We start from the raw sequence: 72,089 nt of genomic DNA, 5'->3' as shown, positions 1-72,089 counted from the left end.
AAATTCTGAGGAAAAAATGAATTTAATCCATTTTGGAATAAGGCTGTAACATAACAAAATGTGGAAAAAGTGATGTGCTGTGAATACTTTCCAGATGCACTGTATGTCCACAATGGCACAACGCGTTGGAATGAAACAGATTTTGATAATTATCATTAGAATATTACCTTCCTTGGCAGTAAAAATGCAAGCTGCTCATTGTGTGCTGTGTAATAAGCCCAACATGTCATCCGGTTGATGTTTGATGGTCCCCACAGTTCTATTGTCTACCTTAGTACTTGGTCATTTATTTCTAGTGTCCTTGGTTTTCTTTGTCAAAATTTTTTTTTAAACATCTTAAATGTCTGTCTGTGTCCTTATTTTCTTGATGAAGAACTCATTTCAAAATAACAGTTTGGATCCACTGTACTAATTCTTTTAATCATTTTAAATACTACAGTCATGCCATCTCTTAATCTCCATTTGCTTAAACTAAGAAGATTCAGCTCCTTCAACTTTTCCTCACAGGTCATACACCATTCCCCTAATGTGCTCGGTCCAGTTCCTCTCAACACACTGCATTCCTAATATCTACCTTTTTATGTCAACCTAAATATTACATATGGAATTTGTTCAGTTTTACTGGACTATTCAAAGTTCTTGTGTGTTGCATGAGGATGTAGTAGTTTTCTTTCTCCACTCTTTCAAGACTAGCCTCTCATGTTTTTTCAATGAGTGTACAGCTAGAGAGGATACAGAATTACAACAGCTGCTCCCCTCCTGCATTTTATGTAGTCTGAACCAGTGTTTGCTCGACTCTTTGTAAATTGTCCTGTTTTGATTTAATTAGAGGGACAAATGCCGCAGACAAAACATTAATTGAAACGTAGTCAAATATTTAAAGCTGTGATAAAAAGATGCAAACCTTTCCTATCAATGGAAACCTCATGCTGTGGTGCCTTTCTGAATAAAGACTAAAAGCAGATGAAAAAGCAGCTGATTAAAGAGTGAAGGGATATGTGAAACAGGAGAGGAACGAACAGCTGCAGTTATGGGGGAATGGCAGGCTGAGTTTTAGAAACCCCCTCATGCAGTACATTTACATAAATCCACCCACAGCCCAATTCTGAGATATTAATTAGCCTGATATTCAAGTGTTTACTATGTGCAAGGAAGCCAGAATAACTTACATCGTATAAAAACATGCAGAACATGTAAATTCCACACAGCTCTTGACCAGAAATCAAACACAAGTCCTTGGACCAGAGAACATTGTTACTGTAATCATTACACTTTCATTCTGATGGGCTACTTTAGTGCATTTCTTTGGAATTGCTTGGCCTCTTGTGCCAGTGTAAATAGAAAATGTCTCATATTGCCAAAGACTTAATCCAGGTGGATATTTATCAATACTAAACTCCTCCTGTGCTAGTTTTTTTACAAAATGTATTCTATCCTTCAACAAGCATAAATCATCTTTCCCTTACTGTGCTGAATTTGTGCACATTTGATCAGTGTTGTTTTTTTGTCTTTATGAACCGACATGATATTCTAATTACCAACACTTTTACTAAGTTTTGTAATCTTAATGCAGTAATGAAACCAGCCTTCCACCTTTTTAATGCTTTGTTCTCTTTCATTGTTTGACAATAATGTGATTATAATGAGGACACTCATTCCTCCACAAATAAATCTTGGTACATTTCTAACAAAACGGTTCTAATGTTAGGTAAAAGACCTAAAAGGCCACTACATCCTTTTCACTTACACATTTTCAAAGCCACTTTAATCTATAGCTCTCTAACCCAATTCTTTGGATTTTCTTTCTTAAAACTTTTCTATTGAATGCCCTGTGTAGTTACAGTTTTAAAGGGAAACAGGAAAATATGCAAACTTAAAATAACAAGCCAAAGGTGTAAACTGCAAGGACATGATATAAATAATCATTGCTCAGAATGTGAGTGTACAGTCCAGGACATGATAACAGAAAGGGAACATGGAATCACAACCAAACTGAGCAGATGTTAAACGAAGTCAATGAATAGAAGAAGAATTCATAATTTGAAAATACAAATAATAATCATCCCTAAAGTTTTTTTTTAAGAGGAATCTAAAATGATTGGAGGAATTCCCATTCTGACCTGTATACAGTAGAATTGATGACATCACAGTTTGCACACTTCCAGTTGTTTTGCCTGGCAACTGCATTGGAAACATCAGCAAAAATGGAGGAACCCATAAGAAAACAATACAGCACCACAGGAGAATGCTATTAATGTTTATCTTTGTTAAAAACACTTGTGCAATAAAAATTGATATAATAAATGAATTTATTGGTCCTCAAAATCCTGGAAGCCATGTTCACAAATTTAAAAGGCCAAGTTGCCAGCCAGATCATGACACTTGTCACCTCACCTAAAGTTTTCTTTTTGAACAGACTTGCTTTTATAGAGCTGCTTGTGTATTCAGTCAATGATCATTACATTCACTTAAGAAAATGTAAGGTCACAGGGACAATTACGGTATTGTAACTCTTGCAATCATTTTGCTATTACTTTTTAAAACTTGTTTCATTCTTTTATTTGCCTCAGCCTTTCCTAAAAAATTTGGAGAATTTCTCTCCTTTCATTTTTTTCAATCACTCTTCTCTTACTCAATGAGCCAGAGTCTTGGGTTCCAATTCTGCACTCAGTTTTTGTCTGAGTGTAATTTACTGTATATGCTCTCTTTGTGTGAGTTGTGATTAGCCCTGATTATGTGACATTTTGTGAGGGACTCGTGGCCTACCCACAGTTCTCTGCTGCTTTGTGCCCAAAGACACCACAGACCTGACTTGGATTAAGCAGGTTTGGGATTTCACCTAGTTTTACATTTTATTTTTCTTTCATTTCATAATTTTTTATTTGCTCTTCATTTCCTCCAATGCACTTCATCATGTAGAAGCTCCAGATCTTACTATGCTCCATTCATTTCGAGTAGTTCCTCACTTCACTGTAGTTGTGCTCCTTCTTGATCCATTCCCCTTCTCCAGTTTCTGAAGCCTCCATTGTACAGACTTTAGATGGTTTTCTTACCTCATGGTCGGTGGTAACATGGAAGAAATAGCATTTTTTCTTTTGACTGTGTAGCCCGAGTTCAGATCAGGTCTCACTTGTGTGCTTACTCTTTTCCACGAAGTTCAGATCCTCCTCCTCCCCTTCACAGATGTCTTGGTCACCCCACTGTTGTTGTGAATTAGGAGCACACAGGCAGTGAAAGGGAGTACAGGCCCAAAATACATGAAACGACCAGACTTGGGGCCTCATGTATAAATCCTTGCTTAGATTCCTTACTGAAAATGTGCTTACACTTGAAAAGTAAAAACAGCATCAGTACAAAAAAGCATAAAGTCATATATACACCACATCATTTTCTTAGTAAATTTCAAATTTACCTAAAACTATGCACTCGTGGACACACTCTTTTAGCCAGTATCCATTGCCACCTGTCAGTAACCTAAATGGTGTAAAAATGCCTTTTTTCAATATTCATAATCTAATCTCCATGTAAATATGCATATGTTCCTGAGTACCTCTTTTCTAAAAATCACGCAAAAACAGAAGGAAAAAAAGGCAGAAAAAGAAAGTTAAGTGAATGTGAACTTCAAGTATTACTGACTGAAGTGGAGCACCACAAAAACATTCTTTTTGCTGGACTCTCCGTGAGAATCGCAAGTAAAAGAGAAAACCCAAGAATTAGAGCAGCTGAGTGGAGAGAGCAATAGCAGCGTACCATCATGCAGTGCACAGACCACTGCCTGTGCACATTGGGAATTGATGCAGGCTATTTGTGCAGAACCACAAGATATTAAGATAATTCTTATTGAACCTGCCAAAAAATAAAATATTAGTCTTGCAATATACATAATATAATTTTCAATGTTGCAATAAATAGGATATTGCAGTGTATACAAGTCTCTTTTACGTTCAACATGCAACATCCAAATTACCATTGTGTTAATGTCCTAATAAACAGGGTCATCCATGCACTCATTTTAGCCAATCTCAGGTGGTAGAGGCAGTTCTTGTTTTTGTGCTGTGTGGTGCAGCATTGCACAAACCGTCACAGTGCGGCAAACCTTAGTGGAGCTGTACGACAGTGTGCCCCCCAACAAGTGCAAACACCGCCATGTACCTTTTAATGAAGCAATGGCGTGGTCTATCACCAATCACTTACAAGAGTGTCTTTCTTTACGTGTTGTCTCTTGTGGTGTACCCATTATAACCTGAAATATTATAAAACTTGCTTGTAGTGTACTAAACTTAATTGCAATCCTATCAATTAGGCTTACTATCCAAGAAGTTAACCATCACACACATCATGACCCTGAATGTCTGCTTCCCACACTTACTATTTGATAAAGGAATCATAGCTTCAGCTGGGCCATATCACAACAAAGTTAGTCAGACACATTCAGCATCTCACATTTGTTATATATTAACCAAATGAAAATGCTTTCTGTTTATAACAGCAAATTTATTCTGTGATGGTGCCTTTATCACAACATTTGTGCTGTTGATTGCACCGATTATATTTGCAAAATCAGCAATCACTGCAAATTGCTTTCTCATGTCAGCTTTCTCATCCAGACTGTAAAGATATTGGATGATATTGGACTAATGTAATCTACTTTTACTTTTTACTATGTTTTATTATTCATTGGCATTTAAAATAGACAGTTGTAGTGAAATACTCAAGTAACTGATTTTCTTTTTCCCGCACCCCGCATATTCTTCTCTATAAAACCTCTTTAAATATAATCGCTTTCTCTAATGGAGGAGCTTCCCGACGCCCTTCGAGTGGCTCTGCCATGAGTTAGCAGGCGCACAAAGCAAGCAGGGGGCAGCACCCCCTAGTAAACCAAGAACTAAATACACAAAATGCTGATAAACCTCCAAAAATCAATGAACTTCTCAGGCACTCATCTGTTTAAGTAGAATATAAAGGCAGAGGGCAGTTGCTTAGCAGTGACATCAAGATAGCCCCGCCCCTTAGGGAGGTACCACCCACAAAACACAGAGAATATAGCATTGTGGCTCATATACACAATATTAACAAAAATGACATAATAACAAAAAAACATTTGAAACATTATAATTCAAAAACAGCAATAGAAAGGAAACCCCAACAGGCTGTAAAATATAAATTGTCATCTTATGGAAATTTAATAGAAATGTCAAGGTTCATGTCAATAGTGTTAAAATATATGGAATGTAAAAGAAGAGCCAGAGATATGAGAAAAGTTTGGGTGTCTGGCAAACAAAACCCCAAAGTGTTAAAGGTGACAGAATGTGTGTGAGATCACCAGAGCTGATGTCCGTTGGATTGTCCTGCACCCATCTGGCGCTAAGACAACACAGAGAACAGACAGGGGGGCTTTTTATACTGTGGCTTTGCTGGGTGTTACATAAGGGGCAACTTCTGTAGGCAAAGCCAGGTCAGGTACGGACTTGACCTGATTGGATAAATCAGATGAACATGTGACTTTGATTGGATAAAGCAGATGAACATGTGAATTTGATTGGATAAATCAGATGAGCATGTGACTTTTCAGGTCTCCTGTGTACATCTTACTTAGCTCTTCAGACACAGCCATATGGCCACAATCATGACGGGCAGAGATGCAATATTTTATTACAATTAGTACAGCACAGCATTATAATGAAATTGCTGAAATAATCTAGACATGTGTGGCGATGCCAACTCTAGCTGTGAGCACAGACCTCACGTCCTGCAGATTATGAGGTCATATGAAATAAACCCTAACCTGCTTACAGTGCCACCTCAAAGCCAAACAACCCACCCTAAGACATCCACACAACCCAATCATGGCCCAAATAATAAGTGTATACTTACCTTGCATTAAAGAATCTTTTGGCATACAGTCAGGATCTGCTGAGCGACTAAACTGAGATGAACGCAGCAGTTTGCCGAGATGCTCTCGGTCCTCTGGCACTTGTCTTCTTCAAAGGACATCATAGTGGGCAGGAGTTTGGAGGTGGAAGAGAATGGAGGTCCACAATCCAAAAGAGCTGAACAGGTCATGGTGCACCTGGCTCCAGCAGACATGGGTTCTCACTTTTAAGATGATACTGTCTTAGTATAATAAAACGAACAGTGTCTAATGAGAAGCTTCTCCATCCTAATTAAAATCTAGAAAAACTACTGGGAACAAAACGTCAGCATTTCTCCTGGCAGAGCCCAAGAAATATTTTCCCACAGTCAGGTAGAGCAGAGTAATGAAAACAGAAAGCAAGAATGTAAACTAAACTGGAAATGTGAGCATTGTAACATCATAATAAAAAATATATGGTGCATTACAGAAGATTTCATAAGCAGGTTACATGAGTGTGAAGCTAATCAAGTTAACAGACCACAGCGCCACATGGATTATTGATCTTCAACACTTCCAACAAGTGCCATCTCAGTCTGTTCTTTAATGTGCCTAATGTGCGTCTTGTACTCCTTAAAACTGTTCTAGCAATACCAATAGTGGCCAGCAGGTGGAGTCCACATTCCTCTTGCAGAATATTCCTCTCCACATGTAGGGTGGCAGTGTGAGCACCAGGTGGCAGTGCAGCTCCACACACTCTGGTTAGCAACAGACATGGCCATTCTCAGTAGAGGAGACACTTTGCTGTAGACTTAGGATTTAACATATTTAGAAAAATAAATAAAACAATTGAAAATTGCACAGAGAAAATAATTGGGAGCCCCAGCCTAATATTTTTAGCACCTTTCTCAGGCATTAACTGCATCAAGTGTTTTCTGAATGAGACTTCTATACCTCTCAGCTGGCCATTTGGCCCACTCGTCTTGAGATAGCTGCTCCAGGTCCTTTTTGTTTGATAGGTTCTGTCTCAGCAGCCAGGAGTCTCAGCCCTCTGCACAGATGTTCAGGTTAGTACTCATAGCTGGTCACTTCAAAACATGGTGCTGGGTGCTCTTAGACATATGTTTGGATCATTACTCTGCTGAAGGACCCATGAATATGAATGACTGAGAAAGCGATAACTGACACTGGGCATTAGGTTTCATTTTAAAATGTCTCAATAGTCAGCTGCTTTCATTGTGCTCTGCATAGACTCAGCGTACCCAGTGCCAGAAGCAGCACAGCAGCATGGAGCCACCTCCTTGTTTCATGCTGTGACTTAACAAAAAAACTCTAACTTAGTTTCATCTGTCCAAAGATCATTCTCCCAGAAGAACTGTGGTTTGCCAACAGACCTTTAAGCAAACTTCAGTCAGACATTTTTTGTATCTGTCTTTCACAAGTGAAGTCTTCCGAGGCCCACCTTCATTCATACAGTAAAGGATGGGGTGATTTAAATACTGTTCCTTGATATTGGACGCCATACTGAATCTGTCTTACATTTACAATGTGGAGCTGGCTCACCCTTTGCACCTATAACAGCTGAGAAGGCTTTCCACAAGATATAGGACTTTGTTTATAGGAATTTGTGACCATTCTTCCAGGAGAGCATTTGTGACGTCAGGCACTGATGCTACATGAGAAGGTCTGGCTTGCAGCCTCTCCTCTAATTCAACCCAAAGGTGTTCTGTCGGGTTGAGGTCAGGGCTCTGTGTAGGTCATTCAAGTTCCTCCAATGCTACATGAAAAGGTCTGGCTTGCAGCCTCTGCTCTAATTCAACCCAAAGGTGTTCTGTCGGGTTGAGGTCAGGGCTCTGTGTAGGTCATTCAAGTTCCTCCACATCATCCATTTCTTTATAATGGATGTTTCTTGTATAATGTTTCTTTATGCTGAAGCATTAAGAGTTCCTTTCACTGGAACTAAGGGGCCAAGCCCAACCCCTGAAAAACAACCCTCCACCATACATTACACTTGGCACAGTGCAGTCAGGCAAGTATCATTCTCCTGGCGACCGCCAAACCCAGACTTGTCCATCGGATTGCCAGACAGAGAAGCATGATTCGTCACTCCAGAGGACACGTCTCCACTGCTCTAGAGTCCAGTGGTGGTGTGCTTTACACCACTGCATCTGATGCTTTGCATTGCACTTGGTGATGTAAGGCTTGGCTGCAGCTGCTCGGCCACGGAAACCCATTTCATGAAGCTCTCTACGCACTGTTCTTGAGCTTCTGGTGGTCTGTAGCTATTGACTCTGCAGAAAGTTGGCAACTTCTGCACACTGCGCCTCAGCATGCGCTGTCCCTGCTCTGTGATTTAAGGTGGTCTACCACTTTGTGGCTGAGTTGCTGTTGTTCCCAATTGCTTCCACTTTGTTATAATACCACTAACAGGTGACCGTGAAATATTTAGTATTAAGGAAATTTCACAAATGGAGTTATTGCACAGGTGGCATCCTATCACGGTACCACGCTTGAATTTACTGAGCTCCTGAGGGCGACCCATTCTTTCACAAATGTTTGTAGAGGCAGTCTGCATGCCGAGGTGCTTCATTTTATACACTTGTGGCCATGGAAGTGATTGGAACGCCTGAACACAATGATTTGGAGGGGTGTCCCAATACTTTTTGCAATAAAGTGTATACACACACACACATACAGTATATATATATTGTAATGGGTAGCATGCAGACACTGGCATAAGAACGGGGATCCTTACCATCCTTATCCTTTCAATTTGGACATTTTCTCCCCCAAAACCCTAGATGGCAGCATTCCTGGTTTAGGATTTCCACACAGACTCCCACAGGGTATGCTGTAACCTGTAGTCCCATGATACAGTGCTGTGGGGTTCTCTGGGACCCGAATAACAATCCCTACTTTGTGGGACTTCTGATTGGCCAAAGGGCCACATGGGTTGGACGGGCATCTCAACCAGGAGAGGGTATGGTTCCTTACTCAGCCTGGAGGATCCCAGCAGAAAGACAAGCATTCTGGCCAAGGGAGAGAAAGGTGTCAGACCTGGAAGAGATGGCCAGAATGGATGGACAGATAGCCCACTGAAAGTATATGTCGCTAGGGACTTTTCATCCCCCCTGGAAACTAGATGGCAGTAGCCCTGGATTTCGGTACCCGGTAAGAAACCAGTACGGCATGCTGGGAGATGTAGTCCGGCAGAGCATCAATCTATTATTTGAACCTGGAACTACATTTGTATCTTCGTGTCTGGGGTTTGGGGCTTGCTGGAGCCCCGGTTTCCATCACACTCAGAAATACTTCCATCGGCTATGCTCTAGCACCAGAAGTACTCCTGGATCCAAGATGAAAGAGACCACAGGTGGAGTTGGAGTTGGGAGGAAGAAGTTTATTTAAATGATTGTACCAAGTATATACAGTCATATGAAAAAGTTTGGGAACCCCTCTCAGCCTGCATAATAATTTACTTTCAACAAAAAAGATAACAGTGGAATGTCTTTCATTTCCTAGGAACATCTGAGTATTGGGGTGTTTTCTGAACAAAGATTTTTAGTGAAGCAGTATTTAGTTGTATGAAATTAAATCAAATGTGAAAAACTGGCTGTGCAAAAATGTGGGTCCCCTTGTAATTTTGCTGATTTGAATGCATGTAACTGCACAATACTGATTACTTGCAACAGCAAATTGGTTGGATTAGCTAATTAAGCCTTGAACTTCATAGACAGGTGTGTCCAATCATGAGATATAAAGGTATTTAAGGTGGTCAATTGCAAGTTGTGCTTCCCTTTGACTCTCCTCTGAAGAGTGACAGCATGGGATCCTCAAAGCAACTCTCAAAAGATCTGAAAACAAAGATTGTTGAGTACCATGGTTCAGGGGAGGGCTACAAAAAGCTATCTCAGAGGTTTAAACTGTCAGTTTCAACTGTAAAGAATGTAATCAGGAAATGGAAGGCCACAGGCACAGTTGCTGTTAAACCCAGGTCTGGCAGGCCAAGAAAAATACAGGAGTGGCATATGTGCAGGATTGTGAGAATGGTAACAGGCAACCCACAGATCACCTCCAAAGACCTGCAAGAACATTTTTCTGCAGATGGTGTATCTGTACATCATTCTACAATTTGCACAAAGAACATCTGTATGGCAGGGTGATGAGAAAGAAGCCCTTTCTGCACTCACACCACAAACAGAGTCGCTTGTTGTATGCAAATGCTCATTTAGACAAACCAGATTCATTTTGGAACAAAGTGCTTTGGACTGATGAGACAAAAATTGAGTTATTTGGTCATAACAAAAAGCACTTTGCATGACGGAAGAAGAACACGGCATTCCAAAAAAAACACCTTCTACCTACTGTCAAATTTGGTGGAGCTTCCATCATGCTGTGGGGCTATGTGGCTAGTTCAGGGACTGGGGCCCTTGTTAAATCCGAGGGTCGGATGAATTCAACTCAATATCAACAAATTCTTCAGGATAATGTTCAAGCATCAGTCACAAAGTTGAAGTTATGCAGGGGTTGGATATTCCAACAAGATAATGACCCAAAATACAGTTCGAAATCTACAAAGGCATTCATGCAGAGGGAGAAGTACAATATTCTGGAATGGCCATCACAGTCCCCTGACTTGAATATCATCGAAAATCTATGGGATGATTTGAAGCAGGCTGTCCATGCTCGGCAGCCATCAAATTTAACTAAACTGCAGAGATTTTGTATGGAAGAATGGTCAAAAATACCTCCATCCAGAATCCAGACACTCATCAAAGGCTATAGGAGGTGTCTAGAGGATGTTATATTTGCAAAAGGAGGCTCAACTAAGTATTGATGTAATAGCTCTGTTGGGGTGCCCAAATTTATGCACCTGTCTAATTTTGTTAAGATGCATATTGTATATTTTCTGTTAATCCAATAAACTTAATATCACTGCTGAAATACTACTGTTTCCATAAGGCATGTCATATATTAAAAGGAAGTTGCTACTTTGAAAGCTCAGCCAATGATAAACAAAAATCCAAAGAATTAAGAGGGGTTCCCAAACGTTTTCATATGACTGTATAAGAATAAACCTTTTATTTATTCTGAGACTTGTGTCTGTGAGGTTGTGTCTATGGTCTGGGGTGCTGCATTCTCCCCTGGCGGTAACTATATATATATACAGTATATATATACACCAGTATATATATACACAGTATATATATAGAGAGAGAGGTTTCCGAACTCTTTTAGGAGCCCCCTCAACAGGATGACACGCCGAAGTGCTTATCTGTTGCTGAGGCAACTGCAGCATACCGGCGCAGAAACAACTACGAGCCGATCGAGATCACACTATACACGCCTGTCGCCGATGCTTGTTTTTATAGCATGTAGTGATGCAATAGCAAAAATGACAGAAAAATATATATACGAGGGGGGACCCAAAAATAACCGGAATTTTGTTGTTGTTAGGTTGGTACTTGTAGTACGTGGTTGGGCCGCTAGGGCGATCTAGTTACACTCCTCACAAGTCAGTCTGCCAAGTGCCATCAGTCTGGAAGGTTGTGCTTGTGTTCAGTAAATTTTTTTGTAAAAGTAGGTTGCGGCACAGTGTAAGAAGGAAACGCCCTGATTTGTAGGAGTCGGGCGATTGGTTCTTTCATCATGACAACGCTCCATCTCACACTGCTCTCAGCATTCGCCAATTTTTGGCAAGAAACGGTATGACAACCCCGAACAACCCACCCTACACACCGGATTTAGCTCTGTGTGATTTCTTTTTGTTCCCTCGGATGAGAAAAGACTTGAAAGGAAGGCGTTTTGCTGACGTCAAAGAGGTAAAACAAGAAACGACCAGAGCATTAATGGGCATTACTTCAGACGAATTTAAAAAATGTTTCAAACAATGGAACAAACGGTTAGATAAGTGTATTTCCGCCAATGGAGAGTACTTTGAAGGAGACTAATTGTAGTTTGTACAGAAAATTAAATTAAACAGGTTTTAAAAATCTTTTAGTTTTGACAACTCTTCTTTCCTTTTTTTTCACTTGCCATATTTTCCAGTTTTATATATTTGTTTAACACATCAATGTTTAAACTGCACAGACTGAAGGAAATTGGGGGTGGGTTTTTAGAATGAAGCCTTGTGTGCGGAGCCTGTTTAGCAGCTATTTTAGCAAGTTGTCCCCACCACAAATCATATCTAGTCCTGCGAAACTGCTCCTCCCAAGCAGAGTCAGCCAATCCATTAGATTACATAGGTGACTGACTAGCATGCCATCAACTGAGGGGCACCATTTATGCGACTCAAACCAGCACGTGATCTGGACTCCCCCCTCCACTCCCCACGTCTAAGGCACAATATGGGTTTTGACTGGCACTCCTCCCTAGAGTGATGCAAATTGACATCATTGTCATGGTATTCATAATGGTTGATGCCATGGCAACAAAATCTTTAAAACAACAGATTCATTGTAGAAAACTGTGGCACATACCAGCATGTACATTTACTGCAGTATTTTAATGACAATAAAGTTATCTGATCTAATGAACACGTCTTGTGTTTTTAGTATACCTATCGGATTCAGACTGTGCCATAAGGGCTTCTACATGTACTTGCTCTGCTGGCTGTGTTGATTTCTCTAATGCTATGACTTCCATATACCACTAGATGTCACCATTCTCATCGCACTTACAGGGACAAACATCAGAAGCTTTGCAGAGCATCAACCACCCATCACTACAGCTGAGTGAGGACTCTACTCCACTCAGACAGGGTGAGTGATTAGAAGACAACTATGACACAAAATGTCATGTCTCTGCTTGAGACGATCACTATAATCCAGTTATGTCTCTTGATTTGCGTAAATCAAAAAGTAAAGGCAATTTGAAAATCATATGGTAACCAAAGTTAAAGGATAGAAGCTGAGGCAATGCAACACATTTGCAATGGCTTATGGGTAGTCCAAACATGCACAGAGTGGCACTCGTGTCTGTTAATGCCGTAGTGAAACGCACCAAGTGAAACACTTGTGACCTCCTGTGGTGGAGACATTAGAAAAACTGGTTAATCTTGAAGAGTGGTAGGCTTCACTACTTCCTTTTCATTTATTCCGAGAGTTACTCAAATCCTTTCACTACTTCGGACCCACTCGCTCACACTGTGTTGCTCATTGTCATACCATTGACTTCAGGGTACTGCAAGATTATGTTTAATCATGCAGACTGCATCCACACAGACAGTGCATAGGCCAGGAACTGAACACAAGTCACCACAGCTGGGAAGATATCCTTGAGAACACACCAATGACAGATAAAACAGCAAAAAGTCACTGGCAGAATGTCAAAAGTACCCACCGGAGGCATCTCTAGATGGAATTAAGGTGACGCCAACTTATCAGTCACATCTTGCGAGGAGTTCCGTGTATTTGACAAGTGACTAAATGTTTATAAGTTTTGCAAGAACCCGAACAGGCTGGAGGCAGTTTGTGCAAGTCACTAGGGTGTGACCTTGGTGCACGTGGCACTTGTGATATGACAGTCAAGTGGCATATCTATAGTGGAAATGCACGTAGTCAGTTAATGTTTGTACAAATCCTTAGCATGACTTGAATTTAACCCAGATTTAGTGCTGGGACTTGATATTGAAAGTCACCTCAATTACAGTTCTGTTTCACTCTTGGTAGACTCACAAAGCAGAACATTGCTGCCGAGTCAATGCCAGCCCCATCATGACAGGAATCAATGTTTTCTTCTCTTTGAAATGTGATATGGTTAGACTAGAAAGTGATGAACTTGTCTCAGCAAGCCCTTGGGACCTGGTTGGTCTCCTATTTTAAAACTGACACATCTATCAAAGCTCAAAGAGATCAGCTCCTTTCTGTCTGAATCTAAAAGCTGTGGTTCAACTGGCTGGCTTGCTCATGTTTTTATAATTTATATTTCTGCCCAGTGAAAGAAGTTCACAACACACCCATCAATAATTTATTGTTAACTTCTGGTTTGCTTGAACAGGTTTACTGTGTGAAATCCAATCAAACTAACCGCATTAAAACTACTTAATCATGTCCTGATTAGACACTTCGAGTGTGAAAACACCTTTGCTTTATTTAATGTGTCCAAAGGACATGGTCCCAAAAAAACTGGGGCTTGTCAACATGCATTTTAGCAAACTCCAGTCAGGCCTTTTTTTTTGGTATGTCTTTCAGAAGTGGGGTCTACTCGATTCTTCTCCCATGAAGTCCACTTTCATTCAGATAGTGTGGAGCTGTTCTAGCTTGGTCTGGGAGGTCAGCCTCCAAGTAGGTTCTCTATTTCTATTCAATTTCCTCTTGCAGCCACACCCAGGGTGGTTGGTTACAGTCCCAAGGACCAAACTCCATGATAGAATTTGCTGTTGTGGTCACATTAAATAGTTGGGAGATGGTCCTCTACCAATCATTACCTTATATTTGCCTGGTTTTTACTGCTTCCCTTTCTCATCTTGTCCAAGTGCAGTACGAGACACACAGGAACACAACTCAGCGGAGTAGGAATGGGACATTTGACACTGGGCCTTCAAAGCTCACTTTAATGAAACACACAATTTCAAAAAGGTTTAATGAAGCTTATAGTGAAGTCCCATTAACTCATGACTGATGTCCAAAGCTTCAAATGTCAGTAAAACACACAGAATGGTTGAGAAGGTCCGCACTGCAGCCAGCGGAAGGGGGTGTACCTAAATGTGGGCAGGGTTAAACATTCAACTCTGCCTGTAATTCATAGCTCAGATTTACAGTTCCAGCTTCAACTGGTGGGTGGGACTAAATGTGTGACATCTTAGAAATATCATTAAAATGGCAACATTACAACTTAAAAATTTTTAACGCATGAACGAGACAGAATTTTGATAATGTAATAGTTTTTGCTCATAAAACAAGGAACATTTAACGTAGTTTTATTTAACTTAATGAAAAAATGCAAAGTTACAAATTTTCTATTAGCTTGATTCCGACTGCCCAACCTGAAGGTCCATGCAGTTATCTACTTGGTAGGCTTACAAATGATTAGATTTGATTTCACTTAAGCTCTTGACTGTCACTAGAAAGTCAAGCATCGATCTTAGATGTTCCATCTTTGAAAACTGCATGCAAAAATGAGTAAGTTTGACCAGATTGAACCAAACTGTTCACCTTCACGTAGCTGAACAGTTAACCTGGTGCATCAACATACTCTGGTAGTCTATGTGAACCTGAATGGTCTACCTAAATTATGATCAGCTATTTGCCATTGAGATGTAATGGCAGGTCTGATTTCTTTATTTTTCTATTAGTTTATCCTAAACTACATATGTACATCTAACTTATCATTTAAGTATAGTCATTCACCTTCAGTCAGTAAGGTTTGAAGTTAGCCTCAGATATAAATGATGGAATGCTAGACCCACGGTTTTTCAAGTACCACTCCGCGAGGACCACTAAACTGAAGTACCACTGTCAATGAATCATTAATTTATGCCCGTGTTGTTTTGAAGAAAAAGTCACTATAATGACTATAATTATGACGTTATAGTGATACTAAACTAATTAAGGAAATGGGTGCCCGCGATAATAAAAGCTGGCTTGGAGTCTTCCACGCATTTACAGTAGTATACTTATACCATATATGATTACATGCAACATATTGGGATTCTAGCAACATCGATTCGTGGAAAATAAAGGACCACGAGTAACACTTAGCATGATTTGAAGTACCACCAGTGGTAGGCGTACCACAGTTTGAAAACCATGGTGTTAGACAACACACTTATCACATGACAGAATGTATGTAAATACATAACATCCTCCATATCTAGAACAGAAAAAGGCCATCCGTTAAATATCTTGCTTTTGTGAACTGGTAAAAAATGATCTGAAATGGTGTGGAGCTTTATAATATCATAAGCAGCCTGTTGAATATTAGAATGACAACTTTGGCAACACATAAGCCCACGGTTTCTTTCTGGTAGTACACATTTTGTCTTTTATGTCTTTTATCCCCACTGACATAAAAAAATGACTGTACATCTGAATCAAGGGAGAGCAACGTGTTAAGTTTAAAAAAAATAAATAATCAACCAACCTGGTAGGTGAGAGGACATTCACTATACAAGAATGTGGAAGTCTGCTTCATGTTATGAACAGTCATCACATTAAATTCAGGTTAAAGGCAAGAACAGGCCTGAGCTGACTCGGCGCTGAGCTTTGCCTTTCGACATGTGCGCTAAACTGTGATAACACAATAAACATGCTGACCAAGGTCAGGCCATACAGAACTGCCACATTCCAGTTAGAGTACTGCTGAACAGTATTTATCAGAAACACTTTTTTTTTTTTAAATGCTGACAAAAACAAGAAAAAACTGGCTGTATGAATCTGGAAGCAACATTTAGCATTAGTGTGTTGCGTTTAACAAGTCCAATGTAGAAACATATATAGCAATGCAGTTTACTAAAGCTCTTGTTTCTTTTCAGGCCAAGATGCCTGATTTGTGGTCTTTTGTTGATCTCATTTTTTACTAGATTTTTCCTTAGAAAGATCTGAAGTTGTGATGGTACCGTTGATTACATGACTGCCTCAAGATGCAGGGACCTTGTTGATCTGGATCTGCTAGTTTCTCTGAAAACCGCTTCTGTCTCACATCTCCATGATGTGCATGTCAGCTCATTTGACCCTGTAAAACTCAATGTGAATGGGTAGGCCCCGTTTTGTTTTATGTTGGTTCATATCTTGTGTGTTATGTTACTACAACTCACTATGACCCCTGAAAGGGGTCAAGGTGGTTCACTTAATGAATGGTTTTCCTTAAAAAGGGAAATGCCAAGTGTGAGTAACAACCTATGATAAACTGCTACTTCATTTTATAAATAGGTGTAAACAAGAAAGAAAAGGAAGTGACATTCTGACAAATAACCCTGGAAAGCAAAATCTGTTCCTCTTTACTAGATACACAAACCAATACTTCTGTGTTTCTAAGGTATGAATCCATAAGTAACATGATCATTTAATCTACTAGATAGATTGAATCCTTTGAAAGTGGATGGTGATCCAAGACTATACAAGTACTGATAGGAAGCACTTTGTTCCATTCAAATAAAAAAAAAGTCAAAGCAAGGCCAGCTGTACATTTAATCACATTTAGGTGCTGGTAGTTGGGGATCACAGTGCAACTCTTAGGTTATTTTGTGATATGATAATCAAATTCTTTTTACACATATCCTGTCAGTTAAAAAAAAGACATCAATTTTAAAACATTCGCACACACACACACTACCATGACAATACAAGGAACTCAAAAGGCAAAATACAGAAATGTACAAAAATTGTATTCCACGGATAGGCATTTTGTATAATTTTGTAATTTAACATCTGAACGTAGCATTTAAATACTGAACAAATGTTTACTTAAAGGCAAGATACAGAAATGTGCAAAAATTTTATTCCACAGATAGGCATTTTGTATAATTTTGTAATTTAACATCTGAATGTAGCATTTAAACACTGAACAAATGTTTACTTAAAACTTTCCCACAACATTTCCAAAGTGCTGGTGGACATGGATGGATTTTAATGGCAAAGAGTAAGAAATTTCATCGTGTAATATTAATCAGTCTAAGACAGAAATGTGCGTACAGTACCCTTAACAACACTCCTACAAATTGGGCATTTGCGTAATGAAGGTGCACACTCTTTACAAACAACCAAATGTCCACAAGGGATAAAAACTATATTGACCTCCTTGTCCATACAAACTTTACAGGTACGCTCTTCTTGTAGCCTTCGTAACTGTTCCTCCATGGGTAAATCTTCAATGGGTAAAAAAAAAAAAAAATTATATATATATGACACATCTACAAATGAATAGCGCTTTAAGTGATATGGCATAATTCAAATGTTCACTAAATGTCCTAAACCAATAAGAAACTGGCCAAGTGGTTCACAGTCATTTCTTACTTTAAAACAAACTTTTCTAAAAAAAAAAAACCACTATAAATAATCATTTTAACTTTAAATCAGTAATTTTGCTGTAGTCCACTCTGGCAGTAAAACTGAACATAAAGATTACCTGATATATCTTGACTTGGTGAAAATGATTCATTCGTTTGTGCTGAAACAAAAAAAAACAAAACAACAACATGTAAAATTATTAATTTATCTTCTAACACTGTAAGGTACATGCAATGCAATGCTTTTTTTCTGTAATCTCAAGCTAAACCCTATGCAAGCTCTTGTATACTTAACAATTCAAGGATACCTAAAGTGTGATTATTCCCATATTGATTAAAACTAATGGGTACCACAAATAAAACATCAGAGTACAGTCGTACCAGTACTAGAGTAAGGTTTCTCAATTACATTTTCTTTTTATACTTATCTTTGTTACATTTTATATATAGCATATGCTGAATTAAAAGTGATGTCAAATTAGCAGCACTTCTGATAAGTGCAACATAAAATCACACACACACAGATTTTGGATCAAGAAAGAAGAGTGACACCAAAGAGAAGATCTGTCTCTGTACAAGTCACAGTAAGAAAACATTTCTTTTAACACCTAATACATTAACTTAAATTCTTCCAGGAAGGTGTAATGGTGAAAAAAAGATGGGTGGAGTAAGAATGAAGAGACTGACTGATGAGAGAAATAACTTTTGCTGCCTTATTTCAGTAATCTGAGAAAGCAGCACCTCTGCAAGAAGGTTAGGAGAACTGTTATGGACTGGTAAAAATATTGTTTTTCCTTTTGAATGGGACAGTACCATCATCCCTCTGATCTTGCCAGCAATGATTAGTCATTCATTCTTCACATAAAAAAAGAGAATTTTTTCTGGTGTCATCTTGTACTATTGTCTTTATACATATGATACGTTTGTGAGGGTTTTGGGTGCATTTTCTTCTTTTTTTTATATGTATATACTTATATAATATATATTAAAGCTTGGTTTTGTCTGGTTGTATTTCCTTGTGTGTTTTTTTACATCTAAAACGAGAAGGATAAAAAATTAAATCAGATACAGTTTATATCTGATTTGGATTTCCTCTAGTTAATTAGACTTTATTTGCACATTAAATGAAAACTCTTCGGTAGTTACAGTCGAAACTAATTTCAAAAGCGTATTTGCCTCTTTTTTGAAAGTGCAGTCTCACAGCTTCAAATCATATTTATAATTAGTACTCCAAGATTAGAAAACAAGCCATTCTGCATACCACATGTATGTGTTCAAAAACCAAGTATCTAGAGTAGTGTCTAAGTATTATGAGACCTACCCATTAACTCCCTCAGCAAGTAAACATCATTTTTCTGGATCCAGTTTTTGAAAACTTCAGAAGCTGCATTTCCTTTAGAAAGAACCACATCAATAAGCTGCGCTGTCTGTTGTTTGTCTGAGGAGGCACTATGGATGGCTTCGTACTCCTTTGGGGAAATTACAGATTGCTCAAGCAAATGTTCCATTAAACTTTTAACACTTTTAAGACGGTGAGTCAGTGCAGCACGGTGCTTTTTCAAGAAGGTAAATCCATCTGAAACAATCAACATATTCAAATAATGAATTTGATTAACTTTGATAATCAAGTTGCCCTCCACCCCAAAATTAAGCAAGATACAGAACGGGTTTTATTAATAAATCTGAAAAAGGAGGCGGCTTGTTACCGGCAGCTTTAGAGAGTTCGAATTATACACTGCCACTTTCTAGTTTTTGCCCACAACAGCAATCCAACAAACAATCTTCATTAATACATGTGGGGAGAGGCAAGCTTGATTCTTAAAGGCTGCATTCTTTCACTGCAACAAATTTTTAAAAATCTGACTGTAAATCTAGAAGTTCGTTAAAATTACCTAATTTTTTTTCAACATATACTTCTTAGAAATTTTAACATGAATAGCCCCCCCCAAAAAAAACTTTGAGAATTTCAGTTCATAGACATCTACAGTACTTTTAAGTTAGTGTGTTTTTTTTTCTTTGTTTTTTTTTTAATTCAAAAGTGGTAGATACTTTTGAAAGGACCCAATTACATGTTTTAACAATAGGCTGCATGACTTTGTACACTGCCTACTCTTAATTTTAATCAAAAAAATAAAACTGGTTTTCAGCTTAGAATTGTTCAAAATTTATATTTTGCATTTTGGGCATGTAATGCTCAAAAGCACATTCATGCACAAACCTAAGGTATTTGGAAACCAAGCACAATACTGTAAATGAAAAACAGCTAATTAAACCAGCTAATCATCAAGAATTAGCAACCTAATTAAGCGATTAGTACTCATAAAATCTGTGGACCCAGGGGCTTCCTGGACTAAAGTTGCTTAAAGTAACAAATGATCAAATTTAAGGCTATGGATGACTTCATTTTAAAATTGACCATCACTTAAGAGACACTATTCTAAGTTATATATGGCATCTGTATGAAAAATGGCAGCTTCCTGCAGCTTTTTCACAGGTTTATTTATAACAGTTTATCATGTCCACTTCCTACCACAAGTCACCCATAATATTAACACCAGCAAACCAAAAACAGTACTGTGCTTATAAACCCAGTGCAAGAGCAGTTTAGAAGAAACTGCTTTAAACATCAAGACGAACAAAATTTTACAGCCAAAATTTTTTTTTCTGTCATGTAGTACTTTCAGGTAACACACATAAAGTGAGGCTCCTAATGCATTGTCTATTGGATTCCACAATTTCAATGGCATTAAGAATTACAAAGCTTCCTGTAAACATAACCTGCCTTAATTCAAACTTCAAATCTACTGCACTCAGTAGTTTGGGGTGAAAATGCATTATGAGCAAGTCATCAGTTTTCTATGCTACAATCACCCCGTCAGACTTTCCTCCCCGTCTTCATTCATTGTCCAACAGTGACTCAACTTCCATACCCACATCTCAGCTGCTGAACAGGAAACTGAATTTGAATATGAGCCCAGAGAAGTACATCTCCTTTTATTACAATATGCTTAGCTGAGTAATTAGGAAGAAATGTACATAGCAATTGGGGATGACAAACTTCCATGACAAGTGCCAACATCTTAAACTAAAACTGTATACTCATAGATACATTAGACTAACAGATGATGGCCTAAGCTCATCTATTCTTCTAAATATTTCATTTGCAGAGAAAATACATGAATGAAAACTCTTGGTACCACCATATTCTTACTGCCACCAGTGCCAATGACAAATGCATGTTAGAAGGACGTTTTCAGCACCTGAAAAAATTTGTATATGATCTGCTGGCTCAAGAGAATCCCCCTACGCTTACTGCCACCAAGGCCAATGACAACTGCACGTTAGAAGGACGTTTTCTGAAACTGGGGAAAAAAAAATTGTATATGATTTCCTGAATCAAGAGAATTGTTTTAAAAGGACATCTGTAGCAACGTGAGCTCTTAATTTTAACTTCCATGAGGAAATCACCATAACCCATTTTGCAGATGTACAATGATACTGGATTAAGAGTATGACAAAAAACATGGATCAGTGGGCAGTGGTTCCAATTACCATGCATTAAATAAAAAAAATTACATGATTGATAAATAAAAACTTAACACATTAATACAACATAAAGAGGATTATGTTGTTAATAAACAGCTGCTGAGTAATCTTATAACTTGAATGTAAAAAAAAGTCCCTGAATTGAGTGATGTTGATTTCTAGAACAGAGGTGGGGAGATTGGGGGTGTGTTCAGATAACTTGAACGGCCAAGGTTTTTTTTTGCCTTTCCAAGGCACTCTGTATTATATATTTAATGAAGAATAAACATGCCCCAGCAGTAATCTGATATTCTGCAGTGCCTTGGCATCCTGAGCTAAGCAAGTGCCATAACATACCTCATATGCAGCAGCGAAAGATGCATTCCACTGTGTACCTACAGCAATTGGCGAACACAGACGAAAACATCAGAGAAAGTTATGTCACGAACGCTTGTCTATGTCAACACCCAAGATGCATTAGTCCGTGATAGTAAATCACTGAGAAATTTAAACCTGTTCGCCATCATAGATGGGAATATAGACTTCAAGAAGCACAGGGCAGACCATAACCACCTCTTTTAAGTGTTGCTGATTTTGAGGCAGAGATTGCTGCCCTGTCACCAATGTGTCAGAAATCAAAACACTAATGCCTAAACATCTCATCATTGTTGAAGATCCAGCTTATAAAGGTGGTGCTGTCAAAAAATGTAATGATAAGCCTGGGGCTGTAGCCACAGAACCAAAAGTGAATGATCAGTGTACCTGGGGCTCAGCACAGGAAGAACCAGCACAGAGGTCATGATGCTGCTACTCCTCTTGTGTTGGGACATGGCAGAAAGAAAGTCCAAAACCCAGTTGCAGAGACTGGCATCATGAGTCTAGGCAATTATTTTGTGTTTTATAAACAGTACGGTAGCACAGCAGCGTATATTATCCAGTTGCGCCAGGATGGTATTTCTGTACAGCAATATGTAAACTGTAGATGATCCAAACCATGGTGACAGACTGGCCTCTTGTGCATCTACAATAGAGTCTATTTGACATCATTGGCCTCAAAACTAGTAATGGGAGCAAATACAGCAAGAAGGATCTTTGTAAAACAAGAAACTGTTATTAAAGCCTACATAATGGTGACTCACAAATTATTATAATTGCTGTCTTTCTTTAAAGTTTCCTTGATTTTCAGATGGTTCTACTTTTGGAATTCCCCATGTATAAATAAAGTATTTTCATACTAAACAGACAACAAGAAACATCTAAACTATGTCTATTCAGTGACGCTATGTCATTAATCATATATTCTGTTAGCCATCTGATTGGAATTTAGAAAAGGGTGGGAAAGGAAACATTCTCAGTTTATTTAAAAATGTAATGATTCACTTTTTCTATGATCCTTTATTTTATATATTATATTCTCTCTCTCCAAGGTGTTGTATAAAAAAAAAAAAAGAAGAAAAAAAAAAAAAAAGAGCACCCATTAATTTTATGAACCTGCGCTTTTCCACTGTAGTCACTGGAGCCAATTAGCTTGACATAATAGTACAGAGAAGAAAAATAGAACCCATCCCTGGAAGTATAAAAGTCCATCATAGTACATAGTCTCATATCACACTAATTTAAGACTCATCAGCCAGCTGTATGTATATTGTTTTTGGGGAGAACCAGAGTACCAAGAAGAAATATGTGAGAACATAAGGAAATTATACAAATTCTAAAGGTGGTGCCCCACCTAATATTCAATTACGAGATAGTGTGCAGCACATAACATTGTAGCCACCTTCTGTAAAGGTCCCCTTACTAAATTAAGACTGCTTACACCTTATTCTATGTTTGGAAGCCAACACAAATATTGGGAGCCTGAAAATATTATAACACACCCAGTTTCATTACTGCCATGGATAGTTCATAAAAAATACTTGCCAACAGCAAACATTCCTACTATAGACCAGCTGTCTAATTTTATAATAAAAATGATTAAAACAGTAACACTGGCAATATCTATTCCATTCACAGCAACAAATTAAACTGCAAGCTTATTTTTCCAATAGGGAAGGGTAAGTGCAAAAGGTCACTGGTCATCAAATAAATAAAAAAAAAAGTAGCTATAATGTGGGGTTTTCTACAGTTCTAACTACAATTGAAAAGATGAAGCACTCTTATTCAATTCTGTGTAATATCAAAAATGTATTCAAACATTTTTTGACAATACAATCGGGGTAAAAGTAACTGATGCATCCAGAACCCCTTTACAGTCCAGCACTGGTGTCAATAAGTGACAGCTGTCAAAGTAACAACTACTACACTGCATTAAATCTAAGACCTTATTTGGCTCAACTTGGGAGTGTAACTGGAAATTAGAAAACTAGCATTTTATGATCAGGTGTGGAGGGGCTTGGGTTATTGTATAGCCATGTTTTATTCTTTTGTATTTTGAAAGGTTTTGATTATTCCTTAAACAGTGGTTAGCCTATTTAACAATAAACACTATTTCCATCTGCTATTATAAAGCACTTCTGAAAATATAAACAGCCTATAAAAATTGTTCACCCTCTTCACTTTTTAAAGTTTTATTGTAGATTAGCAAGGCCCTTTTGACACTTACCAGAAAAGGATTCTTAACATGTCAGTATACAAACCAATCTCTACGAACGAAACGTATTACAATCATTAAACACAAAATAGATTGCTTAAGTTTTCAGTCCTTTACTATGACTAAGTCATTACTGGTATAGCTGATTGGTTTTAGAAGTCAAATAATTAGCTAAACAAGAGATCACCTTTGTGTAGTCAAGATGTTTCAAGTGCATTTACACCTCTACCTGGATGGTCCAACTGTTGGCATGTCAGATTCCCTGGCAAAGACTAAACCATGAAGGAAAATTCTAGGCAAGTCTGCAACAAGGCTACTGAAAAGTACCAGACAGGAGAATACCCTATGAAGCACAGCTAAATCCATTCTTAAAATAAAATGGAATGAATGTGGCATAGGTCTAAACTTGCCTACAGCACACTAGTCTTGAAAACTGAGAATATGTACAAGGAAGGCCATCTGTGAGGAAGCCAAAAAAAGGAACCCATTACAATTCTAAAGGAGTTACAAACTTCCATGGATTAGATGGTTACAGAGACTGTGCAGACGACAACTAATGACGAAGTGCTACCACAGTTGCAGTTGTATGTATGGTACAGGGCCAAAGAAAAAACAATTGTTAAAAAAAAGTCTGCAAAAAGTTATGAAGGGGCCACTGAAATGAAATGGAAGAAGAAAAAACAATTGTTAAAAAAAGTCTGCAAAAAGTTATGAAGGGGTCACTGAAATGAAATGGAAGAAGACTCAGTGGCCTGATGATTTAAAAATAATTGCTTTCTGATCATCATACTTAAATGTCTGTCATACAACACATTAAAAACACACCATCCCCCTTTAAGCTTGTGGGTGCCAGCATCATGCTACGAGGATGTCGCTTTGCAGAACATCCCTAAAAAAATAATGTTAAACATAGGAAATTCCTGGAGGTGTCTGCAAGGAAAGAGACTCATTTTCCAGCAAGATGACCTAAAACATAAAGCCAAAGTTGCAGAGAAATGGCTTGTAAACAATAATGGTAATGATGTTCTAGGGCAGTGGTCCCTAACCACTGGGCCATGGATCATCTGATACAGGGCTGCACAGAAAGAATGAACTTTTTTATTTTATTTCCATTTTATTGGCTGTCGGAGTTTGTAGGGTGTGTTATTTTCAAAACTGACCAGATCATCTCTGTAGAACTGTGACTATGTTCTGTCCTTTATGTACCTTGACAGCCACACTACTTAAAAAAGTAGGGGTGGTATTATGTGAGGTTTGAATGTGCGTGCAGATGGATTTGTTTGTGATGTACAATAAACTGATAATAACTTAATAACTTGACCACTTGTCATTCGACAATAAGAAGAAGTTGTCAGTAACCAAGTCTCATCAAAGTACAACAAGCGAAGGTAAATGAATATATATTGACAGCATGACAGAAGATATAGTAAACCAAACCACTGATGTTTGATGTCAAGAGAATATATTTTCATAGCAGCTGCACATTCAGGCAAAGACACATGCACATGAGCATTTATATTTCTTAATATGACAAGTGTGGCAAGCAGCTGGGGGTGGCACCCAGCCGGGATGCCCGGAAGGACCGGAGGAGGGATTGCGTCTCCTCCACACCACGAGGGGGCGACCGCCATGGTGTCTTTGGGGACCACAGGAACCGAGCATGGATGCTCAACCCTATATATAGGGGCCCGTGGTCACCGCCAGGGGGCGCCCCAATGCCTGAGGAGCCCTGGCCCTCAGCACTTCCGCCACACCCGAAGTGCTGGGGGAAGGAAGACCAGGGATACCTGGAGTGCTTCCGGGTGTGCGGCTGGTACTTCCACCACACCGGGGAGTATCGGCGGAAGCTAATCGGGAGGCACCTGGAGCACATCCGGGTGTGTATAAAAGGGGCCGCCTCCTTCCATTCGATGGCTGGAGTCGGGTGAGGAGTGGACTAAGTCTTGTTGGAGAGGAGTGGAGGCGGCCTGAAGAAAGAGGCATTGGTTAAAGGCCTGGACTAGGGGAGTTGTTTGGGGTTGTGTGCACTGTTGTAATATGTATAATAAACGTGTGTGGGTTGAACCATCGCTGTCCGCCTGTGTGTCCGGGCCAGCTTCCACACAGGCTATATTGAACTGTTGATAAAATGTTTCATTTTTTTAATGTGTTCAAAGAAAATATTTAAGCAAAACCTGTTCATGCGTTTTGTAATAAGGAACATAGCTAAACAGGGAGGATGTAAAACAGTGACTATGTTCTGTTGTTTATGTACCTTGACAGCCAATGAAGTTAAAGTAGGAGGGGTGCAGTATTAAGTAATGTTTAGATGTGAGTGCAGATTGATTTGTTTGTGGTGTTCAATAAACTGACGATAACTTTCAGTAATTGTGACCACTTGTCATTGAACAATCTCCCCATCACTTCCATCAATGCCTCTTTCCCACACTTGTCTCTGTCAAGTTTTGATGATAAATTAAGCCCACAAGTGAACCCTACCTAAAAAGAGCAAAACAAAAAAAAAACATCTCGAGAGCTTCTTTGAAAAAGAACACTCTAAGAATGGCAACAAAAAGAACGCTGCATTTAAAAGAAAATACCAACAGTTCCACTTAAATTACGAGTTTATCATGAGAGATGATTCACATGCTCCAAGCCCGTTCAGAAAATATGTGGCAACCAGCTGTCCAATGAGGCCATGAAACCTTCAAAAATGCTTCACCACAGAGACCAAGCACCCTGCATTTGAAGATAAGCCACTTTATTATGCTTCATTATGAACGAACGATGGTCAGTCCATGGAAAATTGTCTTGCATGAAACTGGTCTATGGTATGGTATAACAAAAGTTGGAGACCACTGTTCTAGGGTGACAAAGTTAGAGTTCCGGCCTCATTCCAAGTAAGAATTTGTGGCTGGACTTGAAAATTCTGTAGCTGTTCACTCACTGTGCCCATGAAACTTCTCAGCACTTGAGCAGTTTGCAAACAAAAATGGGGTTTTGGGGAACTGCAGCGTTCATGTGCAAATGTTATATAGACCTATTCACACAGACTTAAGGCTGTAATTGTTAATAAGGGTACCTCTTCTAAATACTGACTTGACTGGGATGAACCAGGACAAATGTAGTTACCTTTGCTTTAAAAGACTTCAATACCTGCATAGGAAAACTCAAGACATCAATGTTGTGAAACTCAACTAATATAGGTCACCCAAGACAAGTGCATAGCTAATAATAAACTAGAGAAACATTGGAAGATTAGACTGCATGTTTGTTTGCTTTAAAGACACTGGGCATGTGCTTTGTCAGTGTTCCACATTACTACTCTGAAAACTATTTAAGATCAGTTTTTCTAGTATTCAATGATTCTGCATTTAATTCTGAGACCTGCATACTGTACACGCCTGTCATTTATAAATAAACCAGTAAATCCCCGATTCTCTAAAGAATCGCAAATCCAAGAATGGCAATTACTTTCTGTTCCCTTCAATCTTTGTAGGGATGTAAGATCATGGAGGGTGGGAGCGTCCTGGGAAAGTTTTCATTTAATAAAACAAATATATTTGTAGTAAAGATGTGTCTTGTTGGAGTCATGACTCGTTTGGTTCTGGTATTTGAGAAGCGCGTTGTAGGCGCCTTCGTTCATTGTTTTTATCCATGCAGTCTTGTTTCTGTTTTTCTATATGGGTGTGTTGTTAGCTAGAAGTCATTTGCTGTTAGGAATCATAATCGAACCCCTGACCGCAGGTACTGTGGAGTAGCTGACTGTTGGCACTGTCAGTAGTCACCACTACCTCAAGTTTAAATACATACACATATATAGATAGACGCCGCATTCACTGTGTTTCCCAGTAGACACGATACGTCAGCCTTATTGCGAGTGGCAAAAGTGCAATTTAAACTAATACAGGTAGACGTGGACACCGGGTTTTCTGATGAAAAAACAACGTTTAAAACAGTATCGTTTACATACAACAGATTTTGGCGAATCATTTAAATGCAATTATGTGTATCTATTTATACACTAATAATGGCAATTATTAAATAATTATAATTATTATTAACCATTCCTCCCATATAAGTAACATTTCGGGGACTGCCTTCTTCTATCTTCGAAACATTTCCAGACTTTGTCCTGTTCTTACGCAACACAGTACTGAAGTATTGTTTAATGCCCGAGTCACGTCACGTATAGATTACTGTAATGGTATTCTATCTGGCATCCCACAAATACTTATCAATTGCTTAGAACTTCTTCAATATTCTGCTGCCAGGATAATATCCTGCTGTTGTAAATTCACTGAACATATTACACCTATTCTCTCTTAAGTTCACTGGCTCCCAATTAACTACAGAATACAATACTAAATACCGCTCTTAACATTTAAAGCTCTCCACAACCTCACTGATGTCCTCCAGATTTACACTCCTCTCGCTCACTCAGATCTTGTACTTTAAGAATATTCAGTGTGGCAATATGGTGCAGCCTTAGTTTGTGGAAGACAGACACAACTAAAGACATGAGCATAAAATGACGGTTGTCAATTTCAAACTGTGTTTCCTCAATGTGCTCATTGAGAGAAAACATCATCAATTTGAGACATGTTAACAGCTAACAACAATCTATATAGTGACTAAATACGTTTAGCCAGAACGTTGTTTGGAGGCTCACGTGAGCACATAAATGCATAGTTTTGCTAGCTTAGCCTGGCTCAGCTAAAGTAAAGATTATAAAACGGGATTTTCTAACGGCCAAATATAACCAAAACAATTGTTCAGCCTTACCTATGAAATGTTAATCCCCCGGGATCTAGTTTGGAGCGTACAGCGGTTTGTATAACCCCAAGCAGCACATTATTCATTGCATCACTCCACAGCAGTGCCACTCACAATATGGCAGCGACGTTGACGTACGATTCTGCTAGTCATGAGGCGTGTAGTTATTCTATGTGAATGTTTAAATATGTCATCATGGCAACTTGTTGACAAAGGTTTTATATGCGGTTTTCATTTAACTCTTTTAGGGCGGATGTCGACTTTTGTCGACAGGAGGGGTTGAAGGCGAATGTCGACAAAAGTCGACATCCAGTGATAAAGGGCGACAATCAGCTGTTAATGGCGACAAATCTCACTGTCACGTCACAGGCATTCCCTCTGTGCTTGGAGGAATGCTAGACTCGTTGACTCGGCAAATAAACATTGCGTGTGCGTGAGTTGCGAAATGTAAACAAAGGCAAGATGGCACCGACATGTGAAAAGGCAGCGAAGCAAGTGCAGAAAAGAAAACACTTGGCAGACGTTGTTTTGCGCATTACCGCGGAGTCGGACTCTTGATTTTTCAGAATCGGACTTTATTGGCAGTGATCAGGAGATCGAGCAAGAGAGTTAGAAGCAGGCATCAGCTGATCAGACACCAGCCGATGCCGCGCGAGCGGATCTGCTGCCAGTTGAGTGCCTTCGCGCAGCTGATGCATCTACGTCAAGGTTCGCATGGGATAAATACACATACATTGATCCGTTGAGAGCCGATATGGCTACCGGAGTTTACAAGACGGCATGGCTTGCTTTTGGACACGACAGATCACCAGCTGCTGTACTTCAGGCTGCTCTCTCCTGATGCTGCTTTTCAGCTACTGTCAGACGAGACAAACAGGTAGGCAGAGATTTTTTTTGAATCACGGGCTGCGTTTGCATCGCATTCACGTTATTCAAAGTGGAAACCCACAACGAAAGACGAGATGAAGCGCGCTGTGGCATTACAAATAGAGATGGGACAGAACTGGTGATATAACTTCAGGGAGCATTGGTCCAAACGTGCTTTGTCCCCTGGTGGCTTAGGTACGTGCTGCTGCAAAGTTTTATTCACTTCTGTAATAAACAGATGCAAATCCCATGGGGTGAGCCAGGCTATAATGCCATACATAAAGTTCATAAAGTTTCAGAAGATGAAAAGAGGTGACAATACGGTTTTCATGCAGGCAGAAAACTTGGTGGCAGTGGCATGGCACGATGGCAAATGGGTGACTTGTCTCTCTACAGTACACACTAACAATATATGTTAGAAAATGCAGCAACAGACAATTGAAAAATAGGCATCAAAACAACACATATTGTAAGGAGTGCAATGTGGCAATGACTGAAATTGGCTGCTTTGAGCGAGATCAGACTTTGCTGTGTAAAATGTATGTGATATGTATGTGAAATCATAGAGAATTCAGGCTCATACAACATGCAAGACAGTAACATTTGTCAAAAGTAAATATTTTTTGTTGATTTGATATGTTAAACAATTGCTTTGTGTTCTTTTTTAAAAAATGTTAGTTTTTGGAAAAATATTCAGCCCTGGGAGAAAAGAAACAAAAAAAAAATTAGCCCTAAAAGAGTTAATTACAAAACATAATCCATACGGGCTCGTTTTGTATTTCCGTTAGTTGAGCTCTTTCATTGTGGAGTCGTGACGTCTTTGCTTCTGGTGTGTCTGAAGCGCGTCGCAGGAGCCTCCGTGTATTGTTTTTTTCCATGCGGTCTCGTCTTTGTTGTTCTGTGGCTGTGTCGTTAGGTAGAAGTCGTTTACCGTTAGGAAGCATACTCCAACTTACATACACTGACTGCTGGCACAGTGGATTAGAGCAGGTGTAGTTTACAGGTTGTGGTGTTTGGGCGCCACGCACTGACTCAATGGAACTATGGGCTCGGTTGTGTATTACAAATTGTTGAGTTCTTTCCATTTGGAGCCGTGACTCCTTTGGCTCTGCTGACACAGACCACTGGCACAGTGGATTAGAGCAGGTTTAGTTCACAGGTTGTGTTGTTTGGGCACCACCTACTGACTCTGGGAAGCTGCTGGGTTTGACTCTGAGTTGCAGTGTGCATGCGGTGCGTCTACCGTCCGTGCATAAATTAAACTGGTTTAGTAATATAGATTATTTCCAGTAAAAATGTGAATATAAAAAAAAAAAAAAAAAACTTACTACAAGCAAATTTAAGGTCATCTGAATTTGACATTTTCCATAAGAACAGGAGAAGTGAGCATGTAAATTTAGGAGCATGCTTTATTTTTTTTCCATTGACACCAACCTGCTATTGAACCTTTGGAACTGTGAATTCATGTCGCTTTTTTCTTCACTGTGTGGAAGAACTTTTACAATTCTGACGATATTTACTTCTGTTATCTTGGAGTGGCATTACAACACTCTAGACAAGAACAGGCCATTCAGCCCAACAAAGCTTGCCAGTCCCATCAAGTTGAGTTTTGAAAGTCCCTAAAGTTTTACTGTCTACCACACTACTTGGTAGCTTATTCCAAGTGTCTATCTTTCTTTGTGTAAAGAGAAACTTCTTAATGCTTGTGTGAAGTTTACCACTGTGTCCACGTGTTCTTGATGAACTCATTTTAAAATAATAGTCTCGATCCACTGTAATAATTCCCTTCATAACTTTAAACACTTCAAATCATGTCAACTCTCAATTTTCTTTTGCTTAAACTGTATAGGCTCAGCTCTTTTAATTTTTCCTCATAACTCATCCCCTGTAGCCCTGGAATCAGCCTAGTCGCTCTTCTCTGGACATTTTCTAGTGCTGCTATGTCCTTTCTGTAGCCGGGAGACCAAAACTGCACACAGTACTCCACATGAGGCCTCACCAGTGCATTATACAGTAAATCTTAAGCATAACCTCCTTGGACTTGTACCCCACACATCGTGTTATATAACCTAACATTCATTCTGTTATGTCTTCTTAATGGCTTCTGAACACTGTTGGGAAGTTGATAGCTTAGAGTCCACTATGACTCCTAAATCCTTCTCATAAAGTGTACTCTTGATTTTCTGACCGCCCACTGTATATTACAACCTAACATTTTTACTTCTTATGTGTAATACTTTACATTTACTGAAATTAAATTTCATCTTCCACAAATCTGCCCAAGCCTGTATGCTATCCAAGTCCTTCTGTAATGATACAACAGGTTACAAATTATCTGTTAATCCACCTATCTTGGTATCATCTGCAAATTTAACCAGCTTGTTCCTTATATTCCTATCTAAATCATTTATATATTTTAAAAATAGCAGCGGTCCTAGCACTAACCCCTGTGGAACACCACTCTTAACATCGGCCAATTTTGATGACGTTCCTCGCACCATCACCCTCTGCTTCCTGCGTCTGAACCAATTCTGCACCCATTTGAAAACCATCACCCTGAACTCCCACTTCTTTTAGCTTGATGCCCAACCTCTCATGTGGCACCTTATCAAATGCTTTCTGAAAGTCAAGATATTAAATAATATCATATGCTCCCACTTTGATCATATCTTTTTGTTGCCTCCTCATATAATTCCAGCATGTTAGTAAAACACGACCTCCCTCTTCTGAACCCATGCTGACTGTTCAGAATAACTCCTGTCCTTGCCAGGTGTTGCTTAATCTTATCCTTGATAATTCCTTCCATTAATTTTCCTGTGATGCATGTTAAGCTTATTGGCCTATAGTTACTTGAATCTTTCCTGTCACCCTTTTGATACAATGGGATTATATTTGCCATTTTCCAGTCCTTTGGAATCTCTCCTATGCGCAGTGACTTCCTAAAAATATGTGTCAAGGGTTTATATATTTACTCACTAGTCTCCTTAAGAACTCGAGGGTAAATATTATCTGGTCCTGGTGATTTGTTTGATTTCAGCTTATTTAATCTGAGCAGTACTTCTCCCTCTACAATTTCCAAATCCCTCAGTACCTCCTTAGTAGTCGCATTTACCCCTGGGAGGTTTTTCCACTTGCTCAATTGTGAACACCTCAGAGAAATGTAAGTTTAGGGCATCCGCTATTTCATTGTCTATATCTTTTAATTCCCCTTTACTATTTCTGTTGCACTTGACTGTTCTTTTACTACTAAATTACAGAAAAAATCTTTTGGGGTCGTCTTTAGCCTTATCTGCTATATTCTTCTCCAACTGTCTTTTAGCCTCCCTGATAACCTTCTTAATGGTTGCTCTCATGTTCTCATAAGGCTAATAGGCATGGTGGCACAGTGGTTGGCTTTGCTGCCTTACAGTTCAGGTCACATTTTTGGCCAAAAAAAATTGGTCCAGTATAATTGTCAGATGTTCCCTAGCCATCCTGGACACTAAAAGGACCTCGGTATCATTGTAAAATTCACTCAAATCTAGTTCAGTTCCTCTTTCCCCACTGACTTCTATGCATTTTGCAGAGTTTGGCAAAGTTCATAAACATTGATAATTTTTCAGAACTCAAAATGAAGCAAATTCAGTGGCAGTTGCTCATCACTACTGACATCTAACATGTCATCATTTCACTTACAACCCCAACTACATTCACATATACACGTGCTATAGCAGATACAAAAATTCAAACTGAATTTATATCAGTGTTCTGACTAATGCTTTTTGACATCAGAAAATTAAAAATCCATGTAACTCTTATTCCTGAGAATAGACATTTTGACTGTCAGGTACAAATTATTAAATTACAGTAATCCCTTGCTATATCGCGCTTCGCCTTTCGTGGCTTCACTCCATCGCGGATTTTATATGTAAGCATATTTAAATATATATCGCGGATTTTTTGCTGGTTCGCGGATTTCTGCGGACAATGGGTCTTTTAATTTCTTGTACATGCTTCCTCAGTTGGTTTGCCCAGTTGATTTCATACAAGGGACGCTATTGGCAGATGGCTGAGAAGCTACCCAACTTACTTTTCTCTCTCTCTCTCTTGCGCTGACTTTCTCTGATCCTGACGTAGGGGGATTGAGCAGGGGGGGCTGTTCGCACACCTAGATGATACAGACGCTCGTCTAAAAATGCTTAAAGATTATCTTCACGTTGCTACCTTCTGTGCAGCTGCTTCCTGAAGCGACATGCTGCACAGTGCTTCGCATACTTAAAAGCTCGAAGGGCACGTATTGATTTTTGATTGAAAAACAAACTTTGTCTCTTTCTCTCTTTGTCTGCTCCTGACGAGGGGGTGTGAGCTGCCGCCTTCAACAGCTATTGTGCCGCGGTGCTTTGCATACTTAAAAGCCAAACAGCCCTATTGATTTGTTTGCTTTTCTCTATCTCTCTGACATGCTCTGCTCCTGATGCGCACTCCTTTGAAGAGGAAGATATGTTTGCATTCTTTTAATTGTGAGACAGAACTGTCATCTCTGTCTTGTCATGGAGCACAGTTTAAACTTTTGAAAAAGAGACAAATGTTTGTTTGCAGTGTTTGAATAACGTTCCTGACTCTCTACAACCTCCTGTGTTTCTGCGCAAATCTGTGACCCAAGCATGACAATATAAAAATAACCATATAAACATATGGTTTCTACTTCGCAGATTTTCTTATTTCGCGGGTGGCTCTGGAACGCAACCCCCACGATGGAGGAGGGATTACTGTATTTCCAAAAAAACTAGTGACTTTGACTAGACCATTCAAATACATTCACTTTTCACTTTTAAGTCGATGTGATGTTGTTCTGGCCCTGAGCTTTGTTTGGGTAACTGCCCTGTTGTAGGGTGAATTGTTCTACCAGATTGCCCAGTCACTGCTAAACTAAAGCATCCTCACAGCAGGATGCTAATTCCACCACCCACTATTGCAGAGGTAGTTTCTTTGGGCATCAGTAGTATTACTTTTGTACCATTCTGGTTTTTAGGAATTTTTGCCATACTGGCCAATGTGCTGTGGATGATGGGGTCAAGGTGGGGTTGTTGATGCTATTCATGGGCACAATCTTTTGGTTTCTTTTTAATTCCTGTTTAAGAGACCTCGGTTTAGTCATCTGCATAATTTTGGTTAGTTTCATTCTAGGAGGTCCGAGGGTAGGATTCCGGGATTGTTCTCTATGGTTTCTTTTTAATTCCTGTTTAAGAGACCTCGGTTTAGTCATCTACATAATTTTGGTTAGTTTCATTCTAGGAGGTCCGAAGGTAGGATTCCGGAACTGTTCTCTATATTATATATGCAATTATTGGCGGGTACACGGGCCAAACACATCAGATTTTCACTATGTTCCTTTTACTGTTCCTTTTCACTGCAATCCTTTTTCTCTCTTTTCTAATGGCTAATTTGACTATCTTTTCCTGGAATGTGAGGTTGCTCTCTTCCACTTGCAAGCTTTAGAGTGTGGCTGATATAAACTGGATATAGCCTATTTGCAAGAATCCCATCTTGTAGTCAAAGACGTTAATTGGGCAGGCTCCTAGTGGTATTGTGGTGTGGGTGCATCCCCCTCCGCTACAAAGAAAAAACGCAGAATTTTGATTATAGTTCTCCTTTAGGTTATTAATTCCTTCAGCTAAAGAATTCTCTTTTCTTTACCACTCATTTCAAGTCTTTCTCCAGAATAGATTATATCTATATCTATAAATTTCAAAATCTCTTGTTCTTTATACAATGAATGATCTTCAATCTATGTCTTCCTAGTCTGAGCACTGGTGCGCAAATCTTCAGCTTTCTCTCCCCCTTTTGTCCTGCAAGCAACACTGCTGGCGCTTTAATACTTCTCTACTACTAGTACTTAAATTATGCAAAAGTGACTCATTAGCCTCTATTTCCCAAGTTGAAATCTGCTAGTATCACTAACCATCCCTCTGAAATTAATAAGACTTAACTTTTATTGTGAACTTTTCACTTATTATGAACCTCCGTCAACAAAGGCAATGGATGTTTTCTCAAATGTACTGATTTGCCAAACCTCACACAAACTGATGTGGCCCGTATGATGATCTGGGTCTGAATTTAAGAAATTAAAACTGCCTTAAACAATTTTGAAAGAAAAAAAAAAAACACACTACCAAAGCTCCAGGTCCTGATGGGATACAGCCACAAGTATATTCTGCATTTTGGCCACAAGTATCAAGCTCGCTGTTCCAAATGATTAACACGTCTCTCTCCATTATAGCGATCCTCCTCAAACATAGCAAAAATCCTACGTTGTGCTTCAGCTTCCGTCCACTATCACTCATGAACTCAAACGCTACACCTTTAGCTAACGTTTTGGCTATCTGGCTCAAACCCATGATTCCAAAACTAATTTGCTACGACCAGACTGGCTTTGTGGGGTCTCATTACGCAACTGATAGCCTGCCCTGGCATCTGCATACTAAGCATGGCTCCTTTGCTCTAAGCCCCGTCAATGTTCTTCTCATTTGATGCTGAAAAGGCCTTTGACAGGAAGGACTAGAAGTATTTGTTGAGAGTCATGGTCTGAACTCTTTGTCTGGAAGTTCTCTTTTTACAACCTTGCTTTATTAGAATTGTTAGCCATGCAGATTAATGTGGTTCCTGCGTGTACTATAAGTAAATGGGAAAACACTACCTCTGTGATCAAGTCATGGCTAACCGTGAACACTAATCTATTAGATTCCTTTCTTCAGCCAGGTGTGTGGGTCTCTTGGTCCTGTCCGTGACTTGTGTTCAATTAGTTCCAATTTAATATCCACTTTCTTAAATAGCTTCAGAGTGGGTGCCGTTTTTTTTCCTTCAAAATATGTACATGAAAAAGCCTTTCCTTTTTGTTGCCTTACTATTTGTTTTTGACATCAATAAAAAATGTATTAGAAAGAAAAAAAAGTGTGGAAGCAGAGTAAACCATAACACTAATGTGCCAATGCCAACTTCGGTTAATATACATAACAAAAGCTGTGTGGAAGCAGAGTAAACCATAACACCAATGTTCCAATGGCAACTTTGGTTAATATATTTGATAATAACTAATTCTACTTTAAAATTGATGAACATAATGCAACTGTGAAAGCATTTTCACAGTTTACAACTGATGTGTGGCTTGTGTAACTGATGAAATTCCTTTTTCATTTAAAAGTGCAGGTTACATTTGGGCCCATACTTGAGTTTGGGGGTACTGGAGAACATATATTACATCTAACTATATGTAATTTGTAAAATTACATTTAAATTAAACACTGAAAAGCCAAACAAACTAGTGATACACAGAGACAATATAGGTGGCTTTATGAATACAGACTGTATTGTTTCCCCTCCCAAAACTAAATATATACCTGAAGCCATTTCCTCTGCAATTCGTTCATTTTCTTCTTCTCTTTTTTCATCTTGAGCACTAAGCAGGTCAGTAACAAGATCCTGGACAGTTTTATAGTTTTCTCCTGTAGCTAAGATTTTGCTTTGGACAGTTTGCTTTACAAGATTTCTCTCAAATCCCATCTCAAGTGCTGCTTTAACTATTGGTGTATTCATCATAACTGCATCTTCAGACCTCTCCTCTTCAAATCCTATGATTAACACACCAAAAATTGTTTCATTAACACAAATTACACATCTGCAAACTTATATGCACAATAAGCTATGCTTTTGCGTGTCCTAGAACAGGAGTCATCAAACAAACATTGAAATACTCTACCCCAAAACAATACTTGTATTTTGTTTAAATGTTACTTGTATGCTTTAGAGGACATGCTGTACTATACTACAAATTGGTGAATACCAAGATTCAGGATATTTTCATTTAGATAAACACATTTATCAAATAACATCTGTCAGCAAGTCAACTTCTTAGGTTGACTATATTTGCTGTAAGACTTGTGCTTATATCAGAATATGAAGGAAGAATTAGAGGAAATGTTAACACTTAGTAAAGGGTGAAATTTAGTGGAAAAGCGAAACTAATTCAAATTTCACAAACTCCTGATATATTTTTATATTCCAATTCTTTCCTTTAAACAATTGTTTTGAAAAAAATCAGACTTATCAAATGAAGGGTATTATTTCAGGATTCTAGTAAAACATCTGTTGCTTTCAAGGTGTTGTATATTAATGGTATGACTTTATTGCTTGTCTTTACTAATAAAACAGCTATTTACCTGTACTGTTCACTCCTACAGTAACTTCTCCCAACTGGAGATTGTTTATTACAAGTCAGAATGGAATACAAATGCGTCTGTCACATTTGAGTTGTTCTATTGTACATTACATTGGCTTCAAAAACAGAAGCGCAAATGACAAGTATAATGCTGCCTATTTCGGTATATTGTTAAGCCATGCCTGCTACCTATGTGATTTAGTAATTGTGTGCATATGTTAACATGTTTTAAAATACATATTATCAGAGTGGGCTGTCTTGTGTTTCATGGCAAAATGAGCTGAAGCATACGAATGATCAAAGTGGATGCTTTTAAGATAGGACAAATATATATATATCCTTATTTCATATAACCCTATTTCCAAAAACACTGGGACACTGTGCATTAAATTCAAAATCTAAAATTTTAAAAAATCTCAGTTTTAAAATTTGATATATTGATTTTGTTCTATTTTCAATTAAATAAAAGGTTTAAATGATCTGCAAATCATCAGATTTCATTTTTATTTACATTTTAAGTTGCATCCCAACTTTTTTTTAGAAATGGGGTTGTATAATCAAGCTTCACTTTACTTATTCGTTTACAATTTACACTAGTGATTCTCACTCACCATTTATCTAAAATGTTAATTAAGATTTTATCTGGAGCATGACTTGATCTCTTTAATAATTATGGATGTCACTGAACTAATGTAACAGGACTGACTCCTGACTCCACAAGGCAGCCCACTCTGATGATACAATGACTGACTCTAATCAACCCATGCTGCCACATCCAATATTCATTATCTAACATTTAAATACACCATTTTGAAGTATTTTAAAGTTACAATTAAATTACTACTAGTAACAATCGCCTGCATCAGTTACACATCTTATACTAGCTTTTATGAACATTATACAATTCATTTCCTACACTTACGCAGTTATATAAAAAAAAGTTCCTACATACCTGGAGGATCTGAGAACTCACGAGAATTGTTATCACCATTAGAAAGGAGCTAACGGGGGAGGATTGAGAAATAAAAAAATCAGTTTCCTCACAACTTAAAGAACATGTGTCATTGAACTAAAGGAGAATACCAAGACAGTTGGGTATCTACCTGTTCAAAAAGACGAGGGAACCTGGCTTGAATCTGGTGCACGAAATCTTGTCCCCTTTCTTGAAGAAGGTACTCACATCTGCACATAAAAAAATACATCAATAATTATATGCTAAACCATACACTGGGTCAGAGAATCAATGCTATTTCATGGTATTATTAAAACATTCATAATCATAATTGCTACCTAAAATATATAAGTACTGCAAATGAAATTACTCCAAGAAAATCTCTCACCTCGGAAACCATTTAGCATGTTCAACCCAAGGATCATCACCCGATTCCCAACATCTAAGTCCACCATCACAACAAAAGCACTTGACGTCATCATTACGACCTGAGAAAAAAGTTTAGGTAGATGTAACAACTCGACACATTAAAAAGTCTTTCAAAATTTTTCTTAACAAGGATTTATTTTGAAGGCTACATCATGAAAACTTATGTTGATTCTAGCAATTTTACTGATGTTGTGAATGGTACTACAGTGGCAAGAAATAGTATGTAAACCCTTTAGATATGAATGTATTTATGTATAAAATTGTCATGAAATATGGTTTGTCAATCTGTTATCTAATAATGTACAAATTATTGTGTTTATCATTCTTGTGCTTACTGAATACATCACCCAAAAATTGACAGTGTAGGTTGGAAAAAGTATCTGAACCATTCAAGAAAAGAAAAGCTATCTGGAGTCAGTAGTTGGCAAGTCTGGAGTTCAACCAATGAAACAAGATTGAAGGTGTGGTGTAGAGCTACTTTGACCTACTAAAAAAAACACACACACACAACCACCAACATTTTGAGTTGCTATTCACAAGAAGTATCTGCTGTTGTGAAGCATCTTTCGCAAAAAGGAGATTAAAACTTTACTCCTTTTCATTGTTTCTCTTTCTTTCAATGCATTTCCTCAAGGCACTGTGCATTTCTGTGCATCTTACACTATCATTCCATATATTGTGCTGGATCAAATTCCATGTGCATCAGCCTGTAAATCCTTCTGAAGACTACTGTCAGTGCTCACCTGTGCTCAACCATTTCCTGCCGTGCCACGGTCTTACTGATCCAGTGTTTTGTCTCCTCTTCAGTTTTACTATTTTTTGAGTACGAAATGCATTTCCAATATGCTGAAACACTCTCAAAATTAGCTTCTTTGTTATTAAACACTTTATCAATAGCGAACAGTAAGACTAGAATAATCCTAAAAATTGCCTAATTTATCAATAGCGAACAGTAAGACTAGAATAATCCTAAAAATTGCCTAAGTATGTTCATGGAGGATTGTGACATCACCAGGTTGTGCTTGAGTGTTCATCAGCACTGTTAATTGTAAAGTACACCACCCCACTTGGAGATTATGATCAGGAGTGTCAATGTGCAAAATCTGCACTATACTGAAATGAACTCTGGAGATGGATCTATGCACAATAAACCTTCTGTATCCAACACTGGCACATTTAACACAAGGCTCATCAATTGTAAAGCACTAGCACTGTCAAATTGCAAACCATTCAAAATTGCAAACCATTAAATAACTATGCAAAAAACTTTAATGAGGCAACTCCATTTGGATGTGTTTACTTTGCAAAGGCCTACAGCTCAGGTCAGAGAGGTGGTCTGGGTGAAACTGATTAAATGGCTAAAGTCCTTCAAACGTCTGGATATTCATCATCCCACATTTAGACAAACCCTGTATAAATGGAGATGATTTAGTACTGTAACTACTTGCCCGAGAAGTGGGCACAATATAGAATGCTAAAGGAGTTAAAAAAAAAATCCACACACACACACACCACAACCTTGTTGTAACAGCTTGAAGACATCATTGGAACAGGTTAACGTATCTAGGAGTCTACCACATGCATAATACTGACCAGGCGCCAAAGAGGGATTACAATGCCCTCAAAAAAAAAAAAAAAAATTTTTCTCAAGCATTGCTGTACACCTTAAGTTTGCCAAAGACCACCTTGGCACCTAACTACAATATTGGGAAAATGTTGAAGTGAGCATCACGATTTGGGGCTGCTTTGCTGCTTCATGGCCTAGACAGCTTGTCATGATGGATGGAAAATTAATTCCCAAGTCTGTCAAGGTATTCTACAGCATAATGTCAGGGTAGCAGCTGAAGCTCAGTGTAAGTTTGAGTGATGCAGCAAGACAATGACCCTAGACATTGAAGTAAATCTACCGCAGAATGGTGTCCAAAAACAAAAATCAATCTTTTTAAGCCAACAGAGATGCTATGTAATGACCTCAGGAGAGCCATTCACTCCAAACATCCCAAGAAAATATTACTGGACTTTATCAGTTCTATAAAGAAAAATGGTACAAAATTTCTCCTAAACATTGTAGCTACCAGAAGCACTTGTTTGAGATTACTACCTCTCTATTATAAAAAAAAATCCTGGGAGAGAAAGACCAGGAGACGAGACATAATCTTCACGTGAAAATCATAGAAGACACTTAAAGACCCGTGAGACGAAAGAGATTAAGGTCCCTGCGAGACGCTCCGTGACCAAACATGAGACTTTGTGCCAAGAGATTGACTCCAGACTGTCTCGCGGGGACGTAGAACATGAGATTCTTGCAAGACATGCCCTACTTACAACCAATATCAAATAAGATACGGGCAGCAAAACACTCAGTTGTGTAAATTATTTTAGCACACACAGATCGAGGGCTCTCAGCGCATATAAAGCGTATAAGGACAATACGTTATAGATGAAATGTCGACAACTAAGCAAAGAAGAAAGAGCAGCACGGAGAAAAGAGACTCAAAAGCGTTGGGAGAGAAAAATATGCAAAAAAGAAAAAGAATAATCTAGGTGCAAATTCAGAAAATAAGGAAAGTAATAATCAGCCTGGAACAAGTGGAATTGAAAAAAAACACGTACAATCGGGCTCAGAATTAAAAGACAGAGTAAAGAATTAAAAGACAAAGTAGAACTTCATAAAGACGTTCAAAATTGTTGGCACTATACACAGAGACAGAGTTAGAGATTATGAAAGCAGTGGAATTCTAAAGGCTCAATAAAACGTCGTGATACAAATACAGAGAAAGTTGAAAAATATGAAAGCAGGAAAATGAGAAAGTATCAAAAAAAAAATAAAGTACAGATCGCAGTAGCGCAAACAAACAAGTTATTACTCGAAAAAAGGGAAAATAATCACCACGGACCAGGTGTCATTGAAAAAAAAGCTGGACAAAGCAAGTAATGGAAATCGAATGTGATGTGTCAGAAGTACGTAAATATTGTAAGGCTTTAAAGTTTAAGTCAGAGTATTTAAAAAACGGGGTTTACCTCACATGCATTTATTGGTTACTTTGCAAAAAAAAAAATAATTAACTGCTGATGATGTAGATTGTTTCGTCTGTGCTGAAATTCCAAACAGAGAAACCTATCCTGAATTATGGTACAAAGTCATTAAACACATGTCTCACGGACCTCATTTAAAAGATTCAGCATGTTGGGACTCGAAAGATTCCAAATATTGCTTTTAATGAAGTTCTGAAATAAAAGTGAAACTAATGAAATAGCAACAATTCTAAGAAAAAAAAAAAAAAAACTTAAAAGTGTGTATCCGGAAAATCAAACACGGGGGTTGGAGAGCGAAGCCCCCTAGTTAACCAAAAGAAAGTATGATGAGTTACTGAAGGCAAGAGTTCATTTTTTTCCCCCCACAGTACATGGTAAATGTTTAATGAGAGTGTTCAATAAAGCCATAAAAGATTACAAGATTGAGCTATAAGCTTAAAGCATAACATGTTTGTCACTTAGATGAAGATCATACTTTACTACCATTAATGCAGAAAACCAGGCAATTCCAATGGGTTCACATTCTTTTTCTTACCACTATATGTCCCAAGACAAAACTCTGCTGCTAGTTTTAGGTCAAAGAGCAAAGAGAAAAAATTTCCTAGTGCAGAAAAGATGCTGCAAAATCATTATTATATTAGCATCAATACTTACCAACATAGTAAAAACCAGCTTTTGCTAGTTGGTCAGGGCGTACAGGAATCCTTGTTGGCCAGTTGATGAAAGTAGCTAATCGTTCTTCATAAAGCTGCATGACAGGGTTAGACACACATAGGGGTGCAAGAGGAACATTCTCTGTTCTCTCTCCTCTCATGAAGCGACACTGAGGATAGTGCCTCTGGTGCTCTACAACTGCTCTATCACCAGGTTCCCAGTTACTTAAAGTTCCGCCACAAGAAAAACACATTACCCTGTCACTCTGTCCTGTATAGTAAAATCCTGCCTTGGCCAATTCTGAAGGCATTATGTTGCTTACATTCCAGTTTTGGAAAGTGTCCAATCGGTCTTGCTCACGACGCATATTAAGGTTGGAAGAGAGGTTACTGCGGTGACACAAATCTTCAAGACTCCTCAAAGGCATGCTAGAAAATGTGTGACTGAAATAGCTCAACTCTTCTATTTGGATTGATGGAGGAGAAGTGGATGTCTGAAGAGCTGAAAGGCTTTGCACAGGTGGAGAAAATGCAGAGTGTGAAGAAGAAAGAAGACTAGCACTGGAAGGTATACCTTGAATGAAAGTGCAGCTGGGGGACTGTCGTCTGTGCCTCTCAGCTGGGCAATCTCCAGGCTGCCAATTTTCCAAAGTAATGTTACAGAGGAAGCACTGCACCTTATCACCAATACCGGTGTAATAAAACCCAGCACGAGCTAGGCTTCTCTCTGAAACACCAACATTAGCAGGGAACTTAGCAAAGGTGGAGATACGAAACAGTTCAGAGGAATAGTCATAGTGCAAGTCCACAGGCGCACCATTGCGGATCAAGTTCATCATGAAAGGATTTTGTAAGACTTCCATAGTGCAAGGACAAGAAAAGGGGTGTCTATCTGGGAGAGAATTCTGAACTGATGGAGAAACTATGGAATAATCTGATTTACACTTAATTTATGTACATGTCACCTACTCACCCCAGTCTGCTACCAAGATCTCAGTTGTCTGAAATCAGGATGTATTTCAGTTTAAATTCTCCATTACGCTAACAAACCCTCAAAGGTACCAACAGGAAATAACACCAAACAGACTGAAAACAAAATTGTTGAGAATCAGCAACTATTGCCTTACAATTTGTTTCATTTTCTTACAGCAGCAAACTGGTCTCAAAGACCATAACTACTCCTTGTCATATGCCAGAGTATAAATAAAACAGGGCACCTCAAAAAACACTGAGTATTAGCTACCTGTAGCATTAACGGGCATGTTCGACTTTGTCAGCACACCTTTAGCCCAGCTGCTTTTCATTTTATCACTTATATATGCAGACACTGGCTTACCATGAGATTTGGCCACTTTATTTTTCAAGATGTATTTTTTAAAAATCACTTTAGAACATAGCATCTAAATAAAAAATTAGAAATTTGATAACTACCTGGAGTTTTCCAACTAATTTGTTTTTCTTTTTTAAAACCAGTGTCTTGGTAACACAGCAGGAGACTCTTAGCTCTTCTGCACATTCTGTAATGCAAGTCCCACTGATTTTGGTAAAAACACTCAATGCTTTAACAGTTTTAAGATGATCGAACAAAAAAAGAAAAAAAAACTTCTCTGGTTTTCCCTGGTAATGTTAAGCGAGATCAATTTTAATTCAGAATTCTCTCCCAAAATAAAGACACCCCCTTTGTGGATTTTAGCACTCCATGTTTATTGAATTTTTCACACAGAATATTGGAAAAAGAATAATTAATGGAGTCAGCTTTAAATTCTTAAAATAAACTTCTCTTTTCCCCTTCTCTGGCCTCCTTGCAAATCCTGAAACAAACAAAAAAACAATTGTTAATTCAATTGTGCAAAAACAGAATTTAGCAACACATTTTATTAAAAGGTCAATCTTTGCGATGGTGATTCACTCTACAAATCAGAAAAAGCATATGCTATAAAACATTTTAAAAGCTAGGTGTCAATAGAGAGTGTAGACCCATTTAATAAGTTTGTAGCATGGGACAACACATTGAGCTCATGCAGTAACATACAGGAATTAAGTTTTTCTCACTTTACAGATGTAACAGGTAACTTTCACATTTTCATTTTTTTTTTTTTAACACAGGACTGTGTATCCCACTAAGTTAGTTATTCCTGCAAATTCTAAATCTTATTGAATGCACAAATTTCCCACAACAATTTTTAAATAATAATCTCTTATTTGGTGCAAGAATAGCCAACATAATTCTTAAAAATTATTTTACAATTATACCAAATTTGTTACTGAAAAATACAGTCGACCCTTGATATACAACCGGCCTGACATGCGAATTTATGACCAAAATTTTTGTTCTGAATTAGGACCAACGTCTTGAGTTACAACCCGAATGTGGTCACATGTATCCGTTTGTGTGATTGTAAACAAACAGCCAAGAGCATTCGTAAGCGTCAGTCGGAGCCCAGACACGTGTGTTTGTGGACGTAATTTTGGTCAGTGAAGTGATTTATATAATTTCGATAATTGTTATCAAAATGGCCCCAAAAAAGCTAGCAAAGAAGCTGAGGAAGGAAGAGAAGGTAATGAAGGTAAAGAAAGCGATCACAATCGAAACGAAGAAGGAAATTGTGTGGAAAAATGAGAGTGGGGCTCTCCTTCCAAACAATAACCACCTTCCATTTCATTCTACTCCTCCTCCTCCCTTCCTGCAAGCCAAAGATGTCAACTTAAATGGTGAGTACAGTATGAAATTGTTGTTTCTGGTAGGCAAGGCACTTTTTATAACTTTTTTTGGTTAGTACATTAGAAAAATTATTGGTGTTTTTGGTAAATTATGCACATTATACAAGCCTTTTTTATTATGAAAAGGTTAATTTTAAGTGTTGCTGTGGGAGGTTCGGAATGCATTATGGGTATTTCCATTATTTCTTATGGGAAAAATAGTCTTGACTTACAACCAACTTGAGTTACAACCAGCCCTCACGAACGAATTGAGTTCGTAAGTCAAGGGTCCACTGTAATCCTTAACTTTACATTAATTTCTTAAACTGCACCGAATATGTTTAAGGGTCAAGGGAGCCCAGATTTATCCTGTTAGCATCTGAGGCAAAGCATGAATCAGCCCTATACATGGTGCCAATGCCTGCTGCCCACACATACATGTACAAACACATTTGACTAATCTGAAACACAAAGCTAACCTTATCTGCGTCTCTGGAAAAATGCAGAAGAAAAACAGAAGTACCCAGAGAAAAACACAAATATGGACAAAACATGAAATCTTCCTGAAGACAATGTCCAGGTGTGGCAATCAAATTGAACATTGTGACAAATAGAAGAACAAACTAGTATAGCACACAACTACGCCATTTGATATACTAGACTAAAACAGCCCCCACTCGCTGGTCTTTGTTTATTAACGCTGCAAAAAGTTTGCTGCCAAATAAAGAAAAAGAAAAAAAAAAAAAAACCCACATGCTGGGACAATTATAGCAACACCTCACATAAAAGAGCACTGCAATTAAAATTAGCGTAAAGCTCAGAAGAAAAGCAGGGGTGAAAAGATCAGTTTGGTTTTTGTTATTGGCTAATTTAAAGAGGAGACTTTTTTGATGAAAAAATTCATTTGTTTTGTATGTTTTGATCTACTAACTGTAAATGAGATGTGGATTATGTAACATGAGAACATATGGTTGCAATACATGGACATATTTCACAGCGCTTGCCACTGTCCAGCACAGGTCACTCATCAATCCCATTTATGAGAATCTCTTATGTAATTTCTCTGAGAAAACAATTTTCTCAGCAACCACTACAAAGCACATGAGGTAAGTAATTAAAAAAAATGACTAGGAGTTGGACAACACAAGCTACACCATATTCCTCATTACATCTTTACCAATGTATTCTTCATCATACATACACCCTTACTGAAAATAGCAACAAATAAATGACAAACTCAGAAGTAGAATACATTAAAACCATACCCTGATTGGAGACAAATGGAACATTAGACATAAGACAAAACAAGGAACTAAGACCCAAAGTTAAGAATAAGCAACAAGTAAATATTAAAATGAGTAATCAACTAAGAAATGACAAACTGTTGAATGTTAACACTTAACACAATAATTCAAAATTAAGGGAAATCATGTCAGGTTTCTATAAATTTACACAACAAATGATGCAAGCCAGTAACATTTACAATCAAATAGTGCAACAGAGCATCAAAAACAATTCCAAGAGACAAATGTATGACTTGGAACAATCTGTGAAACAGAATGGAAATTGTGCAATGAGATGATTGATAAACACAAATGGGTGTATGGTGCATCAAGTCCTAAATTCAATTTGTGGTGGTTTTGGGAAGATATAAGCACAAGGATAATAAAGAATGATAAACTAATTTATCGTACCATCTGCAAATACTAAATTGATTCTGATATTTTCTATTTAGTAACTAAAGAATAAAACTGATTAATGCAAAATAAATTTATACAAACTCTTTAAAAATTATTGTGTTACATGCTTGTTTAACAACAGCAGCTTTAAAATCAGTTCTATCAGCAAGTCACTTTGTCAGGTTTCTCACATTTGCTATTTTGAGATGTACTGTATGTGTTTGCAAGAGTACATAGAGGAGGCATTACCTGGTTAATAACAATTAAAAATGCGGGTTGACTCCTAGATGGAGATGCACGGAATCAGTCCTGTCAAATGACTATGAATCTATTTCTTCAAAACTCCTGTAAAACAAGCTTTGTTCTGTTGTTTTAAAACTTTCATGTAATTGATCAGACTTTAACTGTGCTTATACCTGGCTAATAATGCAGAAGTAACCATTAAAACTGGAATGGACATATCTGCACTGCACTTATTACTTGCAACTGGAGGCTGAATGTCACCAGCTCCTTTACACTTGTAATGTGTGCTCTATGTGCTTTCACCATGATATTCACATTTTAGCTGTTATACTAATTGACATTACTTTTGCTTCAAAAATAAAACAAACAGCACAATCTTGAATACTACTTTCTACAACTGTGCTGGCAATACAGTTTTCTGCAGATACTTTGGTCTTCATCTCCCATCTCACAAACATGCAGGATGGATTTTGTTATCCATATTTACTGATTTGGGGCCAGTTTAGATTGATATGCTTAATCATGGATCCCTAACCAAGGCCGATTCTTGCATTTCGTCCAGTGTAATTGGTAACATAGTTAAAAATGCCTGGGTGTACAATTATTATGAAGTCTATTACATTAGAGGACAAATGTCATGCCTTCTGTCCTTTTACTGAGGTTATGCATAGTGCTGTATTCAAAACCCATTAATAATCTCTTCATCACTTCCTGCCTCCACATTCAAATGCACAACCCACTGCTGATTGATCACATTGTTTCACACTCAAACATTTGTGACTCGTGTATTTTTATTTCAAACTAATTTCATATTGGCATAAAATGGCAATACTGAAAGCTCTTTTATGCCTTGAAAGACCAGCAGAATTGTCCTGATAGTAACAGGCACCATTCCAACAAACCCTCACTGAAAGAGCTTTTGCTATTATTACCAACCTAAAAGTAAAATTAATGTACTAATATGCTACAACTAAAACTGCTGGCATAGGAAGACATACAGTATACATTTCTGGCAGAGGTTCAACCTTCACTGCCAAACCAAACTATATATTATACTAGCAAAATACCCGCACTTCGCAGCGGAGAAGTAGTGTACATACATACATATATATATATATATACACACACACACACACATATCAACATATATATATATATATATACACACACATACATACTATATATATATATATATATATATGTATATGTGTGTGTATGTGTATGTATGTATGTATTATATATTATATTATATATATATATATTATATACACAAACACACACATACAGACACATATATATACATATTTACATATTTGCAGCTGGAGATCCACGAAGGGAGAAAAAAGAATCACGTATCATAAAATAGTTTTTTTTTTTTTTTCCTGAGCTTTCAACCCCTATCAGGGGTCTTCATCAGAGGATAATGCTTAGACTTATAAGAATCAAAGGCAATATATAGCAACACATTCAGTGGGGGGTGGGTGGAGGTGACTAAGTCAGTATGATCAAGGGGGGGGTGGATGGGGGGGGGTTGTATAGTTTAATTATTGTCTACATGTCCTTCTTAAGTTGGCATATGCTGGATTTATGTCCAAGTGTCTGTTGATGGCGTTTTCATCTGATAGCCAAGACTCGGCCAACTCTCTGGCACTTTTTAGTACTGGCCTTAAATTTTACTTTTACGTTGTCCCAGTTGAATGTGTGTCCTGTCGATTTAGTATGTGCATATATCAAAGATAGTGCGTCCTTTCTTCTGACGGCGTTGCGATGTTCCTGTACACGTGTTGAGATTCTTTTTGACGTTTGTCCTATGTATACCGCTGAGCAAGAATTGCATGGAATACTATAAACTGCGTTTCATGTTTCGGCTGTCGATTTCTTGTTTTTAGCATTAAACAGGACCGTGCGCAGATTGTTCGTGGGTTTATGTGCTATTCTGATGCCCCACTTGGTCAGGGTGCGTGCAGTGCCTTCTGACACATTATGGTGATAAGGGAGTGAATGCCAGGTGGGGTGGGGGTTTTGATTTAGGTCGATTGTATGCTGCTTCCTTTGGCGTCTGCTGTGTAGACTCCGATTAATGAATGTTTTTGAGTATCCGTTCGAGGTGAAAAGGTGGAAGAGATAGCGTCTCTCATTAATTTTTGTTTCCTTGGTATTACAATGAGTGTGGACTCATTTGAATAGGGTTTTCACGCAGCTCCGTTTATGAGATACCGGGTGGTTACTGGAGAAGTGTAGAATCTTGTCTGCGTAGCATTGTTTGCGGTAAACACTTGTGGTCAGGGTGGCGTCACTCTTTTGATGTAAATGTCCAGGAAGCTGATGTGTCGGTTGATTTCTTTTTCCATTGTAAACTGGATTGCAGGGAATATTGTGTTGATATGATTGTAGAACTCATTCAGCTGGTTCTTTCTTAGTATGACGAATGTGTCGTCTACATAGTGTATCCAAATTTTGGGTGTAATCTGGGATAAAGCTATGTTTTCAAATCGTTGCATTACCAGTTCCGCTAGGAGTCCAGATAACGTACACAATAATTAAACTATACAACCCCACCCCCACCCCCCCCTTGATCATACTGACTTAGTCACCTCCACCCACCCCCCACTGAATGTGTTGCTATATATTGCCTTTAATAATAATAATAATTCATTACATTTATATAGCGCTTTTCTCAGTACTCAAAGCACTATCCACACAGGGAGGAACCGGGAAGCGAACCCACAATCTTCCAGTGTCTCCTTACTGCAAAGCAGCAGCACTACCACTGCACCACCTGTGAGGACTTGATTCATGTAAGTCTAAGCATTATCCTCTGATGAAGACCCCTGATAGGGGTTGAAAGCTCAGGAATAAAAAAAAAAAAAAAAAAACTATTTTATGATACGTGATTCTTTTTTCTCCCTTCGTGGATCTCCAGCTGCAAATATGCAAACCGTATCACAGACCTTCTCTTCCATATTTACATATATATACACATATCTACATATATATGTTACGGCCAAAACCCGAAATTGGCCAAAGCGGGAAATGTCCGACCAAATCGGGAAATGGCCAATGTCGCTGTAAATTGACCGGCCAATGTCCGATCTTTTCCTCGATTTCGGGATTTGGCCAGCCAGTTTGCGAAATGGCATGGGGCGATCGGCCAAAGTCGGAAGGAAAAAGGCATGAGCAGCGATTTGTTGCGCACTTAGTAGTGCAATTGCGTTGAGTGTAGCCTTGTCGGCTCATGTTCAGAAAACGGACGCCACTTGGTTGTTTCACAATAATTAAGATCAGGTATATAAGTAGATTTCACATTTCTGTTATCATTTTAGCAATAAAATAGTGACTTAACATCAGGGACCTATTTTATTGACCTTAAGGTTAGTGTTTGGGCGAGGGGAAGGCCGTCTCAAGTGGCGTCCGCTTTGCTGAACAAGACCCGCCTTGAGCAGTTTCTCGTGCAGAATGGAAAACTCACTTCTGAATCTGCATCTGAAAATTTTTAAGCATCTTCACACCTTGAGTGGACAGTCTTACATCAGCACATCGGATTTTGACCAGGGAGTTCTCGCCACTTCGCGAAATGGCTGGCCAAAGTAGCATATATTGCTGGCCATTTCTAGTACTTCGGACTTTGGCCACACCTCGCGGCCAAAATGCGAAATGGCCGGTCAATTCGGGAACTGGCTGAACTTCGGGTTTTGGCCGTAACATATATATATAGACATACATAAATACATACATTCTCACACACACATATATCTATATGCGTCAGTCGCTTCATATTCTTTTCCTACATTATCAATTGTGTAATGTGTTTTTTGAACAGGTTTGATTCATCTAAGTGATCACTCGTGCTGCGTTCAGTCAGTTGATGTGAGCCGCTCTCTTGTGTGATGTTGCGATGTCCACGGATTTATTTAATGTTAGCTAAGACCCGGCACTTAAACGTTTCTCGCTACAGCAATTTTAACTCTGTTACAAAGTGATCCAAAGTCTCGTTTATACCTCGTGTCTTCTCATTAAACTTGTATGTCGCGAATATCGTATTGCAAACGGCATCGTTTCTATAAACTTAATTTAAACTTACGGTTTACACCGTGCTTTGTTTCCGCAGTAGCTGCACTTATGAATATGCTTGTATGTGTCATTCGCTTGCTTCTCATTGTTTTGCTGCCTTCTCAATTGTGTAATGAATGTTTTCTTCAGCACTCTTTGGGGCTCTTCCTTGTTTTCCACGTACTGCGTTCACAGTCAGTTCACGTGATTACGTGGGAGGCGTGATGACACGATACGCAACTCCGCCTCACACGGCCATCGAGCTGCAGTCTATTACAGTATATGGACAAAAAAGAGGTTCCAGTTATGACCATTACGCGTAGAATTTCGAAATGAAACCTGCCTAACTTTTGTAAGTAAGCTGTAAGGAATGAGCCTGCCATATTTACGAATATGCTTGTATGCGTCACTCGCTCGCTTCTCATTGCTTTGCTGCCTTCTCAATTGTGTAATGAATGTTTTCTTCAGCGCTCTTTGGGGTTCTTCCTTGTTTTCTACGTACTGCGTTCACAGTCAGTTCACGTGATTACGTGGGAGGCGTGATGACGCGATACGCAACTCCGCCTCACACGCCCATCGAGTTGCAGTCTATTACAGTATATGGACAAAAAAGAGGTTCCAGTTATGACCATTACGCGTAGAATTTCGAAATGAAACCTGCCTAACTTTTGTAAGTAAGCTGTAAGGAATGAGCCTGCCATATGTCAGCCTTCCACCTATACGGGAAGTTGGAGAATTAGTGATGAGTGAGTCAGTGAGGGCTTTGCCTTTTATTAGTATAGATATATTTTAATGTTTATGCATATGTTTAAACATCTCCAACATAAGTAATTTAAAAGTTGGAGGACTGCTACAGCCTATCACTATTGCATCCATTAATGGCCCTAACTGTGTACTCACCCACTAGAATAACTTAGAAGCCTAAGCCAACCCAAATGGCAAGGCTTTAGGATACAAATGAAACCTTGCATACTTGAGGAAAAAAACATGCAAATAAACACGGACAAGGAGTACATTTACATGTGCTTTAATAACTCAAGTCATTCACAAAACCCCACCTTCAAAAATTCCATGTATATGTATTCCCTTATTCCAGTTAGAATTAGAAGAAAATTGTCACATTTGGCTGTGTTTATTAAGTTTTGAAGGGTTAACAGCTACGGCGAGATCAGCAGCAGTATCTGCCATTAATTTCCTTTTTCCATTTGTGATTGTATGTAAAATATGCGACATCAAACAAATGTTTTTTTTTTTCTACTGTTTGTCAGGTCCAAGGCCCACGTGCTGCCTGACAGAGCAGGCATTGTGCATATGATTTATAGCTACGGTGTGTTCAACCACACTCCCTTACCTTTTTTTCTATTTTCCATTCTATGTTGGTACATAAAACACGAGACATCAGACAGATGAGCTTCTTGTTTATTTGTGAGGTTCAAAGCATCTGGTTCCTTATTCCTCATCACTACTTTCTATGCAATGTACTACCTAATGTGCATTCATTCATTAGTTGTCAGATCTCCTGTGTGTACACAGAACTTCCCACCAATGGGAAAATCAAACCAGTTTGATTTTATTGTATCAAGACATAGACTAGATGGTCTTAGTCACAGATGGTATGTCACATGAGGCGATCATCTTCGTGAAAGCACACCACCAACTGCCTCCAACTTGCTAAGATTATACGTAAATGAAGGCTACGGCCGTAAAGTGGTGGAAAACTAATCTAATGTGACATGGGCTGAACTCTTTTTTTGCAGTTTAATGATGTCGGAGCAATCTGCGAAAGAAAACTTAATAAGTGGAGTCACAAATGTAAAGTGAGGTTTTTAAGAAACCAGTTTTCTGGCTTAACAACGTTACTCACCATATCTGAGTTTTGTGTGTGCAAGTCAACAAACTCAATAACATGGGTGTATGATTCAAATCCAGGAAGCTCAGTCTCAGGGAGCAACAGCAGTAACTACTGTATCACCCCAGTAAAAATGTGTATAGGTATTTAACCGTAAAAGCCACTATACAAAAGAAGTTAACACCACCATAAACTGCAAACCTGTGCAAATTCTATACAGTAACATTAAAATTCAGTCTTCTAGAGCAATGACACAGCAGCACTATCTTTAATGTCTCGGTGCATCCCATGCATTTACTAATAACATAAAAGTTATACCAAAGAACGTTACCATCTTGCTTAGAATAACACACTGATCCAGGTACTGTCTTGCTTCGTGTGGAATGTAAAAACTCCTTGAGTCCAAACCAACTCTTTATTCAGTAAGACACTTAAATATTACTCAATGCAGTTGTGAGCCACTAGAGACTTTAGTGTAGTTGAGGCTGGAACCAGCCCTGACTAGGCCCCAAAGCTGGGCCCTAGCCATGACAGGGAATTCTCATTCCTAATTATACTGGGTCAGTTTACAGTCACCATTTAATCTAAAAAAAAAAAAAGATTAATCAGGGTGTGGGTGTTACATACTCATAAAAACAAAACATGACAAACATTCCAACTCCAGGGTGTAACTAGGACAGGATTTTAAGTCAATGACCAAGTCTTTCAAACTGGCTTTTTCCATCTATGAGTCAATCCCCACTGTAAACCTAACTGCTCATTTAATCATTTGGCTTGTCTCCTAACTTACTGTCTCAAGAATTACCATGTATAGATTTTTTTCTTATACAAAAATCTGTAAGAGGTTTCCGTCTTCAAGAATTCCAGGACATTTTAATTAAAACTGACTCCCCCAGCTGCCCCTCAAAGTGAACATTCAGTTCACACATTAGTAAAATGAAAATGTTTTAGGTGACTGATTGCTCCCCAGGTACAATCTGGACTTCTTTTGATAAAGCGCTTATAAATAAATCCATTAAAAGAACCTTTGGATTGAACTGATCGAACCCATCCTAACTCAGGGTCCAAGCGTTTGTTTAGAAAAGTCAGTACTGGCAGGGACAGGTCAGAGAGCAGAACAGATGCAGGTCTGCATCCACCGATGAATTGCCTCGCTCCACTGACAGCGCGGTCTGTCTTCTAATCGAGACACTGGTCTGAAATAAAACCAGCAGCTGCTACATCACACAGCGCATTTCATAAAGCTTATGAAATATAGCTTGAAAGAATGAGAAGAGAGTAAGTTCTCCGTGTCCTTACCTTTGGTCTTCGTGTGTCAAACGTAACGAAGGCAACCCGCGCGTCTGTAACTATAATCAAGTTAAACAAACGTGTAAAATTCCAACAGCATGACCCCACGCGAAGTACAACCTTCTGTCAAGACTAAACAGATGAGTCAATCAAAAACCCAGTCCGCATTACACCAATGGCTCCGCCTCAGTCATTTCCTTCTGGGGTTTCATTAAATGACAAAATGAAAGCCAAATCACAAAGAAACTCTTCTGAACATCTAGATCACAAGCAACCAGTCAGGTTGGTAACTGCACCCAAGATGTGCATTTTTTAAATAGATAAGTCCGACACGTCACAAAACGGAAAAAAAAATCCCATCTTTCCCCGTCACCTGTTGACGTCATCAAAAAATTACCAACAAATACTATATGGCATGTATTTTTAAAGAATAAAACCAGAATGCGTGATTATATATAAAAGATATATTTTTTTGTTCTTCCAAAAAAAAAAAAAAGGCGTCGAGCACATTGGATTTTGCACAAAAGACGCGTGGCCTCCATTTTGTTCGCTTTCGAGGGGCTGCTGTAACTGCGACACGTTGGAATGCCGTCCGCTTTTCATTGTTGTTAAAATAAAATAAAACAAAATGCTAGTAAAGGAAACTTTAATTTATAAGCGTTCAACAAGGTTCGTAAGAGCTGAAGTGTTGCACCACGTAATGAGTGGCGCCGTCCTTAAATCTCGAAATGGCGGAAGCTGATATTTCCTACTAGTTCGGCTTAGATAAATGTAAATGATATAAACTATTTTTGTTATTTTTTTGCTAAATAAAGATATTTTTACCAAATAAAGAAGCATCTAGGGGTCGCCGTTGTTTAAACTGAATCGAATCTTTCCAAAGTGCATTTTTCACAGACTTTAGTTCAACTCGGCAGAGTGATAATAACAAAATAAAAATAAATAGCTGGAACGTTCTTAATCATATGACTTGATTTTACAGGAATACGTGCTCTTTTTTTACACGCCGTCCTCCCTATATCACGCGGACTTTTGCTTTCTCAAAATGAAACGAGATCACGGACTCGCATAAAAATGCAAAAATAAGACGAGCAAATGAAAATTAGTAAACGATGTATGTGGAGACCCTGAGGTTAACATAATAAAGAAATCATTACCTTAATGCAGCACTGCGGTGTTTCCATGTACGGGCAAAGGAGCGCAAAGAAGAACAACTCCGCCCACCGGTTGTTGACTGTCTTAGTAATGAACATACCGCAGCCAACAGGCTTGTCCCCTGTGTACTATGCATACAGAATGTTCCCAGGATGTCTTATGCAAATTTCTGGTCGCGTTTACACGGATCAGTCCACTCATCGGGACAGGGACTAAACGTAGATTTTCCGAAGGGGATTTTACCCGGTTGAAACATCTTTTAGTTAATTTCAGGACGCCGCAGTCCATCGTAAACTACACCGATCCATCTGTCACCCAAGCGGGCCCCGCTTAACCGAAATTAAAACAATAAGTGTGGTCTATGACAACAAACAAAATAAATTCGAGGTGTTGTTTAGAGCAGAGCCTAAACTGGACAATATAGGTTAGATAATGGATGGTTTAGTTAGAGCTTGAACAAGACGGTGAGCTAAAACGGAAGAAACTGTGACAAAATCGGCTCCTGTGCACGTGAAAGTAGTGGCGATTCTGTACAGTTCATAAAAAAATTAAAACCCGCACAACTGGAAATCTGACAACAGAAAGACACGGAGAGAGATTGGATAAGTGATCTAGGATCACGTAAGCAATGTACTGAACGAAAAAAATATGGTTATCTATGCGCTGAAATGAAAACCTGTGGTCACAGTGGGCTCTCATGGAAAAAGATTGAGTGGCACTGGAAACTGACGTACATGCTAAGAGTTCACAGAACAAGTAAATGTTGTTACTGCAGGTCAAATAATTAACTGATTGTCGGAGACGTGAACGCGCATCTCGCTTGACACGTGCATTTTCATATTTGATAATGCACTGAAATGAGACTTCCAGAGACTACAGCGAATTACTTTATAAAGTGAGTGTAGTCAATTTTGAACAGAAATGTGTGTGGCCACGACATGCTTAACTGCAGCATTTATTTACTATCATCATTTGTCTCAAGCTTTTCTTGGTAAGTGAAGGGTCATGGTAGCATCTCTCTGAGCTTTGCTAGCCATGTCTCCCTATTCCTAGCAACAAGCCCCTTAAGTATATTCTGGGTCTGCCCCTTGGTGTCCTCCCGGTGAGTCATGCTTTATGCTTCTCCCATGGGAGGCACTCATGAGTATCCTAATAGTATGCTGTTGCCTCATCAAATGGCTCTTGTGGATCAGGAGAGGCAGCAGTTCAACCACAAAATGCTCCTGTATTGCTAAGGTTCTTATCTGTTCATAAGTCCAGAAACCCTGCCCAGGAACATCATTTCAGCCACTTGTACTTGTGATCTTGTTCTTTCAGTCATTGCCTAGAGCTTGTGACAATGAACTGACAAGTATATTGACAGGTTTTTCAGCAGACTTAGCTCCCTCCTTACTGCCACAATTCAGTCATAACACTTGTTAAGCTGTTGCTGCTACCACATCAGTTTGTTGGTCAATCTCACGATTATCTCTACCCTCACTCATCATCCTCCACTTTGGGCAGCTTTTCACTCTTTACCTTCAGAGAGTATGCAACTCTTTGCCAGCAAGGGACCATTACCTCTGATTTGATAGTGCTTATGCTCATAATAATAATAATAATTCATTATATTTATATAGCGCTTTTCTCAGTACTCAAAGCGCTATCCACACAGGGAGGAACCGGGAAGCAAACCCACAATCTTCCACAGTCTCCTTACTGCAAAGCAGCAGCACTACCACTACACCATCACACTCACCTATGGACTTTTCCAAAGCACACCAGAGATCACTGCCTGATGAGATTAATAGGACAATATTACCTGCATATAGCAGAAATGCAACCGCAAGATTTATAAAGTTGGTACCTTTCTAACCAAATCTGCAGCACTTGCAGAGTCAAACACCCATGCTGAACAGTCACGATTTAATTCCAAGAATGCAAACACACCTCTTGTTCTGCAAATACGGTGGCTAAATTGCATGCAGCTGCAATCCTAGAAATCTTATACCCCTATAGCACCTCTGATAATACACCAAGGGGTACATGCTCATAAGCTTCTTCCACGTCCACAAAGCAAATGTAATTGTGTTCATGAAGGCAACAGCAGTTCAGAGCACAATGCCAAGAGATAAACTGCATTTCTCTTGAGCAAGTGAGTTGAGTGTAACTTCCTCTAAAGCAAATAAACAAGCTGCAAAGCAACAGATTAAAAAAAAGTACCCATATACGATCGTAGGCATGTGAGCTGTAGCAACCAAAACCAAGCTGAGATAATTGTAGACGAGGTCATAATACCAGCAGTGAGGATATGTTCTTTCTTTTACAGTAAACAGTACAGCCACAAACTGTTCTATTTAAAACGGACATTGTGTCATTGTCTGATTCATCCTTCTACATTCTGTCCTTTTGAGAGAACACTGTGTGCTGCCGAGGAATTCCGTTAGTGAATTTTAAACTTCAAAAGATATTTATCTGCTTTGTTGGCTATGCACAGCTATAAATATGTATATTTATTTATTGCTTTGATCCAGTATTGTAGTGTTAATGTTGTATTCTTTGCTCTTTGGCAGATTCTTGTCTCCTTATTTTTTTACTTTTTTCTTATGAATGGTATCTTCCAATCTGGTTTCATAAGATTTGGTCTCCATTTCTTTGCCAAAAGACCAGGTGTCTTTACATTTGGAAAGATGTGCAAAGATGGGTACTGATTCAGTATTACTTGCAACAATTGAACACTGTGCAAACTAGCTTGCTCCTCTCTTCACTGATATCTTTAACCCGTGTCTCACATAATACACTGTCCCAGAGTGCTTTAACTCCTCTGTTGTTATTCCAGTTCCCAAAAAAACAGAAAATAAGCTGCCTAAATCACTGAAGTTTCACTGCACTTGCATCAATTCTAATAAAAATATTTATTTACTTATCCATTTGACATCTGTTACTGCTCCTCATCTTGACACACTTCAGTTTACAAATAAACTAAATAGGTCTGCAGATGACGCCATAAACAGGGGTCTGCATGTTGTGCTACAGCATCTGGACTATGAAGGAACTTACATCAGCGTTTAACACCATTGTATATACTGAACTGAATGCGTCCATCTGTTAATGCCTTTACAATTTTTTGACAAATAAGAAGTCATATGTTCAGATGGCTCTTACTTCTCAGACTGTCTCCACATTAGAACAGGTACCCCTCAAAGATGTGAACTCCCCCCCTATTCTTATCCCTGTACACCAATAACTGTAGGTCCACTGACCCTTCAGTAAAAATCAAGTTTGCCAATTATACCACCATTATTGGAATGATTACTAATGGAAATGAAACAGCATACAGAAAGGAGATGACTCATCTTTTGTCTTGGTGCACCACAAATAATTTGGTACTCAGTACCACCAAGACACAGGAAATGGTAATTTACTTTCAGAAATAGTTACAACCCCTCCTGCTTGAAATGAATGATTGTACAGCCAAAATGATGCAATCCTTCAAGTCTTTGGGCACAAATATCACAAACACTGTTAGCTGGGACATGAACACCACTTCCATCACTAAGAATACTCAGCTGCAGATATATCTTCCATACCAACTAAAGAAATTAAATATGTCCCAGCCCATCCTAGTACAATCCGACAAAGCCATAATTGTGATCATATTCTCCATTGTTGTCTGGTCTGGTTCAGCTACAGTTCACCCCAAAAATAAATTACACAATATTGTGAGGTTTGCTGAGAAAATAATAGGCTGTGCTTTTCAATCTGTTGCAGAACTGCATGCATTTAGTGTCATAAACCATGTCCAAAAGATCATCACTGACTCAATCTCACCAATGTTCCAACAATTGTTTCAAAAACTACCCTCAGGTAAATGCTTTAAGTCAGTTAAAACTAAGACTAAGAAACACCTAAACAATTTCTTTCCCAGAGTCATAGCCCACACAAACCAGTAATTTAGCCTGTCTTACTCATCTATTCGTATATTCTTCCATATATGCAAGTGTGAATGTGTTTGCATATGCAAATGTATGCATGTGAATGTGCATACTCACTTTGCACACACACTTTCAATTGCATGTCTCTTTTATAATTGCATTCTTCTGCAACAGTTTATAATGGTTCTATTCAATAAGGGCGCGCACAAAAAGGCGACCTTCAAAAGGGCGACCTCAATTGGGCGCGGAGAATAAAAGCGCACATAAATAAAAGCGATCTTCAAAAGGGCGACCTCAATTGAGCGCTGAATAAAAGCGCACATAAATAAAAGCGAGCTTCAAAAGGACGACCTCAATTGAGCGCCGAATAAATGCGCGCGTAAATAAAGGTGCGCTTCAAAAAGGTGACCTCAATTGAGCACGGCAAATAAAGGAGTTCGTAGATAATTTAGTTGAAATGGCTCTGGAGTATGTGAAGAGCAACAAAGGTGCAGATCTACTCGTAGTCGAAGGCTATACATTCAGAAAGGAGAAAACTATCAACGGGAAACACATCTGGAAATGCACTGAATATAGGATTGGAAAATGTTCCTCTCGCTGTCATACCAAAAATGGATTATTCGTCAAGAGACCATCTACGCACAACCATGTTCCAGATGTGGCGAAGATCGAAACAAGGAAAGCAATAGTGGACATGAAACAACGAGCAACTTCTTCTACTGACGGACCGCAGGAACTCGTGGCTACAGCAACCCAAGGTCTGTCATCAGCATCTCGAATATCTACGTGGCATTGCACATAATCTACAGCTTCAAGTGTAACTTGCTTTCACCTTTTTATACATTCAGTCATTGCCTTAATCTAATTTTCTGTAATTTTGAAAACAACGAAATATAGAGAGCTTTAGAAATAGTTTGTTAGAAGTTCATGCATTAATTAATTAGATGTTTTAATATTCTTGCTTTCACCTTTTTATACGTTCAATCATTGCCTTTATCTAATAAATTTTCTGTAATAATTTTGTTGCGTTTGCCTTTATTCGCTGCGCTCAATTGACGTCACCCTTTTTAAGCACTCCTTTATTAATGCGCGCATTTATTCGGCGCTCAATTGAGGTCGCCCTTTTGAAGATCGCTTTTATTTATGTGCGCCTTTATTCGACGCTCAATTGAGGTCACCCTTTTGAAGATCGCTTTTATTTATGTGCGCTTTTATTCGCCGCGCCCAATTGAGATCGCCCTTTTGAAGGTCGCCTTTATGTGCGCGCCCTTATTGACGGATACCGTTTAGAATATATACATCATTGTTTAACTTATGTTATTTGTATGTGATGCTGTGTTATGTTTTAAACAGCTCCAAAGATACCAAGTGAAATTCCTGTACATTAAGTACTGGCAAACAAAAGTGATTCTGATTCTAAAGCAGTGTGGCTGAAGCACTTTCCATTCTTCCATTTTCTTTTTTATTTTCGCAGTGCAGGGTCAAAGTTAGCCAATGCCAGTCTTGAAAGCAACTGACTAAAGGCAAGAACTAAGCACAAATGAGATGCTAGACCATCACAAAATACATTCACATACTCTCACACTCATTCATATTGGACCAACTCAAAGTCAACACTGAAACTAATATGAATGACTTTGGCGTGTGTAGGAATAACTGGAGAATCCAGAGAAAAGCTGACAGATGTGGGAAGATTATTTATCAATTTTGTAAACCTTTTTATTTTCTTATACTACCAACAGGTCACAGGCAGGTGGAGATAATCCTGGCAGTGTTTTGTGAAAAGCAAGAACTAGTCATGGAAAGTATGGGAGATGTGAAATATGAAATAAAACTGGATCATTAGGCTTAACTATTACTTTTTTTTTTTAGTAGTTTAAGTACAGCTAGATAATTTGGTCTCCCATTGCATTTTCATAGCAAGGTAGCATTTTAATTGCTTAATGCTTACACATTTATTTCTATGGAGAGAGAAGAAAACTACAAAAGCTGAAGTTGTTTAATACTTCAAAAATAATCAAGTGTTTATGTCATCAAGGACAGCATGCATAATAAGAAGGGGCTTATAAAATTAATACAGTACAAAGCAAAAAAAACATGAATATGGCACTGGCAGTACTAAATCTTTAAACTCTCATATTTCATTACAAGGTTAAATTAAACTTGGACCTATCATTGTAGAATCTCACACACAGTCTAAACTTTACCTGAATGTGATTCATTCCATCACATGGCACATTGACTCATACTGGACGATTTTAGAGTCATAGGTCAGTGATGAGAGAAGTACAAACAGCCTCTGGAGAAACCCCCACAAATACTGGGTGAACAGGCTGTCTTCACGGGTAGTGAAAGGACCAGGTATTGAAATGAAGTCCCTAGAGGTCTGAGGCTGTTAGAAGTTATGTGCATTGAAATCCTCCATAAGAAAGAGTGAAAGAAGCTCCTTAGTCTATAAGAATATTCTTGTCACTGAATAAGCCAAGTCATTAATTTTTTTTTAGTTTTTCCAACGTCCCTATCACTATTGCATTAGAGGTTTAACTACTGGAGTGGCATTTCCATTTTCTAATGTAAATCTGTTGCAATACAAATATATTAAATGATACAATATTAAATTTATAAATATAACACTTTTCTGTTTCTTTAAGAAGACAATTGCCCTGCACCTTCACACCTAAACGGGTTTTGCAGAGACAGTGTCTAGTCCACTGCCCTTTACCTCTGAATACTGAGCTAAGCTTCCTTACATGGGCAGGGGTCTAAATAGGAGCTGCTTTGGCCTTTAAATCAAAGTGTCTGTTTTGTTCCAGTAGAAGATCATTTACAAAGAAAGACTTGTATGCAAATGCCCTGACATTTAAGAGATGATTTCTTTGTACCCAATTGTTTAGTGGGCTGAGAACCAATAAAATTCTTATTGAATTACTCAAACTGTTGCTTGTAAAATTGGTATACTCTTTGGCTGTACTGCACTCCACTTTGTTTGGCTGTGATCATACTGATAACTAAACACAGCAGTCTTATTTTTTTTTTCTTCTGTGGGGCTTAGAACTTTAAGACCACGTGACATTCCTCATCTTCTCCAGTGTTGTCTGTCATAGCCTTCATTTATTTAATTTCAGCCAGCTGGAGGCAGTCGGTGGGACACTTCCGTGAAACCAGTCACATAATATGACATGTCCTGCAACTCACTCCAACTAGCTGGTGACTTTTTCCAAAGAAATTAAACAAGTTTGATTTTGTCTTTAGTTTTAAGGGTAGGCTCTGTGTGCATGAGAGCTGACAACCAACAAATGCTAATCTGGAAGTACAGTGAATATAAGGAATAAGAAATATAGGGGCTTTGGACATCATGAGCAGAATAGACGCTTCTCTATCTGCTGTCTCATGTTTTACATACCATGACAAATTGGAAAAAAGAATAAAAAAAGTGCAGAGATTGCAGCTGAACTTGCCATAGTTGCTAACCCTTCTTACAGTGCTAACTCCATCTGGCAGCACACTATTGGCCGTCACAAAAGTGGGCAAGCATGACTGTGTTGGAAGGTCACCTCGCAGTCAGTAAATTAGACATGGCCAGCAATTTCCAGTCATTTTAACTGAGATAAGCAACAGCAGTTGGCAAGTCTGACATACATTAAAACTAGAAGTCGTGTAGTATGACATTGGCATTAGGGGAGGAGGCTGCATCACATCTGTGTATGGCAGCAGCTCGGACTGTTAAGAAATGCAGAGGGTGATGAAGGTGTCACAGAATACTCCCAGCACAGAGCAGCCTTCTGTTCATGATATATACAACACTCATTGTCTTCGAAAGGCAAACAGAATGATTAAAGACCTCAGCCATTCAGCTTATCTTACTCCTCCCTTCTGACAAAATGTACAGGGCTGTTGGCATTCACACCAGTAGGTTAGGGAGCAGTTTCTACCTGAAGTCATAAGGTTGCTGAACAGTCAGTCATAAGAACAAAAATTGTAATATGACAAATAATGTGCATAAATATATAATACTTGCAAATACATATCTTATATAATTGCATATATATATACATCTATATATATAAAATCCCTATGTGCGTCCAGGTGTCCGTGTGTGGGTGTTTTCTGGTGAAGTGCGCATGTGCGGGGCACGGTGCTATGCGCGATATTACTGTCAGAGAAAGTTAGAGGCGTTTTACGGAAATACAAACCAGTATTACTGCGAGAGGAAATTAAAGGTATACAATACAGTGATGCATATTACAGCCACATACAAGCCAGTATTACTGTCAGAGGAGATTAAAGGCATATTACCGACGTGCACGCCTGTATTACCGCCAGAGAAAATTAAAGGTATATTACGGACGTACGGACGTATATTACGGACGTACAAGCTAGCGGACGTACAAGACGGTATCCTTCAATAAGGGCGCGCACAGGCATCCTTCAATAAGGGCGCGCACAAAAAGGCGAGCCTCAAAAGGACGACCTCAATTGGGCGCAGCGAATAAAGGTGCGTGTAAATAAAGATCTGCACCTGTTGCTCTTCACATATTCCAGAGCCATTTGAACTAAATTATCTACGCGCCCTTATTGAATAGAGCCGTACAAGACAGTATTACTGTCACAGAAAATTAAAGACACACAATACACGGCGGCAGCCCACGAAGAACGGTCAGCTCAGCAAGTAAACATCAACAAAAGAAAGGCTGAAGGAAAGAAAAATTCGACCAACAAAAAGAATGAGGTCAAAGTCCCTTGCCATTTAATATAGACTGTTCCTACTAATGTTTATGCACTACTGTTCTAGCGCCCGTTATTGTAACGGGCTAAATGACTAGTATATATATATATATATATATATATATATATATATATATATATATATATATATATATATATATATATATATACCTGTATATGTTGCATGTTATGTGTTTTGTGTGTGTGCATCTTTTGTTTGTATTGTTTTATTTTCAACTGTTCAAAGGAGACATGCAAGTAAGAATTTCATTCTACTGAGTACACATGACAATTAACTTGACTTGGCAGGATCTTTCCAATCACTGACTCTATAACACTCTACCTGGATATGTTTTCTGTTAACACTGAAGGGTATCCCACTTCTAAAACCAATGTAATAGGTTTTATCCTCAACAGCTTTCTTGCTGACTGGCAATACAATTAGTAATTTAGCCTAAATGAACATTCTTGTAGCCTAGGAAGGTATTAACTCCCTCTCATTTGGTGTTGGGTGATGAAGACACTACACTGCTCTTTTCACAATTTCACTTCTTAAATAAGAGTCATAATTCCATTTTAACCTGCATTTTTAGAACTGCTTTTGACATGATTCTTGTACATAATAATAATATAAACCTTCTTGTTAATAAAGATTCAGCCTGTGAAGCAAATGTTGCAACTAACCTAACCTAAATGTTGCAGCTAACCTAAACAGCATATCCTGTTTTGACAGGCTAAGAAAATTTAACCTCTTTAGTACTGAACAGAGGAAGGCTATGGGTCCTCAGCCAGCTCTTCAGAATCCTCAAAAACATCCATAAAGTTGATCCACCTGAACTCATTAATTTAAACAATGAATCTCAATCTTTAGGACACGGATCTAAATTAAGGGGAAATTCAATCAGGATGGACACCGGGAATAACAATGTATGTGGAATAAACTATACACTCATGAACTGAAGCTGAAACGTGGCAACTTTTAAAAAGTATCTCTATGAGAAATGGGATACCTCAACTATTGGCTGACCTAATGAGTGGTTAGCACTGCTGCCACACAGCTTAAGAGTCCTGTGTTCAAATCCAGACACTGTCAATGTGAAGTGTACATGTGATTATATGTTTGCATTGGCTTTCTTCTGACATCATAAAGATGTGCATTACGAGAATTGTAAAGTAAAACTTGGTTTGGTATAAGTGCGTGTGGCAACAATAGACTATTGTCCAGCTGCTTCCTGCTTTTCTCATGATGCTGCTGGGATGGATTCCAGTGCCCATGACCACAAACTAGATGAAGAAGGTTTGACAATGGATTGGTGAATTGAATGGAAGAAAGTAAGCTGTTTTTTTAAAGTTCCCTGACTGGCCAATCAATATGTATTTTGATATGCAAAATCACATTATATTTACAGATCCTAGCATTTTTCCAGCTACATCCACCACTGGGTTAATAAAAGCCATACAGTATTAATACATACTGCTGTCGTTTTTACAAAGATAAATGTCAGAAACTTTATGCTTATAAAATGCATCTTTTTAATCAGATCAACACCACCACATTCAGTACTGGCAAAATGCTAACTCATTGCTGTGATAATTCTCATTGTTTTCTTTCTGCATATGAGTCTAGAAAAATTCAATTTCTTTTTGTGTTTTAACTAGCTCTTCTTGTAAATGTATTGGTTTAAAAAAAAGGTTCTGCTCAACGCTAATTATGAAAAATAGAAATAAGTATGATAACACATAAGTAGGGCTGCTTGGGGAAGAACCACTCAAATAGGGAAAGCAGGTGCTTAGCATATATCGAAAGAGTGGCACTACAACAATTCATTTTGTCCCAATGGTAACTTTTTGCATGCTTACAATTTTGTGTCAGATCTGTTCTTTAAGGTCAATGCTTTTTGTATAAACCCATTATTTTTAACTGCAGTAGACACTATTTTAAATATCTCAAAAAAATTCTGTCTTTAATGGGAGTTAGCAAATGTTATTGATACTCGTTTTTGACTGTTTCATTTCCTCAGCTTCAGTCCTTCTTGACCCTCTTTCATATGTAATTTGGTTTTTCCTTTTCAACCACTCTCTTGACAATACAGCCAAATATTATTTTTCTAACTTTAATTTCTGTGTTTTTCAGTGTGGAAATAACCTCTACTTGTTTTAGCTTTACAATAATTATTATTCATATTAACACTCATTGTTTAAACTACCAACATATCTCAGTTGCCTATTGTTGTTAACAACGTTCATATGGCAGCACATTGTTAATCTTGTCACTGTGTAACTTGAGACTGTTAATCATGGTACTGTATCATTCTCCTCCAACATCTCATGGATATTGGGAACTCTTCTGTTTCTCTAAGAATAGTTTGACTGCTATTTCACTAGAGAAAAGCACATACAGGGGGTCCTCGAGTTACAACGTCTTGACATACGACGTTTCGAGTTTACAACGCTCACTCCCATAAAAACTTAAAAAAGTGAGACGTGAGAAAAGAATAAAGATAAGGATTTTTTTTACTTATTTTTTCTGTACAGTGTACAGTACAGTATATTTATGTCCTTTTCCTTTTTCTGTGGCTTTGTTGTGTTTTTATGTTCTAGATTATGATTTTGCAAATGTGTTAGGATAGGTAAGTGACTGAGGCTAGGGTGTGTTTCGACTTACACCAAAATTCGGGTTACATCTCTGTTGTAGGAACGGAACTGTGTCGTAACCCGAGGACCCCCTGTATTATGTTATGAAAATCATTGGTCCAGTCTTGTTTTTGATTGATATATTATCCTTTGGCAGCATGGACGTGCAGTGCTGCTTCACAGCTCCAAGATCCCCGGTTCAGCTTCTATTCTAACCAAAGTTTCAAGTAGTCCAGTATGACTTAGTGTCAGTGTGTACGTGAGTGGAGAGTCCTTCCTTCCATTTAACATTAAGTGGACATTCAAGTCTCCACTCCATTTTGGTCCTGTACCCTTCTAATGATCTTATTTCTTGGCATATTGTATGAGTCCGCACCCTGAACATGACATACTGTACAGTAACAAAATTTCCATAGTAAAATTCTGTATTCAAATAGGAATGTAATACAGTGAGGTATTTTTCTTCCCTGTAAGAAGCATTTCATTGTTGTTATTTGGTCAAGTAGCCACATAAAGGAGAAAGAGAGAGAAGCACAGATGAACAAATATAAACAGCAAATTGATTTTTACAGGAAAGATTTTTTACAGAAAGAGCTTTGTGGGGAGGTGACAAGGGTTCAAATCCTGTCCTAGTCACTGTCAGTGTAGGGTTTGTACAGAATTTTTTTTGGTCTCAGGAACCTATCTTCCTCCCAATACCAAAGATACAATGAGTGGGCTAGACTAGTGCTAAACTGGCCCAGTGTGGGTTTGTATTTTAGTATGGCCCGCAACCACCTGGCATTCTGTAAATGAGCTTAAAATGGAGCATACAATTTGAAAAATTAGGAACGTCATATTCAAATTTGAAAATTCAAGTATATTTAGATGTAATCTTTACCTATTTCTAGGCAATGTATTTCTCTTTAGCATTTAAAGGTTACTGGAGTTTTTTTCAGGGATTTTTTCCACTGTTTCCGGTAATCAAAAGGAGCAAAGAAAAAGGAATAAGGAATACATCAGATAAGCTCATTTGTGTTCTGCATTAAATAAAATGTAGTTCTGTACATTAATACATTCTTGTATACAAGGCCCCATTAGGCAGCAGTGCATTGCATGCTGGTTAGACCTGCAAGTAAGAATTTCACTGTACACTTTGCCTATGACAATATCACTACTAGCATTAGTTGCCTTGGGACAAGTGCTATCAGAAAACTGTTGGATGGGAGGTTAATAATGAGGATAAGAGATGTGTGCATCGCTGTACTGTCCAGTGTTAGTTCCTGCCTTGTGCCCAGTACTGCCAGGTTAAGCTGCAGCTCCAGTGACTCAGAACTGCATTATGTACATTTAAAAAAATAATTAAGTTACAACTTTTTTTTCTATTTTATACAATTCAGTGTGTGTCTATTGTATTCTACACCCAGCTTTAAGCATGCTGTTTGTTCAGGAGGATAAAATCAATCAAGAGGCTTCAATCTGCCTCTACTATAATTTTTTAATTAAATGGCAAGAACTATATTTTATTTTATTCATGTGTTCATGTGTCATTTTATTATGTCTGTGTAAATCAAAATCTACAAATATTAACTGTTCATAACTCAACAAAATTATTAATGGATAAATTAATTCTTTGGAATTAGTGTTGGAGGATAGAACAGTATATACAGTATATGTGCATATGTGTGTAAATCCAGATTTTGGTATCTATTTTCTATTTTATTTTATATATATATATATATATATATATATATATATATATGGTTAATTAAACGATACACCCCCCCCCCCTTGATCATACTGACTTAGTCAAGGCCACCCACCCCCCCCAATACTGAATGTGTTGCTATATATTGCCTTTGATTCTTGTAAGTCTAAGCATTATCCTCTGATGAAGACCCCTGATAGGGGTTGAAAGCTCAGGAATAAAACTATTTTATGATACGTGATTCGTTTTTTCTCCCTTTGTGGATCTCCAACTGCAAATATATATATATATATATATATATATATATAAAATTATATTTTATTATATTTCTATTCTATTTTAATAAATATTACTTTACTTTTAAATTTCTATACTTTGTTTTTATATCTAGAGTGACTGAGGTATTAAAGTAAATAACAGGGCACTCATCTTTTAAGAGATCGCCAATCTCTTTCTCACAGAGTTTTAGCATGTTGAGGGGGATGTCCTAAAGGAAGTGGACCTCAGAAGAAGAGTAAACACATCGTTGGTAAGTAAGTAGATTTACCCAAGGTGTGCCAGCCTCCAAGTATCCCAGGAACACCAGTTTGTTGTTCGTACCAAAGCAAGTGAGTCACTTTCTGGACTATTAAAGAGTGACTGGCAAGGTAAGCATTATTTATAAGTACTGGTTTGGATAGGATCTGTGTTGTTGTATACTGTATGTCTTACTACTCTTCAGTAAACAGTACATATATATATACAGTATATATGCATACAGTGTATATATATATATATATGGTTGAAATAGTTTACTGTCAAATAATGCAAAGAGTATGCGACACGTGTTTCGCCCTAATTCTGGGCTCATCAGGTGTACACACTCTACTGCACTCCCTCTCGGGAATTGAACCTCGGACGTCAGCGCTAGAGGCGAAGCCCCTAACGTTGCGCCACGGCGTGTGGTTCATTTATTTGACAGCATGTAGATCGGGGTAATTACATTCACGGCATTCGTAGTCTGAATCACAATCTGATTGTATGGGTGGTTACCTACCAGGTAACGCTTATGGTTGGTCAGCAAGTCGGCTAACATCCGCCACGGTGCCCTCTATCAGTTGCGAGAAGCAGATCATAGAATGGTTGAAACAGTTTACTGTCAAATAATGCAAAGAGTACGCGACACGTGTTTCGCCCTAATTCTGGGCTCATCAGGCATACACACTCACTGCACTCCCTCTTAGGAATCGAACCTCGGATGTCAGTGCTAGAGGCGAAGCCCCTAACGTTGCGCCACGGCGTGTGGTTCGTTCATGTGACAGCATGTAGATCGGGGTAATTACATTCACGGCATTCGTAGTCTGAATCACAATCTGATTGTATGGGTGGTTACCTACCAGGTAACGCTTGTGGTTGGTAACCACCCATACAATCAGATTGTGATTCAGCCTACGAATGCCGTGAATATATATACATATAGTGAATATATATATATATATATATATATATATATATATACAGATAGACATTTTTATATATATATATATATATATATATATATATATATATATACTGTATCTGTATATATATATATATATATATATATATATATATATATATATATATATATATATATATTCACTATATGTATATATATTCACGGCATTCGTAGGCTGAATCACAATCTGATTGTATGGGTGGTTACCTACCAGGTAACGCTTGTGGTTGGTAACCACCCATACAATCAGATTGTGATTCAGACTACGAATGCCGTGAATATATATACATATAGTGAATATATATATATATATATATATATATATATATATATATATATATACAGATACAGTATATATATATATATATATATATATAAAAATGTCTATGTGGCAGTCTGTCTGTCTGTCCGGCCTGGGTGGCTCTGTTATCTTCGATTAGATTTAAATCATGCCAAGGTGCCTCCAAGTTAATGAGTCGGAAGAAGAAAGAAGTGTGAGGCTCCATCACCAAAGTGATACTGCAGAGGAAAGAGAAACTCGCTTAACCACTAATGCACAAGCAATGCCATTGATTGATTGAAGTGCCAGAATCCATTGTATGCCATGGTTCCATTAATAATGAATCTCTAAGCACATGCCACAGTCCTTTGCCAAGCAAGCCATTCTGTGCCCAAAAATGATGTCGTTGAACGACTTAACAATCAAGTAATTGACATCATTGATGATGGGTATGTTACTGATGACATTGTAACTGATGGTGACCAGGAAAGACACAACTTTCCTGTGGAGTTTTTGAACATTACACCATCTGAAATGCCAAATCATAGTCCTAAGTTGAAAGCAGGATGTATTATCATGCTCCTTCAAAACCTAAATACTGTGATGGACGACCGGCTACGGACTCCGGTCGCCACCCCCAAGCCGCTAGGAGGAGCCCTCCGGACAGCATGATGGTGCCCCGACTTCCAGCAGGGCCTCATGGACTTTGTAGTTTATACACACAGCCCTGCTGGATACCTTGGGGGCCACCGGGAGTCGCTGTAGGGGGGCTAGTGGGCTCTTGCGTGCCCTATAACCCGGGAGTGCGTCATGGTCACGTGACCGGAAGAAACGACGTACTCCCGGGATGAAGAAGAGGACTGTTTGCCCTGACCCGGAAGGAAACGGACTTGTGGGTTGTGCCTGGAACCACTTCCAGGTCAGGAGCTATAAAAGGACTATGGGAAGCCCAGAACACTGAGCTGAGCTGGGAGGTAGGGTGGCGACGTGTCTGGGCGAGGAGGATTGGTGATATAAAGAGAGAGAATTGTTATATGAATAGTGTGGTGTGTGGAGTGCTTTGTGCACAGTTTAATAACAAAATAAATAGTTATTATACATTCACCCGGTGTTCAGAGTGGTACCAGAGGGTTTAAGAGGTGGACAAAAGCCTTAACTGCTACAATACAAAACCTAAATACAAAGCTTAGACTGTGTAATGGAACTTGCTCGGTTGTTACAGATTTGAAACAAAATGTAATTGAACCAGAATTTCTTACTCGGTCAGCTGAAGGTGATACAGTGTTGATTCCTCGAATCAATTTATGTCCATCAGAAACTGAATTGCCTTTCAGATTGAAACAGCAACAGTTTCCCGTAAACCCAACCTTTCCAATGACTTTTAGTAAGTCGCAAAGTCAAACTTACACAGGCTTACACAGCTAGTATATATGTATATATATATATATATATACAGTATATATATTACAAATTAACAGTAATATTATTAATACAGTATACAAATTAACAGTATATTTGTGTTAATCTTAGAGTGTGAGAGTCCAATAATGCTTTTGGTGAATTCTACTTATCTCACTATAATACATTCTTGTGTCCAAAAGAGGAGT

General features: G+C 38.4%; 1 protein-coding gene across 3 annotated transcripts; it reads right to left on the bottom strand.

Moving 5' to 3' along the window:
- Positions 1 to 17,156: 17,156 nt before the first annotated feature.
- birc2 (baculoviral IAP repeat containing 2) lies at positions 17,157 to 55,917 on the bottom strand. Of its 3 annotated transcripts, none has more exons than XM_051926463.1 (9): positions 55,768 to 55,917; positions 42,801 to 44,610; positions 39,070 to 39,169; positions 38,833 to 38,911; positions 38,682 to 38,730; positions 36,912 to 37,142; positions 19,120 to 19,374; positions 17,918 to 17,959; positions 17,157 to 17,657 (listed from the first exon to the last, which is right to left on the bottom strand). In XM_051926463.1, exons 2-9 carry the CDS (start codon positions 43,660 to 43,662, stop codon positions 17,464 to 17,466), a joined length of 1,812 nt encoding a protein of 603 aa, XP_051782423.1. In that variant the 5' UTR covers positions 43,663 to 44,610; positions 55,768 to 55,917; the 3' UTR covers positions 17,157 to 17,463. The 3 variants fall into 3 exon arrangements, with proteins under 3 accessions (XP_051782423.1, XP_051782422.1, XP_051782424.1); XM_051926462.1 differs by lacking the exon at positions 55,768 to 55,917 and adding an exon at positions 54,620 to 54,917; XM_051926464.1 differs by lacking the exons at positions 19,120 to 19,374; positions 55,768 to 55,917 and adding an exon at positions 54,620 to 54,917.
- Positions 55,918 to 72,089: the final 16,172 nt, after the last annotated feature.

The sequence above is a fragment of the Erpetoichthys calabaricus genome, chromosome 4 (assembly GCF_900747795.2).
Source record: "Erpetoichthys calabaricus chromosome 4, fErpCal1.3, whole genome shotgun sequence".
Lineage (NCBI taxonomy): Eukaryota > Metazoa > Chordata > Cladistia > Polypteriformes > Polypteridae > Erpetoichthys > Erpetoichthys calabaricus.
Note: the sequence above shows the minus strand (reverse complement) of the source record. Positions and strands in the feature narration are given on the sequence as shown.

Coding starts and splice junctions, on each gene's coding strand:
- birc2 (XM_051926463.1), bottom strand. CDS start 43,662: ATGGAAGTCTTACAAAATCCTTTCATGATGAACTTGATCCGCAATGGT. Junction 39,170..42,800: donor AGCTGGTTTTTACTATGTTG/GTAAGTATTGAT, acceptor CTTTTTTCTCAG/GTCGTAATGATGACGTCAAG. Junction 38,912..39,069: donor CATGCTAAATGGTTTCCGAG/GTGAGAGATTTT, acceptor TTTTATGTGCAG/ATGTGAGTACCTTCTTCAAG.